The 69,282-nt window shown below is 45.6% G+C and overlaps 1 protein-coding gene across 3 annotated transcripts; it reads left to right on the forward strand.

Annotated features, from left to right (window-relative positions):
* Window positions 1-18,648: 18,648 nt before the first annotated feature.
* PKM (pyruvate kinase M1/2) lies at window positions 18,649-59,536 on the forward strand. 3 transcript variants are annotated; one of them, XM_034784869.1, is made up of 11 exons: window positions 18,649-18,800; window positions 29,755-29,915; window positions 30,905-30,996; window positions 36,749-36,880; window positions 37,907-38,093; window positions 40,197-40,467; window positions 42,199-42,349; window positions 45,653-45,805; window positions 52,607-52,773; window positions 57,105-57,286; window positions 58,211-59,536. In XM_034784869.1, exons 2-11 carry the CDS (start codon window positions 29,774-29,776, stop codon window positions 58,315-58,317), a joined length of 1,584 nt encoding a protein of 527 aa, XP_034640760.1. In that variant the 5' UTR covers window positions 18,649-18,800; window positions 29,755-29,773; the 3' UTR covers window positions 58,318-59,536. The 3 variants fall into 3 exon arrangements, with proteins under 3 accessions (XP_034640760.1, XP_034640759.1, XP_034640761.1); XM_034784868.1 differs by lacking the exon at window positions 52,607-52,773 and adding an exon at window positions 53,431-53,597; XM_034784870.1 differs by lacking the exon at window positions 52,607-52,773 and adding an exon at window positions 53,431-53,597 and having other exon boundaries at window positions 18,690-18,786.
* Window positions 59,537-69,282: the final 9,746 nt, after the last annotated feature.

Here is a 69,282-nt window from a genome sequence, read left to right on the forward strand (position 1 = left end):
GCGAAGATGATCGGTGCCATGAGGAGGGCTGGGGGGGATCCTTGCTAACAGAGACACCCACGGCCTCCGTCGGGCCGCGCAACAATCCGTGACCTACTCCATAAGCGATTAAGGAGTCACGGAAGAGGCGGACCCATTGGTAGGCCGCGGCGGCCTGCCTCCCGGTCCTCTTACCCTCCCCCATGAGGGCCCTCGTGGCCCGGAGGATCTGATGGAAATCCCCCCCATCGCTGGAGTGCAAGCTGTACCTTGTTGCAGGAACCACAGACGTCCTCAAGGAAGTCCCGTAGCTCCTCTCTCAGCGTATGGGGGGGGTGGGGTTATTGATCTATGGCTTTCCCCCAGTGGAGCCCCTGTCACAGCCCCGTGGCCCACCGAGACGGGCAAGCAGGGGGCAGACCCTCGACGTGGCATCTGATGGGCTGGCGCCACGTGGCCCGCCTCAGACCCTGGCGGCGGAGGGAAAATAGCAGCCCGATAGGTCGGGACAGGGAAAAACAAAGGCCGCTCCTTGGGGGTCATCCTCTGGGATATGGAAGGAGACAACCCCAGGGGCGGCAATAGCATCATGGGAAGTGGAGGGGACAGGGACGGGGTCGGTGACAAGGGCAGGGTCGGAGTCAGGAATAGGGACAGGGGAAGGGGCGATAGTGGGATCGGGGGCCTCAGCAGCCAGGCCACTGGGTGGAGAGGGTGGTACCCCACAAAGGGGCTCAGGGATTTGCAGGGAGGGAGGTGGGCCCTCGGCGATGCCGGACTCATGCTCCAAGGCAGATGGTAAGGCCACGGCACCCGTAGGTGGAGAATCAACAATGGGGCCCCCACCCGGAAAGGAGGTCGGCTGTCCCTCAGCCATGAGGGAGTCCCCTGGCGACTCGGGTCCCGGTTGCGTGGCACTGGCCGTCGCCTCAAGAGGTTCGGCGGCCACTAGCGGGGTGCCATCTGCAGCTGGGATGGTGGAAGAGTCCAGGGGCTCCTCGGAGGCGGGAGTAGAAGCAGTGGGTAGGGGGACGGAATATGGGGAAAGGGGGGCCAAGGCGAGGTCGCTCAGATCGAGGCCCGGTGGCAGAGGGTCGTCCTCCCCCTGGGTAACCGGGGGAGGACCCAGGGCCTCGGTCTCCTCATAAATGGAAGGGAGATCACCTTCCACCACCCCAGGGTTCTCCCCTCCTGCACCCGAAGCGACGCTCGCCTTGGTGCGTGCAGGGGCTTCAGATTGTAAGGGGGCGAGAGGGGCTCCATCAGGGGTTTCCATAGGAAGGGACACCGGAGGAGGGGTAGTGATTTCCTCCGATGCTGCCACGTCTTCCCTAGCTGGCAATGGTGGACAAAACCCACCCGGGAGCAAAGCGGAAGGCTCAGCATCGGTTCCCCCCTTCCTGGTCTTCTGGGGGGCTACCGCATCAGATGGAAGGAGCGGAGCTCGAGCCTTCCGCTTGCCCCACTTCCCCTGCACTAAGGACCAGCCCTCCATGGCATCATCTGGGGCCTGGCTAACAGGAGTTGGGTCAGGGAGCAAGAGCGAAGGCTTAGGGACTCGGGGAGGCAATGGTGGGGCAGCATGTAGGAGGGAGGATTCTCTCTGGGGCATGCCCTCTTCTATGCCCGGCGATATCCCTACCTCACCCTCCTCCACAGGCCCCGCCAGATTGCAGGCGGCAGAGGCGGGGCCCTCTCGCTCGTCTGGGCGCACTGGGGGAGATACCCCTTGGGCCCGAGCGGGAGCATTGGTGGACCGGAAAGGAGGAGGGGCGGCTTCGGGCGCCGGGCAGTTAGGGGCGCCGGCGATGACGGGGCCGGCGCCCTGCCGGGGCTCGGGGGTCCCGGATGTCCCTCCGTGCCGGGCCAAAGGGCAGTCCCTCTGGACGTGTCCCATTGCCCGGCAGAGGTAGCACCGGGCCTCCCCCGTTGAATAATGTACCCGGTAGCGGGCCCCCTGGTAGGGGACCAAGAAGGACCCCTCGAGCGCCTCACCGTCACGTGCCACCGGCGGCAGTTGTAACTGTACCTGCCGGACGTGACGGAGGGCGGGGTCTTTGCAGCCCAATGGGAGAGGGCTGACCACAGAGATCGGCCTCCCCAGGGTAGAGAGGGCGGGTAACAAGGCGGCATTTGGAAGGAAGGGAGGGACAGAAGTCAGGACCAGTCGGGCGCCCAGGTCTTCTAACGGCTCCAGGGGGACATACACGCCCCCCACTTCCAGGCCCTTCTCCACCGCCTCCTGGGCAGCGGCCTCCGATGCTAGGAAGAAGATGACCTTTCCGTACATCTTGGAGGCCGCCACAATGGCCGTGGGCCCCACCACCCTCGCCAACGCCCGCACGTAGGTCTCCACGTGGGGCGAGGTGGGTACCAGGAGGCAACGGACGCCGTGCTTCCTGGTCAAGGTGGGGAAGGGGCCCCGGCCGCTATAGATGGTAGCGGAGGCAGTGGATGTGGGAGATGACGTGGCGGCAGGCGGGGGGGCCGCCGCCACCTGGGCGTATGCCCTGGGAGCTGGGGGTGGGACACCCACAGAGCTGGTGGAGGGAACAGCAGGGAGGGACGCCGCGGCTTGTTGCGGGGCCGCGGTAGTGGGGGCACCCCCTGCCATGGAGGGTCTGGCTTTTTTAGCGGGGCCTTTACCCTTCTTCGTGCCCTGGCCCTTCCTGCCGGCTGGGGGGACTCCCCCAGAGTCAGAGGGGGCAAGGGACGTGGCAGCAGCGGAGGTCACCTCGTTACCCGCCGCTGCCGGCACTGCAGCAGGGGTGGTAGCAAGCGGCTCGGCAGCGGCGGTTGAGGTAGAGGCTGGGGGGGGGGGGGGGGGATGGTGGGGCAGGTGGAGGAGGGGCAGCAGGGTCTGCCTGAGGGGTCTCACTCTCTTCGTCCCCTGTCATAATGAGGACAGGGGGAGGGCAAACACTGGAGGGGGGGTAGGGAAAGGGGAAGCAGTTCGACCACTCCTCCCCGCTAAGCTGTAGGCAGGGGAGGAGGGCGCGAAAAAAGGGGGGGGGTTGATGGGGGGCTATCAAGGCTAGGGGTCAGTCACCGACTCGGGGAGGGTTTCCAGCTCCTCTAGTCGCACCAAGGAAGGGGAATATAACAGCATTGGGGGGTGCAGTGAGACAAGGTCAAACTGAAATGGGGAGGGGCACAAGCGCAAGGGAGGGGACATGGGCGCACAAAGGCTAATCAATGCAAGGGGACCGCAGGGGAAGGGGAACAATCAGGCTGGGAGTGGGGCAGAGGAACCATGAGGCTAGCTTCAGAAGCTGGGGCGGGTCAAACAGACAAAGGTTGTAGAGGGAAAGGGCGTGGCAGGCAAACAGACTGGAGCTGGGGCAAGGAAAAGGGGCAAAAGGCTGCAAGGGGCAAATGGGTAGGTAGCAGGGGCAAAGCTGGGGTCTTGCTGTAGGGGGGAGAGGGTCAGTCCAAAGGGGGGGGGGCACGTGCACTTGCAACAAAAAAGGAAGTCCTTGTAAGCTGGCTGCTGTATCAGGCCCAATGGTGGCAACAGGGCGTGGCAAGCCTTAGGGAGCAGCTGAGTCCCAGAGGCAGGAGCCCAAGGCAGATGGTGAGTAGTCAGTGGGGGTGGTGGAGGGGGCAACGATGATGGTGGTGGTGGGGGTTGGGGGAGACACAGATGGACCAGGGGGCAGGCTCCACGCCACACCCCCTGTGTCTCCACAAACACAGTCTAGATCCCCACCACAAGAGCACAGTTCAAAAGTTACTCAGTCCGTGAGGGCCCCCTCCACAGTGGTCTGTAGAATTCCTACGTGCTCCCCCACTGGCAGATGGTCCTCTTCTTCTCCTCATGGCTCCAGCGGCTCCCCAGCAGCAAACGTAGCAGCTCCAGGCAGCAGTCTGGTGGCCAGCAGGAAGGACCCTTCTCAGGTGGAGGTGGTGGTGGCATTCCCAGCAGCAGGAGCAATGGTTGGGGTCTCTCCCTCCTCTTCTCTGGGGAGTGGGCCAGTAGCCCCCCCCCCAAGGGACTGTAGCTGGAACAGCAGCACCCAAGGGTGTGGGTGGGTCTAGCAACCAGCAAGCAGGTAGCAGAGAAAGAGGAGGAGCAGTCCCCTACCTCCCTCTAGGCCAGAGGGCTACAGGAGAGTGATCTATGATTCCTAGGTCAGACAGGGTTTCTGTTCCCTGAATAACCAGAGCAGGGGCTGCACTAGAGTAATCAAGAACCTGCTAGAACCAGTTAAGGCAGGCAGGCTAATTAGGACACCTGGAGCCAATTAAGAAGAAACTGCTAGAATCAATTAAGGCAGGCTAATCAGGGCACCTGGGCTTTAAAAAGGAGCTCACTTCAGTTTGTGGTGTGAGTGTGAGGAGCTGGGAGCAAGAGGTGTAAGGAGCTGAGAGGGTGTATGGCTGGAGGACTGAGGAGTACAAGTGTTATCAGACACCAGGAGGAAGGTCCTGTGGTGAGATTAAGGAAGGTGTTTGGAGGAGACTATGGGGAAGTAGCCCAGGGAGTTGTAGCTGTCATGTAGCTGTTACAGGAGACACTATAGACAGCTGCAGTCCACAGGGCCCTGGGCTGGAACCCAGAGTAGAGGGTGGACCTGGGTTTTCCCCAGATCTCCCAATTGACCTGGACTGTGGGTTCTTCCAGAGGGGAAGTCTTTGGGCTGTTCCCCAACCCACATGGTGAATCTCTGAAGCAAGAAAATCTGCTAATAAGTGCTGGACCCACCAAGATAGAGGAGGAACTTTGTCACACAATCCCCCCTGGTCCCACCCACAGCTCACAAACCCTGCCCACTCCATAGCCCCTGCCCCTTACTGGTTCCTCCTACCTCCCTCTGATCCTTAACCCACAAAATGACCAAAAATATGGCCTGTATCATAGAATCACAGAATATTAGGGTTGGAAGAGATCTCAGGCAGTTATCTAATCCAATCCCCTGCTCAAAGCAGGACCAACACCAACTAAATCATCCCAGCCAGGGCTTTGTCAAGCCGAGCCTTAAAGACCTCTAAGGAAGGAGATTCCACCACCTCACTAGGTAACCCAGTCCAGTGCTTCACCACCTTCCTAGTGAAATAGTGTTTCCTAGTATCCAACCTAGACCTCCCCCACTGCAACTTGAGACCATTACTCCTTCATCTGTCGCTAGTGAGAAGAGCCTAGCTCCATCCTCTTTGGAACCCCCACTCTTCAGGTAGTTGAAGGCTGGTATCAAATCCCCATTCACTCTTCTCTTCTGCAGACTAAATAACCCCAGTTCCCTCAGCCTCTCCTCATAAGTCATGTGCCCCAGCCCCCTAATCATTTTTGTTGCTTTCCGCTGGACTCTCTCCAATTTGTCCACATCCCTTCTGTAGTGGGGGGACCAAAACTGGACACAATACTCCAGGTGTAGCCTCACCAGTGCCGAAAAGAGGGGAATAATCACTTCCCTTGATCTGCTGACAATGCTCCCACTAATACAGCCCAATATGCTGTTGGCTTTCTTGGCAACAAGGGCACACTGCTGACTCATATCCAGCTTCTCATCCACTGTAATCCCCAGGTCCTTCTCTGCAGAACTGCTGCTTTGCCAGTCGGTCCCCAGCCTGTAGCAGGGCATAAGATTCTTCCTTCCTAAGTGCAGGACTCTACACTTGTCCTTGTTGAACCTCATCAGATTTCTTTTGGCCCAATCCTCCAATTTGTCTAGGTCACTCTGGACCCTATCCCTACCCTCCAGCGTATCTACCTCTCCCCTCAGTTTAGTGTCATCTGCGAACATGCTGAGGGTGCAATTCATCCCATCATCCAGCTCATTAATAAGGATGTTGAACAAAACCGGCTCCAGGACTGGCCTCAGGGGCACTCCGCTTGATACTGGCTGCCAACTAGACATTGAGCCTGACAATCTAGCCAGCTTTCTATCCACCTTATAGTCCATTCATCCAATCCATACTTCTTTAACTTGCTGGCAAGAATACTGTGGGAGACCATTGTGATGCTGTACCCCATAATGCTCTATGGGAATATGACATAACTGGAATATGTTTTGTGCTGCCTGTGCCATATAACATATCTCTGTAAAGGTTATGGTCTACTATATCTATTCATCCTATTTGTACACCTATATCATTTTTGTACTTGAAGTTAAGAATATTGGCTGTATACTTGCTTGATTTCTAAGTAAGCTTTTTGAGGCTTTTGGTCAGCTTCTTTAGAAAGGAATTCGCAAGGTTAAATACCCAATCAGGAAGCACTTGGGGAACAATGCATCTTGGAATGCTCCAATCCACATAAGAAGTCTTCCTGGAGACATACAAGATACCATGTGGGCAATGGCTTCTGCCTTTAAAGACTGTGAGTCATGCATGGACATGTGACTTGCCCAGGTGACTCCAAAACTCCCTCTTGGAGCTGCACTTTGCATGGGAGGAAGGAGGGGGTCTCCACCCACAAGAGAGTGTATTTAAGCCTGAGGGAGACCCCTCCAAGGGTCTTCAGCTGGCTAAAGAGAGTGCCTCTCCACCTCCAAAGATACCTGAAAGAAACTGGAACAAAGGACAGTGACTGTAAGGGGTCCCAGACTAAAAGGAGATTAGTCTGTAAAAGGAAGCATTCTGGAACTGGTGAGGATCTTATCTGTATTAGACATAGATTTGCGTGTTCTATTTTATTTTATTTGATAGTTCACTTTGTTCTGTCTAGTATCAGAGGGGTAGCCATGTTAGTCTGGATCTGTAAAAAGTGACAGAGTCCTGTGGCACCTGACAGACTAACAGACATATTATTCTGTCTGTTACTACTTGGAACCACTTAAATCCTACTTTCTGTAATTAATAAAATCACTTTACTTATTAATTAACCCAGAGTATGTATTAATACCGGGGGAGGGGGGCGCAAACAGCTGTGCATATCTCTGTATGAGTTTACTCTGTATAAGTTTTATACAGGATAAAACCGATTTATTTGGGTTTAGACCCCATTGGGTGTTGGGCATCTGAGTGTTAAAGACAAGAACACTTCTGTAAGCTGCTTTCAGTTAAGTATTCAGCCTTTGGGGCAAGTAATTCAGACCCTGGATCTGTGTTGGAGCAGACGGGCGTATCTGGCTCAGCAAGACAGGGTGCTGGGGTCCCGAGCTGGCAGGGAAAACAGGGACAGAAGTAGTCTTGGCACATCAGTTGGCAGCTCCCAAGGGGGTTTCGGTGATCCAACCCATCACAACCGTATCAAAAGCTTTGCTAAAGTCAAGATATATCACATCCACTGCTTTTCCCCATATCCACAGAGCCAGTTATCTCATCATAGAAAGCAATCAGGTTGGTCAGGCATGACTTGTCCTTGGTGAATCCATGTTGACTGTTCCTGATCACCTTCATCTCCTCCAAGTGCTTCAAAATGGATTCCTTGAGGACCTGCTCCACAATTCTGCTAGGGACTGAAGTGAGGCTGTAGATCCCCGGGTTCTTTCTTCCCTTTTTAAAATATGGGCACTATATTTGCCTTTTTTCAGTCATCCGGGACCTCCCCCAATCACCACGAATTTTCAAAGATAATGGCCAATGGCTCTGCAATCACATCAGCCAACTCCCTCAGCACCCTCGGATGCATTAGATCCGGACCCATGGACTTGTGTATGTCCAGCTTTTCTAAATAGTCTTTAACCTGTCCTTTCACCACTGAAGGCTGTTCACCTCCTCCCCATACTGTGTTGCCCAGGACAGCAGTGTGGGAGCTGACCTTGTCTGTGAAGACCGAGGCAAAAAAAGTATTGAGTACTTCAGCTTTTTCCACATCATCTGTCACTATGTTGCCTCCCGCATTCAGTAAGGGTCCCAGACTTTTCTTGACCACCTTCTTGTTGCTAACATACCTGTAGAAACCCTTCTTGTTACCCTTCACATCCCTTGCTAGCTGCAACTCCAAATGTTCCTTGGCCTTCCTGATTACACCCCTGCATGCTCTAACAATATTTTTATACTCCTTCCTAGTCATCTGTCCAAATTTCCACTTCTTGTAAGCTTCCTTTTTGAGTTTTATCCCACAATCCTTTTTGGCTGCAGAGCATTATGGGGGATGGGTTGTGGGGAGATTTGTTAGCCCTTTTGTGGCTGAGAACTACTGGGCTGGAGGGCTGGGCTCTGGAGAAAGCTTTTCCCTAAAGATGGCCCCCCATCCTCCACCCCCTCTAGGCAGGAACTGGAGGGAGTGTGTTTCACGGTGTGCCCAGGAGCCTTTGGCACAGGCTGATGGGGAATACAATGAGGCTTTTGTTGTCGTCTCATTATGAATTTAGTGCTGCCGCAAGGTGCGGTTTGGCCCTGGAGGCAAAAATCTGCCCTTCCTCCACCCAGCAGGGACAATTATAAGTGTTCTTGGCACAAAGAGACTCATCTCAAACCCCATTTAGCTATTCTCCTGCCCTGCGGACGTTTCCTTTCCCATCACTGCTGTTTCTGTGTCCACTCTCCTTTCTTCTCAGCTTCCTCCTCCTGGAATGTCTCAACTTCCTGCTCTCCCTCCAATGCCCCCCTCCCCTGCATTCAAATCAATAACAATCTCTTTCTCTGGAGGGGAGGGCAGGATATGGCCTAGGAGGTGCATGGGTTCAAATCTGGACTCTGCTGGCTCCATCCTAGGTTAATATACCTCAACCCTGACCTCCAGCAATCCTGCTATTCCAGACCTCACCTCCCCCATAATGTGATTGAAGCTGGGACAGCAATGCCCCCTCTTATTCCAGTCCTGGGTCCCCCCACAGCTTTGTCAATATGTCTCAGTCCTGTATCACTCCCTGCTACTCTCATTCTGTTGATTGAGAATCTCCTACTCATTTCACAAAGGCTACTGTACAGCCATCATCAGATGTCAGATTGCTGCCGACTTGCACTGGATCTAGACACGTGACCTAAAGCCGCAGCACATCAAAACCCCTTGCCAGCCCCCCAAGCTATCTAGTCTCTCTGGGAGCATCCACTGCTGAACGCTCTAGCGAGCTGCAGACTGGGGGTATTAATAAACAGACAATTATTCCAAATGTGCACAAACAAAGCTGGGATTTTGCAGGAAGCCCCGTGCAGCGAGATGGGGGAGGTCAATGCTGTCTGTGGGATGGAGTGGGAGGGGGTTATACAAAGCGCACAGTCTCGGGAAGCTACCGAATGTTCCACTATAGAGACAACAGCTGATGAAAGTGCAGAACCCATCAGCCAGAGCGCTTCCACGCGGCTGACCTCCGCCGATAAGCCTCACGTGAGGCTGGCATGTGATCCTGCCAAGCTGGGTGGAGGAGAGCCACTCACCATCGCTATCCCCTCTCAGGACACATCCCCTGATGGCCTGCAGGGGGCACCTGTCCAAGCAGTCTCTAAGATTATCAGGTGCAGAGGGCTCATTATGCTGGTGCCATTTGTGCCTGGCTTAGAGGCTGCCCAACAACACTTTCCCCTGGAAAATGCCTGCAGTATTGCAGTGCACAGATAGCTCAGCGTAGGCAGCTGCTTCTGGTGGACACACAATACCCAGTCACGTTCTTCTGTTGTTTGTAAAGGTGGAAAAACTTTGGGTGGGTTTGCTGATTATCCTTTTCAAGTGAATGGTCACTGGGACCCAACTGAGCCCTGGAGACCAGACCAGACCCCTCTGTTTACAAAGCCAAACAGGTGCAGCCTAGACAGCAGCAGTGCTAGCTGTCCCGGACTGCCCCTCTCGGTGGAGAAGCGCAGCTGAATCCCCATAGCCCATTCCATCCGTGCTGAGAAGAGGCCCAACTCTGCTGATGGGGTCACCTGTCCACTGGGCAATGGACTGAAGCCTCCAACTCATTTCACCCAAACAGCCATCAGATGGGAACGACTTTCAGTTACTACCAACCTGCGCTAGGTTCAGGCCTGTGATCTAGGGGAGAAAAGGCTTGCACCCCATCTGCACTGTCTCACCTAGACTCTAGCAGTAATAACTAGGAAATGCCAGGTAGGCCCAAGCAGGGCAGTAGGTGCTTTGGCAATACCTCCATGGTCATGGTTTTGATTTGTAATTGTAACACACACTGCTGGGTAGGGCACTGACACCAGGGACTGAACCTGGCACTTCTGGATCGAGCAGCATGAGCCCCTGTGGCCCGAGTTAAAAGATCCACCTCTGTTAACCAAGGTGGTAGCTGGCTCAGCCGCTGCTATATATAGCCTAGCCGCCATTAGCGGGGATCAGAGTGCCACTCTAAGTGGGTGTGGGTGGCACAGTTATCAGGTGGGGCCTCCCAGGGTTAGACTAAGGGGTCCCAGGTCCAAGTCATGTGCCTCAGCACAAACACCAACCCTGCCACTTAGGGGTTTGGAGTTAAGTCCTGGAACAAGCCCCACACTTAACAATAGAACAATGCATTTAAATAACCCAGGCAAAGCCAGGAACAGACCTAGGCTAGGATCTCTAGCAGGGGTTGCATAGCCTTCCGTGCTTCCAGCACAGCCTGCAGCAAAACAGCTCTTCCCCCCGCCACGCCACGCCACATCTAGCTAGACATGCACAGGCTCTCTGCCCCGTGCCAATGCACTCCCCCCTCCATGCGGGTTGTCCAACTTATCCATGTGCTCTGCTCTGCTGCTGGCATGTGATATGAGCTCTGAATGGTGTGTCAGTTACGTGATCTCAGCTGTCCTGTCAGCTCCAGGCTGAGAGTTTACAAGAATTCCCTTTTGCCAGCAGCTGGCTCTCCTCCCAGCAACTTCCTCTCTGCCCTAGCTCTGGGCTCTTGCTTCTCCTTTGTTGCACAATCCAAGGGCAAAGCCACCCCTGGTGCTGGTTTTGGATTCAGAGCCTAACCCCTTCCTAGCAAGGTAATAAAAGTGAGGGTATTGGATTTCCAAACAGCAGCAGCCACCAATGAAATGTAATTCAAGAAAGGGACTAGGAGGGAAAGTGTGAATTAAATACAACCAGAGGGGAGAAAAGAAACAGCAGACCCATAGATACTGACAGCTGAGGATCTGGAATCAGTGCAGCTGTCAGTAGCAGGACTAGCAGCAACCTAGACAGACCATTTCTGACAGGTCCTTGGGGCCTTGGTGCAGAGAGACGCAGGTGGTGCAGAAGAGATAATAGAGCTGAATGACACTCAGTGGGCAGTGATGGTTCAATTTGATTGCTGAGTTCTACAGCTGTGGGTACATGCACTGGATGCTGTGAATTGCATTTCAGCTCAAGGCAAGTATTGCTTTTTCATTATCTCTGAGTGGCGTTGCCAGGACAACCTTTGCTGAGAAACAGGTATTGGGTGCAGTAACCTGCAATATGCTGACAGAAGGCAGGAGCTATGTGGGCAGAAGAGAGCTGGATCTAGCCAAAATGGCTGTAGGATCAGTACATCTTGCTTCCAATAACCAAACACTCCCAGTGGGGAGGGAGTTCTTCCTTGGTACTTTTAAAGGAATTTGTAACAGATTCTAGGGCACAGTTTCCAGGTCTGCCCAAGATTTTCAGAAGTGACCAGTGCCTCAATTTGAGGGCCCAACTGAAGACACATTAAAGGGGATCTGATCTTCAGAAAGTGCTGAGCTCCCACCCGCTGAAAATCAGGCCCCTATAAAGTATGTCAAGTCAGACACCCAAAATCCCTGGTCACTTTCAAAAATCTTGGCTTAGATATTTTGTGCTTGTTAGGGAGAAATTCATCAGCATGAAGCCTCTACACCATTTACGCCTCCAAACCAGGCTTACGCAGGTCTTGAGGTGCATAGGCCTTGTGCGAACTCTCCGCTGAGCAGAGGACTTTACCCCTTAGTGAAGATCATATAAAACAATGAGCATGTCTAGCATGTGTCATCAGTCGATCTCAAAGCATGCTACAAAGAAGGCCAGCATCATTATCCCCATTTCACAGATGGGGAAACTGAGGCACCAAGTGAGGATGTACCTTGCGCAAGGTCACCCAGCAGGCCCATGGCAGAGCCAGGACTAGAGCCCAGCTCTACTGAGTACCAAGCTGACACTCAATCCAAGAGGCTACACTGGAGAATCAGACCCTAAATATCCAGAAACCTTGTGCTTTGGAAACTCTACGTGGCTCATCTCACTGTCTTTCTTAGTGCTAGGGAACATTTTGTGAGTGCTCCCTGCTTGGTTATAGCCACCTTCGGGTGAGGATTTCCTGTGCATTTGACTGGAAGGATATGAGATCGAGTTTTTGCTTCCTTTTCCTCCCGTTGCATTTTTTTATGCTGAGCCAAGTTTATTCCTGCCCTTGTTAGAGCATGTTGGCTAATGAAGCCACTGCATTCCTGCTCAGACTAGGCACTTCAGCTCATAGAAACTGCACATGCATATAAATTCTATGGCTGGATTTCACCTGCTCATGAACACACTTTCCAGGACCATTACAGGGTCTGTGCTGGCTTCCACCCGTGCAGATAACCAGCAGAGGACCTTATTGATAGAAAGTCCACAAAGGAGAAGTAACTGCACCAGGGAGCAGCTGCAACATCCTCTGGATGCCTACAAGTGGCCAGGACTGCCCCAGAAAAGGGTGGTATTGGCTAGGAAGCAGGCAGTGATGATAGCATGCAGTGACCCAATGGCTGGGGAAAGACTGGTAAAAAATGGAGCCCAGAGAATGTCTGTGAAGAGCAACATTATTATTTCCATCCTGGATAAAGAATCCCCTGCCAAAAAGCCCATCAGTAATGGGAAGAGAGGGGTCAGATTCCATGGGCTGTTTGCATCCCCCATCCAGCATCCTCAACACCTACATCCTACTCCCCTCCAGCCTCCAACCCACCGCTCCAGATTTCCAGTTCTCCCCCTTCCAAGCAATCCTTCCAGGTAGCTCCCCTGCCATCGAGCCCCCCACTTCATTTACCTGCTGGGCCCTAATCCTTAAATCCACCCCTGCTTGCTATGCTGCAAAACCCCTCACCCAGAGCAACTGATGGTGTCCTTCCTCTAGTCAGAGGGAGAGGACTGCCTCTTTCCCTGTTAACCAGGGTGGGAACGTCCTCAGGAGCAGACAATAGGTGACTCCACACCTATTTTGACATCAGAAACGGGGAGGTAAACAGGCCCAGTTCCTTTGCAATGTCTTGCCACTATAACCCATGCACATGCACTCTATGTGGTGCTCTGTCCCCTCGGGGGCTACTGGCCCACATACAGATGTTGATAAGCTCACCCCAGGCTTGGCTAACAGAGCTGACCCTTTTCTTTCAGGCAGCTCCAACCCTGTGGCTGCTGCCCCACCCCGGGGTGTGGTGTTACACCATAGTCTGCAGAGCTGACTCATTCAGTAACATTTCCCTTCCTCTGGCAGAAGGAAGCTCTAAACTTTCCTTCTGTGGCTAATTTCCCCATGGCTGCAAACAGCTTTTTCCATTCAGAATATCCTGTTCCAATAGAGGCCCTTCTGAATCCTCAGCGGATGAAATTCATCCCTGTGCAGAAGGTCAGCACAAGGCCTAAGCACCACCTGGACTAGGCATTGAGATACTTTCTGCACATTCGCAGACAACAGGCTCTCACATGGTGTATGTAATGAGCATCAGTTTGCCCACTGGCGTATTTTATTAGGACAACGTTCGTGCTCTCAGTGGTTGTGCTGGTATCATTTTTCAGAAACCGCAGATTGCTGCACGGTTTGGTATCATCATTGTCGTATTTATTTATGGAGGCTCCTAACAAAATCTATGCAAGAATGGTATATCTCTATTATACAGCACACCGAGGCTGGAAATGTACCTTCTGCTTTATAGAGAGGAGACAAGCTCCCTGCCCAACAGGCTTTCAGTCTAAGGCAAGTACCGCAGGTATGCAGACTGTTGATGATGGACTGAAAGACTGAACTGTTGTCCTATGTCTTTTCTTTGGGGCAAGTTTTGTCTTATCTGGCCCCTGTTACCAAGTGCCTCACAATCTTTAATGCATTTAAATTCACAACCCCCCTGTCAGGTAGGTTAATACTATTATCACCCAGGCACTGAAAGATTGTGACTTCAAGGCCACCCCATAAGTCTGTGGTTCCTCCTGGACCCAGCAATTGTTTTAAGACATGGCCTAACTCTTGCTTCAGCACCTGCCCTCCCAAAGGCAAGGCTGGAAGTAATGGGACTAACGCCTCCTCATTTGATTTTACCATCCAACAAGGGCATGGCCCCAAACTACAAATCCTAACCCAAAGCTTCCACAGTGAGTGACCCTGACCAAACAGAGATGACACAGCCCTTTCCCCCACCAGTCACAGTTCTGCCACTGAGAGAACAGACAACCTGGCCCTGATCGGAGAAACCTTCTTGCCAAAGCAACTAAAAAATCCTCAGGTCATAAAAGGTTGCACTGTGCTGCCAATGGGTGTCACCAGGCTGCATCCGACCTGGGAGCACTGCACTGGCTGGAGTGCTGTGCCTCCCGAACACCAGCCCCATCAAATGTCACATTCTCTATGCTGCAATCAGTCAGGCTTGGACTCTAGCCATCTTCTCTGACGGTTCAACTGTCACAGGCTGTCAGTACAGCACAGCAACCTGTGAAAAAGAAGCAGGGGTAGATGGGTCGACAGTTGATGACAAAAGATGACTCATCTGTCCTTTCAGACCGTTGATGGAGTTGGTCTGCCACTTGCTAACTGGTCATCCTGTGAGCTATCTGAAACTGTGTGTAAGAAACCATTTGTTTTCTTGTAACCAGGAAGGTCACTGGACACTACTTCACTCTGTTTCAGCTTTTCATATAGGGCCTATCACAATGACATATAAGGGCTGTGAAAGGCTATGGACACGTGCAATCTTATGGGCAGGGACTTGGCTTCTGTTAGTACCTGTCTGGAAAGTGCCGACCACACTAGTGGGGCTATAGAAATGAAATGTGATTAACTGCATCAAGACTCACCTACCCATGCAAAACACAACAGTCTCCTGCATTCCTTACCACCCTCCCATCCCGGGCAATGCTACTGATAATGCAATCCACCATTCCAGAAGACTTCCCCTTCCCTCTCCAACATACTGAAAAGCAATGAGTTCCCCACCTTCACCAAACACACACTATAGCACAAAACATTAACTGCAATCTACCATATTCTTGCATCAATAGATCAGCACATCTGACTGTCACAGATTCCATGAATTCAGGAAGTTATTCTGCCTCACTTTACTGAGGTTGATGTTAAAGTTTTGGTTTAGAGAGAGAGTTTGATGAGCCCTTAATCCTCCCTTTAGCTTAGCTGAAAAGGACTGTTCTTGTAAAAATGCTTAAAATATTGCAGAAGCAGGGAAAGTATTCTGATTGAGAATAGTGGGCCCATTGGTTGGCTGTGAGCTCTGGGTGACAGGAGCAAGCCCACACAGCCAGGGGATGGTGCTGTTCTCTTTAAGATTAAAGCAGGTACAGGGTTAGTTTGTGTCAATATCTGGTGGCAGAGATAAACCCTGCCATCTGTGTAAAACACCCTGTGGGCCCTGTCTGTTGGTAAAGAGCTGGGATCAGAAGGAAGGCTGAGGATGGGTCTAATCAGTGATAAGATGCTAGCATGGGCTACTTTCTAAATCTTCCCCTCCTCTCTCTTACTCTGCCCTCCAGTGCTTTCCCCTCTCCAGCCATGGGGATGGATAATTCTCCTCTTGTGGAGCGGAGGCAGGTGGGGACTTCCAGTCACAGCATCTCTTCTTTTCCTGACAAGTACTGCTGCCCCTCCACCTGCTGCAGGAAAGCTGGGAGACCCACAAACTCCCCAGCCAGGCCAGGCTTCTCCTGCGGATCCCACTTCACATTCCTCTGCCTGGAGAGTCCTCACTTTGCCAGCCAGGGAAGAGATGGCAGGAGGGCGAGCCCTCAGGGAAAGACTCCCCCAAGTCAAGGAAAGAGAGAGAACCATAAGAGGGCCCTTCATTGGCTTTTAGCAGAGGAAGAGGGACCGTGCACCCGTGTACTTTAATCCCTGCACATCAAACAATGATGGAGTAAACTCCCCATAGGGCAAGCACTTTCCTGATCTCCCTTCCTGGTGGCTGCCTCATGCTCTATAGCTCAAGGGTTAATATCTCTTATCCATTTTTATGCGATCTAATGTAACTGCAGATGTTGTCAACATTGTAGTCTCAGGGATACCGGAATGAAAGGGGTAAGGCAACAGAGTCTTAAGGATCTAGCCAGATCTTAAGGATCTGACTCCCCACCATCCCAATAAAGAAACATTTTGTTTCGCTTTTCAGTTTCCCAGCCTCTCACAAACCACGCCCAGCTGAAACTAACCCAGCTGCTGTGGGAAGGAAAAGATATTAACATAATCATATATATTTCTACATAACAAAATCATATGAATCAAGGTTTTCGATTGCTACCAAGTTCTTGGCTTCCCTGAAATCCTGTAGCAGTGAGTTCCACTGGCTAATTATCTATTATATGAAAAACTATTCCTTTCTATCCATTTTAAATATGTTGGTATTTCATTAGAGAGCCCTTTCTTCTTGTGTTATGAGGAAGAGGAATTAGAAGCACCCGATTCAAACTTTTGTGTACCATTCATCAGTTTCTACACTTTTGCTGTGTCCCTTTATGCACCAACAGACTGAGACGTAAGCCTTCTGTTCGACATGGAGTGAGGTTCAGGGCTCCTAGTCTCCTAGGGCTTGATTATTTCTGACCAACAAAGATTTATGGCTTAGGACACAGGGTTCACAGGGGCTCACAGTAAAAGGTTTAGGTCAAGGTTTTCAAAAATAGGAGCCTAACATTTCTAAATCCATGTTCAGGTTCCTACATAAGTGGCCTGATTTTAAAAAGTGCTGAGTGCCTAGCAGCTACCATTGAAGTCAATAGCTGCTCAGCATTTTTGAAAATCAGAGCATTTATTTAGCTGTCTAACATTAGACTCGTATTTTTGAATATATCAACGGAAGTCCTCAGTTTATGAACACAACTGAATAACCCCAAGAAAGCAGGAACTAGGAGGCAGTTAAATCACTGGTCTAGGACTAAGGAGATCTGGTAACTATTCCTGATTCTGCCAATGGCCCGCTCAGTGATCTTGGGCATGTCACTTAACTGCTCCATGCCTCAATTTCCCCATCTGTAAAATGGAGATAATGGTATTGCCCCCCCTCTTTGTGAAGCGCTTTGAGATCTACTGATGTAAAGTGCTATATGATAGCTAGGTAAAATTGTTGCTTTAAAAAATAATAATACGTAGAGCACTTTTTATCTATTGGTACCATTATCCACATTTTCAGATGGGGAAACACAGGAAGGAATGTACCCAAGGTCACCCAGCATTTCTCTAGTGAGGAACCTATGTTGCCCCAGGTGCTTTGTGGTCTAGAACCCGAGTTGGGGGGTGACTCATGTCAGCTCTTAACTGGGCATATGGGTTTATACTTTGAGAAAAAATAACCCATCTCTTCTTGCTCTCATAATGTCTTACTGTGATATTCAGAGATCCCAGCCCAATGAATATGTGGTGATATGATGAATAGGAGCTGTCTGCTGTAGCAAGTGGGTGTGCTACATTACTCAGAGTGGTTCGTGAATTATTTCCAGCTCAGGGAAAAGACAATATGACCTTAAAACCAGAACAGATGAGTCACAAGCTGCTGCTGCTGGGTGCTCCATCACTGCAAACTCATCCTCTGAGTCTGGCTGGTCAGAGACACACACATTCTTGCTGATGATACCAGCCATTATCAGAGCTAACCTCACACCTGGCAGGACCCCAAGCTCCTAGGACAAAGGGAAATTGGGGGCTGCCCTTGGTAGTCTCAGCAACCCAGAACCCAATTCCCCACTCTTTAGTCTCTGGGGAACCCTCAAAGGCAGCTCTTGGCTCAGGTTCTTGACTTTTGGAGCCTGCTGTAACCACCTACGGGGAGGGAATCTGGCCAGGCATGGGGGCCTCAAGCAGTCATTTGTCATGCTTGGGTTTCAGCTTGCTCCCTCCTCCCTTTGTCACTGGATCCATTCTTTAGCTGGCAGCTTCCCAGCTGGGATCTCAATGGTAATTTAGCGCTAACAATAAGCTCTCTGGGAGCCCTCATTAAAAAAGGGGAAGGAAAAATTTGCAAGTGGGGAAAAGCAACAATGGGGAACAGAAAGTTCTTTGTAAATGGTTTCCAGGGCCCTGAAAGATAGGGGGAGGGGCAGTGAGTATTCAGGAGAGACTTCCAGCTGGGATGCAGGGCAGCCTAGCCTCTGAGCAGGCACATGGGGGATGGGCAATGGGGTGCTGTCCCGTTAGACGCACTGTAGCATGGGCAATGAGGCATAACACCGACACTAAGGGGAGCCCTCTGTGGGGAGTCCAGGCCGTGGCGGAATACAGGGTCCTACATGGAGCTCTCTCTTGGCTGGCACACCCCGTGATAAGAGATGCTGCTGCTGCAGAGGAAGAAAAGGGGAAAGGAAATGAGGTGGTGGCCCATTTAAGAGATACTGCGGCTGCACGTGGAGCTAAGGGGCGTGGACTCCTTTAACAGATGTTACAGCATGGGGGAATGAGGGCTGCAGTCCTCTGCAGAGCTCCTGCTGCATGGGGCTTTTAAAAGATGCGGCCCCTTTAAGGGATGGTATTGCTTCATGGGGGGAGGTAAGGAATGCGGCCCCTTTAATTGCAGCCACTGCTGCCCCTGTCACTCGCAGGCCGCGTGCCGAGCGTCTTGGGCGCCTCCCCATTGGCCGATGATCTACGTGGTGTCACACTTCCTTTCCAACCGCAGCTTGTGCCTCCGCTGGTTAAAAGAATCCGTCCGCCCCGCCTCCCCGCGCGATCCAGGGGCGGGCGGCGGAGGGATCCGTAGGGCGGCCGAATTCACCTTGAGGAGCGGCGGGGCGGGGTCGCAGAGAAGCTGAAGCTTTCGGGGAGAACGGACGTGGTGAGGAGCAGCAGGTACTGGGCGGGGGGAGGTCAGCGTGGTGCCGCCACCTCCCAGGCCGGAGCGGGTCCTTCCTAGGGAGCCTCCGTTCCCTCGCGCTGCCAGCCGGCCCTGTCCGGAGGCGAGGGGCCGGCTGCTGGGCGGCGCGGCCCCTCTACCGAAGCCGAAGGGGCCGCGCTCTTGGTGGGGCGGGGATGCTCAGGGGTGGGGGTGCCGAAGCTCGCCCCTCCTCCGCGGAGCGCGCAGCCATCGCTGCCTCACACAGAGCAAGTCTGTCCGTCTGTGGCACGCGGGGGCACGTGCGTGATCCGAGCTCCAACTGCCCCCTTGGGATCATGTGGGGTGCTGCTGGAGCCCCACAGTGCCCGCTGCAGCCCCGTAGCGCCAGCCTGTTGTTACAGACTGGGGGCTCCTGGAGCCAGATGAGACCCTCTGATGCACCACATTAACATAACAAAGGGCTCCGTCTTGAGGCGGGACAAACAGAACTTCCGTTGTCAGTTTCTTGCTTTTACTAATTCTATAAAATATGACCTATAGAAAGATGCAGTTTTACTCATAAAGGCTCTGGTGAAACTCAGTCTTTTTAACCTTCACTGTTTCAGTGTTGTAGGGGAATCCACACCAGGGTGACATTCAGTAGAGGAGGAAAGGGAGACTAACATTTGATGGAAAGTGAGGCATTTGAGAACCTTTCAAAAGGTTTTTTTGTTCTTCCTCTGTCCCTTCATCCTGTGTTTGAGATGTCCTAATCCTACAGTGAGTTGTTAAACTAGGTTAGCTCTCCTTAGGTCAGCCTTTGAATGGATCTTGTAGCATTGGTTAGTCTTGTGAGACAGGGTGGGATCATGTTGCATTGCATACCAAACCTGGTCAAACGTGATCTGATTGCCAATAGAAAGGGCTCTTTCAGATACTGCAGTCCTGTAATGATCTGCATTTTGGAACTGATGCCATTTTGTATGGTTGCAAGGGAGGATCTCTATAAAACCTACTGCTATTAAGTTAAAATTGTGAGGCCAGTGTAAAAGTGTGATAGAATTAATCATTAGAGATGCTAGATCAGTTGTACTGGTGACCCCTTTCACATAGCAAGCCTCTGTGTGATTTCCCCCCTCATAAATTAAAAACACTTGTTAATGTATTTAACACTATTATAAATTCTGGAGGCAAAGCAGGGTTTGGGGTGGACGCTGAGAGCTTGTGACACCCCCCCCCATGTAATAACCTTGTGACCTCCTGAGGGGTCCTGACCCGCAGTTTGAGAACCCGTGTACTAGATTTTATCCCAACTGTCCCTTGCACAGGCAGGACTGAAATACAAATGCCCCATGATGGTATCCTGAGACTGTATGTGTGAAACAAAACCGGTCCCCCCCCCAGCATATCTCTTATGCGTACTATTGTAAAAATGGCAGAGATTAAACCTCCCTACCCCAATGGGTCTATTGGCCCAAACTAACTGATAAGAAACTACTTTGTGGGCAAACTTGATGGATCAGACTGCTGCAGCACCATGCAGGGTGACTCTGGTGTCTGCTGGGATTGTTCAGTGGTGTGAAGGGGGTAGAAGTGCAGATAGCACTGCTGTCACAACCCCTTGTGGCTGGCTGTGACACTGCAGCTTCAGAGGTGGTGGTCTAATGCGCTACAGCACAGTGCTGCAGTATTACAGCTGATGCACACTGCAGGAAAAGAAATGTGGACGAGTTGTTGTAACCTTAGTCAAATAACAGTTCCTAAATTGTTGCCCTGGATTGAACCTCCACTTTTCATCTTAACATCTGGGTTTTTTTGGATGGGTGATGTGTAAAAGTAAACTGAGCATGCAAGTATCCCTCAAAAGAGGGAACTAAATACACTCCAGATAATGGTATTCTTTGAACAGGATTCCAGTGTTGGTAAATTTTGAAACTATTACCCTATTGATGGATGATTATCTTTGTAGTGTACTATGCCTCTAAGGTAGAATTAGCTAGAATACTGTATTATGTTCTACCTTATTCTGTACTTCTTGCTTTGTTTCAGATTAATACCAAACACCTCTGGAAAACAATTCTTGGTTTGGTTCAGATATGTGGGTTTTCATATACTACCGTTAGAGCCATGTCTTCAGATAGAAATGTGTGTACTTTTAACTGAAGCTAGCTAGCAATAACCACACTTCTTAATTACCCCTGCATTTAAGGGGAGATAAGTAATCAAACTGGGTTGATATGGCACTGAAGTAACTCTGCCCTACTAAAAGGGGGAAGTGATTAAGCAAATTGCACTTATTTCTGGCTGCAGCTACAGGCTGTAGAATTTGCAGAAAGAAGCTTGGGTCCAGAGTTGCAAGATATTTCAGTTTAGTGTTTCCTGAGGTGCAGGGGGTCAATCAGACTGTGGGAGTAAGAGTTGAATCAAATGGAAAAGGGAGTATTTGCCACCTCCCACACCAAGTGGGCTGTAGTCCATGAAAGCTTATGCTCTAATAAATTTGTTAGTCTCTAAGGTGCCACAAGTACTCCTGTTCTTTCTCCCACACCAAGAGAGCTGGCAATATCCTAAATGATGCTAACTTAGATCAGTATATGGCTCAATAAACTTGTTAGTGTCTTAGTCATCCCTTCATTGCACAGGCAAGTGAAGGCCCCTTTTGAATGTCTCCTGTATTATGTCTGTGTAAACATGTCCAATTTATTTTTTTGATAGTCATCTGTACTTTAGTAAAGACTGTGTGTGTGGTTTTTTAAAAAAAAAAAACCACCTTTGAAACATGTTTGAACTGCTCTTTTTAGAGTCAGATTTGTATGAATAGTATTCTTGTTACAAAGCATTGGAAACTTCATTGCTGTCATCTCAGATTAATAAAAGTAGAGTAGACTTTTTAAGTGGTCATGCTTCTGGCATCCCAGCTACTTTGGGATAGAGCACCGCATAACAGAAAATGCTGCTTACGTTTGTATTACTTAACATTCAAAACGCTGTACAACCCGCTAATGTTTGCACAATCACTGAAACCTAGCAGAACAATTATAACTTCATCCAGTGTCAAGAATCTTAGACTTGAATCTGATTATCTACAGTCATACATCAAGGGAAACTGAAGTGCAGTTAGCCTCTTGAAATCAAGAGCTTTTATAAACAGACCTGGCCACTCTCGGCCTTTCTTCCTGTACCTCTAACCCTTCCCCCAAAATAGTGTTTGGGCCATGGTAGGGGTATCAAGATAATCCTTCACTAGAGAATTGAAAAGATATAGAAAGGTTCAAACATGGTTTGAGAACAGATTTGGGGGTGTAGCATAATGCATCTTGAGATAGTTCTCACTCACACTCTTCTGTTGTGGCTAGATAATTGCAACAAACTCAAGTTCTTCCAGCAGAAAAGTAAACATACTGTGAAATCATAAGATACTTAAGGCTGTTTTATGTCTAAAAAGATCCTTCTGAATTTTCTAGAGATGAAATCTACAAATTCTGGTTAAAAGCTGGTGGTAAATAAGGCAGTAAGTTTGATATTGCATTGAGGCAATCTAACATCTAAGTATGCAGTTAGTCTAGATCTGTGTGCCTCCACTCCTGGGTAAAATGCTTAGAATTTGGATCACCTATTTAGTATATAAATAAGACCTGTGGCTGCCAGCAGGGTAGGAAAGAGGCCCCTCTTGATTACATAAAATCCAAAGCTGTCTCCATTTTGCTAAAGCTGTAGATGTGTGGTCAGGATAAATCACGTGGGTGTGCCTCTTTCCTGTCCTTTGGCTTTGGACAGCAGCCTGTTCCTATTCCTAGGAGAGGCTATATAGTCCCACCTCCTCTGGAAAAGCAGCAGAGCTTAGCTGCAGTGTGTTGTGATGGATAGCACGTAGGAATAAATAGAACAGCAGTAGCGGCTAACAGCCACTACTGAATGAAGTGCGCAGAAATCTAGGAGGGATTTCAGTTGTGTGCTGTTCTGCTTGCATCTATAAATCCAGCTAGGGCTCAAATCTTCACTCTACCAATCAATCTGTTTCTATTCCTTCGAAAGACATCACTGGCCTTATTTGCTGGATTTTTCTGTAATTCTGCTTAATTGTAGTTGCTGTGGTAGCACGTGCAATACAGATAAGCGGTGCTAGCATGTTTATGCCTGCACCAGGACTGCTAATTACTTCTGGAGGGGTTATATGATCTTGTTATTAGCATCAATCTGACCCATTAATCAAACTTATAGTGAGCTCAATTCTTCAGGGGGTGCAGACTGAACTAGATCATGTTAATCTGACAGCTAATCCATTCTCATCCAGGAAAAGTACTGATGTCTCTCAAATACAGCGCCAGTGTGGCCTTCCCACCTATCCTTTCCAATCCAGTTAATTTGTGCTTTGAAAATCAGAGAAACATTAGCATCCCAAAGCTGCTGGCTGAATGCCTGTCTCTGAAGATACAGGTTTAGAATCTGCAATTTAATGGTAGCTGAGAAAGGTGTTCTGAATCATTTGGGTGAAGCAGAAATTGCTAGGTGGTCCTGAATAATCTGTAGTATCTGTCATGCTGTCTGGAGTGGTTCATGATTGACTGCCAGCCTCAGGGCAGAAGGTGCCACCAGACTCCTTGTTGTTTTTGTAGATACAGACTAACACGGCTACCCCCTGGTACTTGACAAAAAGTAGGACAGACACCCCAAACTGGTGGTATGTTCTATAATTAGATATCGCCAACCCAATAACACAGTGATCCAGGCATTCACATTTAACAGTCTTACTATAGTCAGACTGGAGTGCCCATGGGGATGGTCTATCTTGCCACCCACGCAAGCTGGATAGATGGTCACTTACAGTTAAGATCACAAAATATTCAGGTTGCTCCCAGTCACTTACCCTCAGAACAATTTGTACCTTAGATCTCACACCAAAGACAATCCTATTTATTAGCCAAGGATTTATTAACAAAGAAAAATAAATTAGGCTATGTCTACACTACAGCACTTATAGTGGCGCAACTGTAGCGCTTGTGGTAGAGAAGCTCTAAGCCAATGGTCTGTCAGCTTAAAGCTACCACCTCTTGCAGAGGCCGGACATGTTGCCAGGAGAAGCTCTCCTGTAGACATAGCGCTGTCTACACCAACACTCAGTTCAGGATAACTTATGTCCTCAAGGGTGTAGATCAGTGGTTCTCAAACTTTTTTTTTTTTGTATTGGTGACCCCTTTCATGCAGCAAACCTTAGTGTTGCCCTCCCCCCCTTCTAAATATAAAAGCATTTTTAACATCACTATTATGCTGTAGGCAAAGCAAGGCGTAGACATACTTTTTTACAGGTTAAAGCAGGCAACATATAAGCACAAATGAATTAGTCTTAGGTTCCTAAAGGTGACCGATGTAGTTATATCTGTCCACTGAATGTCTGTTAGGGCTAACTCAGGCTGACTCTGGGGAATCTTTTTGTTTCCTAGCTCCAGTCCTTTGAGAGTCCAAATAGCAAAGAGAACCATTTCTTTTTGTGAACATCTTTATATGCCCTTCCCCCCAGAGTTCAGCCTGATCTAGGGCACCTGCACACAACTCCTTCATGATGGGATGGGGCAATCAACAAAGCTTTTGTCCTACAATGGCCTATTTAGTCTTGATAGCCCTTCTTGATGGGCAAAGGAACCACTCTTCCTCCTTGGGTTAACAAGTTCACAGCCAGCATTTTTACAATTTACATACCTTTACCCTGATATAACGCGAATTCGGATATAACACGGTAAAGCAGTGCTCTGGGGGGGGGGAGAGCGCGTACTCTGGATCAAAGCAAGTTCGATATAATGCGGTTTCACCTATAACACGGTAAGATTTTTTTGGCTCCTGAGGACAGCGTTCTATCGAGGTAGAGGTGTACTACTTTGTAGCATGAGATACAGACCTTACAAATAAGATTAATGCATGCAGCAGTTTATAGAGTCTAAATATATCTTTATAAATATAACACCTGTCTTGAACAATATTAACATACAGAGCTGGTCTGATTTCCAGGTATGAGTTTGTCCGTGCTCAGCTGATGTCTTCAGCCTCAGCAAGAGCTGGCACCAGGTTTACCAGTATCGCAGAAAAGATTGTAAGATGGCCACCAAAATGGAACATAGTTATATAATAGTTCAGGGCTATTCTCTGCAAAAGCTATAGGACAGTGGAACAGTATTTTCTGCTGATCAGAAAAGGAGTTGGCAGACCCTTCTTAAACATATACATGCCAGAACTAGGTTTGTGTTAGAATTCTTTTACAACTTGCTTTGGGATGGAGGTAAAATTGCTTAAAATCTAGGAGCCCCTTTCAATCCAAACTTGATTCATAGCTTCTGGCTCTCTAAATATGGGTAGTAAACTTCCTGCTCCTGAGGGATTGGATTCCTAAACACACCACTAACTCATCTCACTCCTGCCTTCCTTTCCTTACTCTTCCTGTACCAGTCTTGAGTTGTGAAGGCTGTACAAGAACAACTCAGCATGACTGACTGGCTTTTTTATATGAATAAATTCGTACTCAGGACGAGTAGAAGACCCATCAGACTTGCTTCACTCATGGTTCAAGCTGACTTAAACCTGAATCTTCAGAGGCAGCAAAATTAGAATCCACTGATGACCTGTCATGTTACCTGCATGCAGTCTGTTTTCTGGCTCTTATAGGCCTAAGAATATACTTTTTAAAAAAACCCACAACTCTCCTTTGAGTGTGGAGGTAGCTACCTAAGTAACGTCCTTCTGTGCCTGCATGCTTGTTTTTTATACTGGGGGAAAACACTTGAGAGTTAAAAATTGAGGTAAGGTTAACCAAGTGCAAACTTTTAGATAATTCAACTTTTCCCTTTACTACTTTCTCAAGTTGTATTATGAGACGAGACAATGAATATTTAGGCAGGAGATTAACCAATTAGGTGTATACTGCATGGGCAGGTATATTTTTGTGTGTGTGTGTGTGTGTGTGTAAATGGGAAGCCACAGTATGGGTTGGCATGCACTTGGCTAACTTCAAATAAGATGCTTCTTCCTATTGTACTTTCTTTCTGGCCTTGTTAAACTTCCTTGATTGTGGGCTTCAGAGAGGAGTGTGTTGGCTGCTGTCTTCTAGAATGTTGTTGGGCCCAAATACAGGTGATGGATCCCCTTTATAAAATCAATAACTGCTGTCTCCCATTTCCTCATGTACAGTTATTGGGGTTTGATTTCCCTCATCCTTTGTTCCTTCCTTCCACTTCTGCCTCTAAAGGTTTAGCTGGCTGAGGAGCAATGTGACAGATCAAAACTTGTAACTACTTTCTTCTGTTGCAAGAAATTTGTCTAAGCTCTTCCAATGCTGGATAAGGGCTGTCCTTCTGTAGCCTTTCCTATCCAGTCACCTTAATTTTGATGTTGTAAAAGGAAGCAACCGAGATCTGACCTCTCCTACCTTCTTAGGGTATGTCTTTGCTACCCGTCAATACGGCGGGTAGCAATCGATTTATCCGAGATCAATATATCGCATCTCGTTAAGATGTGATATATCGATCTCCGAACCCACTCACCGTCAACTCCGGAACTCCACCAGAGTGAGCGGCGGTAGCGCAGTCGACAGGGGAGCCGCGGCCATCGATCCCGCGCTGTCTGGACCCCAGGTAATTCGATCCAAGATACTTCGACTTCAGCTACGCTATTTGCGTAGCTGAAGTTGTGTGTATATCTTGGATCGACTTCCTTCCATACCTCCCCCCCCCCGAGTAGACCAGCCCTTTGATGCTTCTAAGCAGCAGCACAACTAGAGCTGTATATCCCAGGCCAGTCTCCATTTTAATATCAAAAGGAACATACTAATTCTGAACAAACACAGACCAGTTCAGACATGTAAGTGCATCTTGCCAGAGACATGTGAGGCTAGGCTCTCTAATAAACTTGGGATTTACTAGTCGTGTGTCCTAATGAAATCAATCTGATTTATTCCTACTCTAAGATCTTCATTGTCTTGAGCAAGCCATGCCGATCTGCATTTTGCAAAAGTTTCTAAAATGTAAAATGCCAAAAATAGTACTCCAATCTTAACCTGCAGCAGAGTTCAGTGAATTCTTCCTAGAAAAGCACTGTAATTTATAAGCAGGGAAGTGCAAAAACATAGGGCACTATTATTATTTATTATTTTATTTTATTGCAAAACTAAAGCCACATGCAGGAAAACACACTGTTTCTATATTCTTGATGGTGCTTTTCTTTCCACCTCCAACTTCCCCAGCCCAGAAAAGCCAAAGTCACAATGCCTGTGATCACTGTTTCTCTGACTTTTGAAAAGATTGTCCCTAATGGGATTCTGACTTCAAATGAAACTTTTAAAAAGCAGTAATCTTATCACAGAGTGAGTGTGAAATACAGAAATTTAAATTAGAGTAGTTTGTAAATGACTGTTATGGGTTTTCCATGAGGTGCTGGCTGCATTTAACACCCTCCGCCTCCTTTTTTTGAAAAGCTTGTGACTCAGTAATAGCCTGAGAGCCAGTGGACTGTCAGTTTCCATCTCAGTTGCTCATCCCTTGTACAGAGCCAGATGAAATGAGATGCTTCATATTGGTTCCAGAATTGTCTTGCATTCAGATAGTGCATGCTGCATATTTTGATTTATTGGTGTCAATGGGCATGGGGAGAACTTTTGCTGCTACAGTTCCTTCTCATTCATTTGTGAGAATATACAGTATACTACTCCCTAATGCATTCAGCTATTTAGACTATACAAGGTGCTACATGATATAAAGGTTTTGCTTGAACTCTTCAGAGGCTTGCACCTGAAATCTAGGCTGTGATGACTGGCTACAGGATATTTGGGAATGAACTAATAAATATTAAACCAGCTGCATCTTAACTGCTCCCCTTCTGCAAATCAGTCTTCCTTCTTAGTAAGATCTAAGTATTGCTCCTCCCATCCAGAAGTTATTTCCTATGTTAGTCAGGCCAACCAGTAGGAAATAACTAAACACTTAATCCATCAGAGGACCAAAAGCAACCTAAACGGATGTCTGGAAGTCTGACACTCTGTGTTCATGTGTGAAATTGCCTTTTCAGGGAACTGCTTTGTTTTTAATATCTAAAAAAACTCTTGCATAAGAGTGGGGAGAAAGTGGTTTGATATGAAGGAGCTAATGTTTCTCCTTCTGTACCACCTCCTCATGCTGCTGGGAAACATTAAACTATGTATGCTGGAATAGCCATGTACCTTAATGTAACCTTACAATGCTTCTAATATGGACAGACTTTCATGTGCCTTCATTTCTACCTCAGTGAGTCAACACCTTCCCATGGGGCTGGATAAGAGAATACTTGCCAGAATATACTGAGGTTTTCAGTAGCCTATGTCATTGCTGTAAGTCTCTGTATCATAATGAGGATGCAGTGAGTCAGAGCTGCCTTGCGAGAGAAACTGCACGTAGATGCAGAGAAATTGGAAGGCCTGACTGGCAGAGGTGGGTGAGGGAGGAGCTAAGCTTCCTGAGTGAACCATCTTAAAACAGCATGTGCTCTCCTGTGATGTCAATGCTTAATACGTGGTGGTAGGATCATAGGGGATATTGCTTCTGCGAAGGGCTATAGGTGTAGTCATAATGCTCAAGTTTATCACAGTGCTATTCTAATGGTCAGGTAGTGTCTCCTTCAGACACCCTCAGCTTGAAGGGGTTTTATGGCACTAGCCTTAATTTGTATGAGGGTGAAAGTTTGTATAGGTTCTCTGTGTGGTGCAGTATTGATTAAACTTAAGCCTGTTTAGCTGTTCAGACATAAAGAGTTGGTTTTAAACTCCTACAGGATTAATCCATAATGTTGATTAGGCACTTGGGTATAGAAGAGACTTCAGCTCAAAAATGAACCTTTTGAGTTCTACATCAAGGTGCATATTATCTGTAACAAGACTTTGGCACAATAATAACGTTCACTGTGGTATAGCTACTACAGTCTGTAGATACTTGAGGGCAGAGACAGGAAACTGGTTGAGGGAGTAAGAATGAGGGAGCAGCACAAACTATGGATGTATTTTGGACCAACTGTAGGAAAACTACAGTAGTGGTCGGTCTTGCTGTTGCCTGAGTCCTCAAAACTGGTCACAACTGCAGGCAGTGTTCCTAGGCTTAACCCCCAAGTGTAAGCATTCCTAGAACTCTGCAGTATGATGACAACACCTGTGCTCTTGCATAGTAGCACACTTGAAGACTGGCCTACAGGGAGGGGTGTGAATTGTTGAGTGCTCCAACTGCCCCATGTAGACCCTGTTGGCATGAACTAAAAAGGCACCAGTGTGTGTTGTCCTGTGGACTACATCAGCATGCACTAAGTACTTTTTTGTTTACACCAGCAGGGTGTACGTGGGGCAGTTAGAGCACTCTACAATTCAAACCCCTGTAGCCTGGACTGCAGCATCATGTAAACAAGCCCTAAGGAAGTCCAGTGTTCTGAGATGATTGGGTCAGGCAGTGTTTGCTTATTATACAACTCTGGCATATCTAACTCTGGTGCCATACAAACGAGCCCTTAAACAATCTTTACTATGGTACTTAATGAACTTGGTTCCTGGTCTGATCAGTTAGGGGCTTCCCTTGGGCTAATGTTACATTTAATATGTCTGCGAATCCATACACTTGTCTGTTAAAAATACCCTGTAAAATCACTACAAGGAGACAGAATAAACTGGCTGTAGAAGACATTAATATTTCATTTCATATCAACCACCTCCCAGCAATTTACCAGGCACTCTTCCTAATCTTTTGTTTCTAGTATTAGGGCTCCACACCAATAATTTGATTCAATAACTAGCAGCACCAATCTGTACTGAGATTCCATTTTACATCATTTCTTGGGTAATGTATATAACTTAAATACTCATGCAGAATTTTTACTGAGACTTTTTTTAATCTCAACTCAATTTTCGGTGTACAGTGTACAAGACGTGCTAAACAAATAGGTTTATTTAGATTTACCTGCCAGTCTAAAATAACTCTCTATCCTCTCTCCTAGGTAAAGAATCCCAGCAATCATGTCTAAGCACCACGATGCTTTCATCCAGACCCAGCAGCTACATGCTGCCATGGCAGACACTTTTCTGGAGCATATGTGCCGCCTGGACATTGATTCTGAGCCAATCACAGCACGAAACACCGGCATTATCTGCACTATTGGTATGTGACTCTTAACAGTTTGGGAGAGGGGGGTAATTTATATTTATATCCCAATATAAAATTTAAGAACAGCAGAAAGACTTCAGTGTTCTTGAAGATCTGTAGAGTGAATCATGGAAAAATGCAAATATTTAACTTGCCTCTCTATAAGATGAGGAGCATGGGTGAATTCATGAGTATTGCAACCATATCCTTTTCTCAAGTTTGCATGAATTCTGGCTTCAGAAGTAAGAGAGCCTATCCAGTACTATAAAATATAAAATTGGATTAGCCACTAATCACACCCTTCCTACCTTGGAGACTGAAGCAAAAATAAACTCTTGCTCTGTGCCCCAGTCTTCCTGCATGCTGCACAATGATAGTTAAAGTAGCTTGCATTACAAACTTGTTCCCAAACTAAGAGATGGATAGGAGAAGCTTCTATTAATGGCAGAGAATTGTCTGTCTTCGTGTGCAGCTAGGGAATTGACTGCTAGGAGTTTGAATTTGTGTTTATAAAGTGAAATGCTCTTCCAATTGAGGCTCTTCTAGCTATTGCAGCTGGTTTCCTGTGCAGCATCATTATCCCTTTTCCCCCATTAAATCTAAATTGGCAGATTGAAAATGAAGTAATAAAGATCTAGTGTAATGCTATATGCAGCCAGGGTTGAAGAATTCTTTTAATACTTGGGAACTGCATTTGAGTGTTACAAGTGCCCTTAGTTGGAGTGCAGTCAGTCTTTGCAGATGTCTCTTCATCTATCTTGGAGTTTGTATATGTGAGCTAGTTTGAGGGCATGCATGCAATTTCCAGAAGTCCAGCAAGCAAGGAGACGTTACTTCACAGATATTCAAGTCGCTTTACAATGTCTATCGATATATGTGGTTCACCCTTTCCTATCTTGTGAAATAGCCCACAAACCTAGAACAGTTTCTGGTTTTGCTATCTTTGCCTTTAAAATTCTGTAACAAAGTTAATCAATTGGTAGTAAAACTGTGGTTCCTTCTAGGCCCAGCTTCCTGCTCAGTGGAAATGCTCAGAGAAATGATTAAATCCGGAATGAATGTTGCCCGTCTCAACTTCTCTCATGGAACTCATGAGGTAAGGGCAGAGTGTCTGAATAAACATTGTCTGGACTCCAGCAAAAGTGCTTTCATGGGGCAGGGTACTTGGTCCAAGGTGTGTGTGCTGCTTCAAGCTTCCAGCCTTAGGCAGTGGGAAGATATTTGTGAATTAAGTTGAGTCAAAATGTGCACAACAGGCCATGCTAAGCAAAGGAACAAAATTAGGGTGATCTCTCCCTGTACATATGTCTCTCTGCCCACAAAAAAAAATCTCATACTATAATCTTCTGTACCCAAACCTTCACCCTTAGAAGCTTGCAGGAGAGGTTTGCTCAGGCCTAATCTTAGGCTGGGTGGGCTCAGGTCAGACTGAGAGGGTTGGGTTGTTGTTTTCAGACTCAAACTGACTCTTCCTCCTGAGCCTGGGCCAGTGCTATTATCTGTAGCATATCTGTTGGGTCTGCACAGCCTCGCTTCTGCTGGCTGCTGCCCATTGGTGTCTGCTGCGGGCGGTGGAGAGAGAGAGAGAGAGGTGTGCTTCACTGAAATGCCCCAGCACAGCAAGGTGGCAGTGGCTGACAGGAGCAGGGCATGCAGCTGCTGCTGCACCCACTCCACAGGCAGGAGAAGGTGAGCAGAGATGATCTGAGCCATGCAAGTTGTTTTCCCTCACCTGAACCTGACACTTGTGGTTGGGTTCGATTGGTGTTCGGGTCCCATTGCAGATCTCAAGCTTGCAGTTCATTAGAGGCTGATTAACCTTGGTATTTGCCACTTATGACAGTTTACCACACATGAGCATACATTCCTAGTTAAACTACTACTAAATCGCTCTGATTCTTCCCCAGCTTCTGTCATAAAGCACCACTATATCAAGAGGGGTCTGTTCTTACACTCCATTTTTTTTTCTTATAATGAGTACTTTTAAGTATGCAGGAGGATGAGGTTCCCCCTGCTCTAAAGAATTTTCTGGGTAATTGAATCAACCTATTTGAGCTGCAATCTCTTGTAAAAGGCATAAATGAAAGCTGCTGGGAAAGCAGGTGTGTGTGTGTGTGTGTGTGTGTGTGTATATATATATATATATAATGTGTGTGTATGTATAATGTGCTTCCTTACAATCCTTTAAGTGTGTTAGCAAATGCTAGTTGGTAAAACCTTTTTTCTAAGGGTATTCTGTTTGCTGCTGAGTCTGGATTTCAGAACTAAGCTAATAGGTCACTGCCACTACCTGACAGCTGGCGTACAGGTGGCCAGTTTCAAGATCCTTGAAGCATGGACTTTGCCTTTGGTTGCTGGTTGCCTCTGAAAGAAGTCTTGTTTGTTTGTTTGTTTGTTTTAAACTAAATCACTTGACTCATGTTACTATGTATCCTTAAGTCCCTCAGAGTACCACTTAAAATTAGGTTGGGTAGGAACAAAAACAAACGTAGGAACAGCCATACTGGGTCAGACCAAGGGTCCATCTGGCCCAATAGCCTGTCTTCCGACAGTAGCCAGAGCCAGATGCTTCAGAGGGAATGAACAGAACAGGCAGTCGTTGAGTGATCATCTCTTGTCGTCCACTCCCCATTTCTGGTAGTCAGGTCTTGGACACCCAGAGCATGGAGTTGCATCCCTGCCCATCTTGGCTAATAGCCAGTGATGGACCTATCCTCCAGGAATTGATCTAATTCTTTTTTTTAACCCAGTTATAGTTTTGGCCTTCACAACATCCCCTGACAGTGTTCCACAGGCTTACTGCATTGTGTGAAGAAGTACTTACTCTTGTTTCTAAACCTGCTTCCTATTAATTTTATTAGGTGACCCATGGTTCTTGTGATATGCGAAGGAGTAAATAACACTTCCTTATTCACTTTCTCCACACCATTCATGATTTTATAGACCTCTATTGTATCCCCCTTAGTCATCTCTCTTCCAAGCTGAAAAGTCCTAGACTTTTTACTTTCTCCTCATGTGGAAGCTGTTCCATATCCCTAATTTTTGTTGTCCTTCTCTGTACCTCTTACAATTCTAATCTCTCTTTTTGAGATGGCATGACCAGAACTGCATACAGTATTCAAGGTGAGGATGTACCATGGATTTATGTAGTGTTGTTGTATTTTCTGTCTATCCCTTTCCTAATGGTTCCTAACATTCTCTTGGCTTTTTTTGACTGGTTAGTTCTGATAACCTGATTACTTCCAAGTCCAGTATAGTGGTCCGCTGGAGTGGAATAAAATTCCATTTCTGCCTCAGCCACTGGTTTGCTGTTAACATGTGAATTGTATTCAGCGAACACTGATTTACTATTACAGAAATAAGCAGAGTGCTATTCAAGTTATGCATTGTGTTGTAGGCCGTGCAAGTTGCTGACTAGGGCAATTCCCTGTCTCGGAAGCAAACTCTTAGCTCCTTCAAATAAGTCCTGGGTCTCTGCTTGGCTCACTGGTTTGCAGGGTTATGTTACCTGACCGTTATGGAGATCATGCTCTGGCATTTGAAAGCACTATGTTAAATTTATGCGAGGAATAAGATCATAAGAAATGCAAACCATTTGTTGTGGCAGGCAAGCCCCCCTCAGAGTTTATATAAATAAACTAGATTCCATTTTGTGACTTGAGATGTGGAAGTGATCCCATTCCCAAATATGGCTTCCCTGCAGTAATGCCCAGGGCGTCCATGTTGACTGTCCTTTAGCCTTCAAAATGTCAGGGGTTGTAGTTTCTATAGGACACAAAGTAAGCACCTCAAGCTGTGTAACAACTTGGCTTCTTGCCCTCGCCTAAACTTTAAAGGGCACAGGGCATTAAAATGAACACAGACATTGCAGAAACCACAAATATGCTGACCTTTAAAGTTATGGAAAACTGAAAAATCTAACCATTGGAGTAGTGTCAGTAGCTGGGCTTCTGACAGTGGCCAGAAGCTGCTCATGAGTTAATTTTCTCCTTTCATAATCTCAGCACTTTCAATAATTCTGTCCCTTGGGAATGCCGTGCTCCTAACTTGGATGGATGTATAGGACAATGCAGAGATTCCAGCCTTGTCTATAGCAAAGTTTCTTGACACACTCAGGCCACAACAGGCTGTTCAACTACATCCTTCAGCTCTTTCCGGGACTCCCATTTAATGGTGCCAAAATTGTCAGGAATATTCACTGGGTTTGTGTTCCTCAGTTACTGTGACCAACTTGACGCCTTCTGTGTGATTTGAGTTACTCCCAAAAACTGAGGTTCACAAGGTTTACATACTCCTGAAAACTTGATTGTAATAAATGCTGTAGTGAGGGGAATGCTGCCTTCCAAGTTTGCCTACATTCCTATGTATAGTCTAAAAACTGATGCTACTTTCCTGGCATTTTTTCACTGCATATTCTGTAGACAGTTTTCTATTTCCGTTCTTATTTCATCTGGAGGCAACTGATATTTGCCTGAATAATTAACCTTTTACTTTCTCCATGCTTGTCTACCATATCTATTTTCAGGATGAAATGTCACACCCTTTCCAACTTGCATCGCTTTTCCTATCTCATTGTTTGTACAAGAGGAACAGAAGCTGTCACAAAGTGCAAGAAACTGTAACCATACTAGTGGCTGTAATAAAAATGAATAGACCAAAAACCAGATACCAATTATACCAAACCATAGACTGCAAAAGCCTGATAGGTAAAAGGTTGAAAGCTTAATTGGATGTTGGATAGACTTCCTCCAACAGCTTCCAATAAAAGCCTCTCATGGAGTGTGGAATGTCATGTAAACTTGGTAGAAACATCACTGTAACAATGATCAAATGTGCTGGCTTCTGCCAGCTCAGATTGTCCACCTACTTTTAATTAACAAACTCCTTTCCCTCTAGTTCTTAAGGTTAAGGTCAAACTAAAACAAAGCAATATAGGGGAGGTTAAGATTATAAAAATTTCTAATTGTTCCAAAAGTCCACAGCAAGGTCAGGCAGATCCATGACTTTGTGTTTGAACTAAATTACTGTAAAACACCTCATCTTGGGTACACCATCAAGATGAGGCATGTGCTCTGCCAGTCCTGACTTTCATTTCTTGATCATGAAACTAAATCAGTCTTCTACCTATGGAAGCATTTATTTTAATGTGTATATGCATGAATGGCCTGGGACACCAGAGTGCATACCTAGTGTGAGCAATAATCCCCTCCCCTGTCTAGTAGTAGTAACTCTGTTCCCATCTATAAGGGGGTTTTCAGTTCTCTGTTTAAGGACTTTGTAGCTTCATATAAAATGCCTTCCTCCACCTGCCTTCAGCTCAGTGTTTCCATAAACTTGTATGTGTTCATGAATTCTCATCAGAAGCTTATGAGATTCTGAGGTTATAAAACCTGGAAAGATGCTGAACTGCCTGTACATCAGACTTGCTACAAACTAGAACGAGCAAAAGCATTTTAATCCGTCCCTTGCTGCTACATGTATTTTATGTGGAAAGGAGACAACTAGACTCCTTGTTACATCTATCAATTTGTTTCTAGTCCAAGCATAGTCTGTCTGAGCACCCTCTCTCCTCCAGCTGTAACCTGTCTTCAACAGCTGTCTGTCAGGATTTACATAACCTTGATCATGAAAAGCTTTCTTTACCCAATGTTGCTGTTTGATCAGGCTGAGCAAACAGTTCTTTTTATACTGATCATCTGTGAAGTGAAAGTCAATTGAGATAGCAAGGAACCTCTCTCAGAACCCAGTTAACTCCTTCAGACCAAGTGGGTAGCAATACAACAGTGAGTGGGGTAAACAGAGTTGTATAGAAATTTCCCACATCCTCCTCAAGATAAATACTGTAGGCAGGGCCTATGGAATACTGTGCCAAGCTGGAGCTGAATTCTGCAGCAGCTTCAGACTCAACCTGAAGTTTTGCACAATGTGTTCTATCCAACTTTATGCTATCCTAAACTGTCTCTTCAGACCTTGCCATTTTTGTTCTGGAGCACTGCTGAAATTGTCAGGAGAAAGCTGGAGGTTCTTACATGTGGGTAGGCAGCAGTCAGATCTTTTGGCCTCCGGCGGGTGTGGAAGGCAGTCTGGGGTTGTGGCACTCGGAAGGCAGTTTGGGCTTTTGGTACTGGGGAGTTTTCTTTCCCAGTGCTGTGAGAAGGGGAGTGCTAGTTCTTCACCCTGGCAATTCTTGTCAGCTGAGCAGTCCACAGCATCCAAAGGTAAAGCATACTAGCTTAAACTTCTGTTTGAAACGATTAATAACAAAATAATATTGATGCTTTAAACCATCATTGGGCTTCCATGTTAGTACCCACTGAGAGACAATGAATTACTTGCACTTGCCTGCCATTGGTTTTGGCAGTCTTTGCATGCTTGACAGAACTGAATCTACTTAGGCTGGTCTAAACAGTTTTTGTATGAATATAGCTATATTTAGGGCTGTGATGTTACCAATATATTTATATTAGTACAATCCTAGTGTGGACTGTTACCCACACCACACACAGCAAGGTGCCTCTTACCAGGGTAGCTTATTCCTGACTGGAAGAGGAATACTGGTATAAGTGCACAACGTAACTGTACCCACCCTAAGGGAGTTGTACCACTTCAACTGTACTGATAATTAACTCTTGTAAGACCTTTTCCATACACATGGCCTTCATAACAATGAGTAATCTTAATTAACTGAAAGCTTAGATTCTGCACTGTATTCCACTCTGATGGAGTAGCTGAGCATGGGGAAAGAGAACAGCAGTCTTTGACTGTAAGCTTATAGTGTCCAGGACAGCAAATGAAAAGAAGTGGGCTGAAAACTTTTTTTTCCCCCCTTCCTCCTCCCTCTCTGCCAGTACCATGAAAGAACAATCAGGAATGTGCGAGAAGCTACAGAGAGCTTTGCTTCTGATCCCATCACCTACAGACCTGTGGCTATAGCACTGGATACCAAGGGACCTGAAATCCGAACTGGACTTATCAAGGGAGTAAGTTTTTTTTGTTGTGTATCAGGGGTGGCCAACCTGATCCTGAGAAGGAGACAGAATTTACCAATGTACATTGCCAAAGAGCCACAGTAATATGTCAGCACCCCCCCATCAGCTCCGTTCTCCTCCCCGCCCCCCGCTCCCAGCACCTTCCACCCACCTATCAGCGCAGCCTCCTCCCTCCCCGCACCTCCCAATCAGCTGTTTGCTGTGAGGGAGGCTCTGGGGGGTTGGGGGAGGAGCGAGGGCGCAGCAGGCTCAGGGGAAGGGGTGAAGTGCGGGGAGGGCCTGTGGTGGCAGAGCCAGGGGTTGAGCAGTGGGGGCCCTCCCCTCCCCCCTGGCACATTGGAAAGTTGGCGCCTGTAGCTCCACCCCCAGAGTCGGTGCCTATACAAGGAGCCACATATTAACTTCTGAAGAGCTGCATGTGGCTCCGGAGCCACAGGTTGGCCACCCCTGTTCTATACTATCAACGATTATACAAGCTTTCGTTCTACATTAAAAAATGCCTCTAAGGAACTAGATGATCTTGTGGCTGTAATACTAACTCTGCTTCTGGACCAAGCGTTAGTGTTAACAAACCTCTGAATGAAAGAATGAAGCTGGACCATTTTCAGACACTTCAGGTTCAAAGGACTGACTGTTACACAGTGTGGATGAATTGACTGTCCACTATGCAAAACTGGAATGTGACCATAATGAACATGTTCCACCATAGCAAGCACGTCATGTGCAGGAAAGTAACCTTGCCAGTCAGTGACTATTCTTTTCCATTGTTGGCTCTAGGTGTGTGTGTGGAATATGCTGTAGGTGCGGGAGACATACTTATAGCAGAGATTGCCACCACAAAGCTAGAAGTCACAACTGCTGTCCTGGGGGGAAGTGAATATTAGAGTCATAGAGTTTAAAACAAGAAGGGACCACCAGATCATCTAGTCTGACCTCCTGTATATCACAGGCCATCAACACTTGCACACTAATCCCAACACGCCATTCTGTTACTAAAGTTTCCATTGTTGCATACAGAGTGGCACAGCAGAGGTGGAACTTAAGAAGGGAGCAACTCTCAAAGTGACCTTGGACAACGCCTTCATGGAAAAGTGCGATGAAAATGTACTGTGGCTGGACTACAAGAACCTCCCCAATGTTGTGGATGTGGGCAGTAAAATCTATATAGACGATGGCCTCATTTCTCTGCAGGTTAAGGGGAAAGGTATGTAATGATCAAGGGATTCCAATACCATGAACCCCACACTAATGGTGATCTGCCCCTTTACATCTAACTATTAACTTGTGGTGGTGTTTCACTTGCAATTACCATTCCATTAAGCTCAGCTAGCTATTGAAGATGGACTAACTTGGCACTTTCCTGGTGATTGGCCACACATTTTCACTTCCAGATTTGACCTAACACAATGGGGATGGACTTCTGACTTTGGTAGATGCAGTAAAACCACCTCCACTTCCTTCCCCTTAAAACCATGATTTCAGTAACTGAGTGATGACTTAAGCCACGTTTCACTAGGCTGTATGTGTTCTCCTAAACCAGGCGTGGGCAAACTATGGCCCGCAGGCCACATCCAGCCCCTCAAACCTTTTAATCGCCCCCCCCACCCTCACCCCCGGAGCGGAAGTGGCGACTTGCCCCACTCCGGTGATCCAGTCAGGGAGCAGGGCCCGGGGCTTGCTCTGCTCTGCCCGCCTGACACTCCCACATGTTCAGGTGGGACCTGCATGAGGGCATGCATGTTACTGTGGCTACACAACCCAATTACCAAATGCTCCTCACATGTCGTCAGAGCCTGGAGCATGCAAGCCCACGTGCCTGCTACTTGTTCTCTTAGGTGACTCTGCTCTTTTAGTAGTGTTAATTTTCCATTGTTGAAGATAAAACAAAGAATAGTTGGCCAGGAAGTGCCAGCTGCATTGTTCACATTAATCAAAGAGGGTGTGGAAAGGAGGTAAGTTTGGTTTAATTATATATAATAGTAAGTAAAGTATAACAATGTTTGTTTCTGCTAAAATGTATCTTTATTTAATAAAGTTTTATTTGAATATCTCTGAATTGTTAATTTCATGAGCATTCATGGTCTGCCATACAATTTCCACCCCCAGATGTGGCCCTCAGGCCAAAAAGTTTGCCCACCCCTGTCCTAAACCCTTCATTGCTAGCTGCTCTGATAAAGCACAGGTCAAATTTTGGTCATAAACTACTTGACAATTTCTGCCACTTACTGGGAAAGCTGGCTCCCTCTAGCTAGTTGAGTATCCCATGAACTTAGAGTATTAATATGCCATGGACTGTGCACAGACCAAGGCATATTAACTGAGTTCTCAAAGTGATGCAGAAACCAATGGGTAGGGAACTTTGAGTGGAAAAATCAAACAATTTTTGAAAATCACTGGTTTCAGTATAAACAAACTGCTCTGGCAAAGAGGGAGAACTTATACCCCCTGGCAAACTATTGTCTGTTCCCTAAATAGCTTCATTGCAATCCTCAGATATTGGCAGCGCAGTATATCTGCATCAGTGGACAGAGTTGCTGATTCTTGTATAAAAGAGTAACTAATTATTCTGGCCTGGGGTGCTTATCTCTCTTCTGAAAGGGGAGTAATATAGGATTGGGATAGGGAGACTTTGTGTATTCAAAATCTATCTGCTCCCTTGCTGCACCACGCCAATTCTTGTTTGTAAAATTAGAGCATATCACTAATGTGGGATTAGTCTTACTAGGAAGTGAAGTACCAACAGTTCTTTTTTTTTTTTTTTTTTTTTTTTTAGCTATCTGCTTTCATGGTAGAGTGCACTGAACTGTGGCTAGTGAGATGCGTCCTCCAGAGCTCCCCCTCTTTCAGTGGTACTTATATTTGCAAGTGTCCTGGAACATGTGAACAGCCTGTCTAGAAACCACCAAATTGCATTTCTATAGTTCAGCAATCATACTCACATGTTTATAATAGATATCTTCCCTTTTCAGGAATGGGAGTGGAGGTGAATCTAGACTGACAGAATTTATTCCCAGGAGCAGGATTTAGCAGACCAATGCAAAATGCAGGTGCTCCCGACCAGCCTGTGCCTAAGGGATTACCATAACATGATTGTCTATTGCAAAGGCACAAGACAATTACCTGTGCTGTCTGGTGGGCAAAACAACTCTGGCTGTGAAAGTGTCCAGTCACCTGCTCTTCTCCAGTAGAAAGAGAATATAGTAAGAAGTGACCAGTACAGAATAATGGTGAAGTGATAGGGGAGGGGAGCAAGCAACAGACTATATGAAAGTAAGATGCTTACTTAAACTCATCCAATTTAATTCAGGTGCAGACTATGTTCTCACTGAAGTTGAGAATGGTGGTATGCTTGGTAGCAAGAAGGGTGTAAATCTGCCTGGTGCTGCAGTGGACCTTCCTGCAGTCTCCGAGAAGGACATTCAAGATCTGAAATTTGGTGTGGAGCAGGATGTGGACATGGTGTTTGCTTCCTTCATCCGCAAGGCAGCTGATGTCCATGCTGTCAGGCAAGTGCTGGGAGAAAAGGGGAAGAACATCAAGATCATCAGCAAGATTGAGAACCATGAGGGCGTGCGCAGGTGAGCTTTCCCAAGCATGGCTTGTACAAGTGACAGTAAAGATTCTCACAGGTGTGGGGATGGGAGGAAAGACACCCACTGGGAGCACAAATTTCATTTTGCTGAACTGCAGCTTGTCCTTTTGGTTCTTCTCTGCAGAAATGAGTCACTACTATATTACTGCCTTCATTGCAAAACAGGTTAGCAGTTATCGCTGTATATCTATCAACATACTGTAACATACAAATGGGTACATTTGGATTTTTTGAATCCTGGTCTTATGTACTTAACCTCACCTCATCAGCTCAAACTTCAGTAATTTGCAGTGGATTGCCTAGTACTTAATGCTAATTAGCAAGGTCTCTACTCTTTTCCTGTACCAAAACTTAATCTTCAATTCTAGCAGTAGCAGCCAGTTACACTGAAGTATTGACCATTTATTTCTCAAGTGACTCAACAGATATGTCTATACTGCACCCAAAAACAAAACAAAAAAAACCCCACCTTCAGCAATATGTCTCAGGCCCCAGGTCAGCTGACTTTGTCTGTGAGACTAAAAATAGTAGTGTAGATGTCACAACACTTTCTCCTTGTTCAACTTAGAAAACTGGAATCTGATTAGCTACCAAAATGATAATCTCTTCTCTCCTCTTAAAGATTCTCCTGGTATTGTAATTAGCCTTTCACATAACACAAGTAGGCTTTGAATGAGAATAGATTTTTATGGGTGAATGTAAATTTCATCCTCTACACACTTCTATCAATTAAAATTTTCCAATAGAAGTAAGAAAACTACTGCTTGATAACTTAATCAAAATCCAGTGATTTAAACTTGTTACAAGCAGACTAAAGCAGGGGTCTCAAACTCAAATGACCAGGAGAGCCACATGAGGACTAGTTCATTGGCCCGAGGGCCGCATCACTGACACACACACCCCTCGCTGCCCCCGGCCCTGCCCCCACTCCATCCCTTCCATGAGGCCCCGCCTCTTCCCACCCCAACTCTGCCCCCTCCCTGCCCCCAGAGGGTGCAGGAGGGGTATGGTGGGGGGGCTCAGGGCAGGGAGTTGGGGTGCAGCAGTGGGTTGAGGGTGCAGGCGGGGGCTCAGGGCAGGGAGTTGAGGGGCGGGGTGCAGGAGGAGCCCTCTGCTCTCCTCCCCCATCCCACCCCGGCTGCAGGGACATGATGCCAGCCGCTTCAGGGAGCAGTGCAGGGCTCGAGGGGGGCAATCCCGCGGGTGTAGTTTGCCCACCCTGGCCTGGAGGTAAGTCGGGGAGGGGGGTGCACGGGCCACTGGGCGGGTCACAGGAAGTAGCCCCAGGCCGCGTGTTTGAGACCCCCTGGACTAAAGAATGAATAGTACAAACAGGTATGACTTGTAAATTTTAAGGATAGTTACTTTGTATATTTTGATTTGTTTTAACATCTTGGAAAGCTTTTTTGAATGCCATTATCTGTCATTAAATAACTGACCCCAATAATTTCACACAACTGTAGAAAATTTAAATTGATCTAAAGTTTAAAAATAAGCATCATTACTGTCCATTTAAATTGTATATTAAAAAGTGGAATAGCTTATGGGAAAACAGTATTTGTAACTATATTGCTCAGATGATTGTATAAACTTGTACTAAATGAAAAGTATCTGGTGGAGAGCGTGACTTCCACCTTTTCCCCATAGTTCCTAAAATTGAAAGGTATCTTGCAGATGGAGGAAAGAGTAAAACAAGTTTTTATTTTTTGGCCATGAGGTTTGATGAGGTTCTGGAGGCCAGCGATGGCATCATGGTGGCCCGTGGTGACTTGGGTATTGAGATCCCTGCTGAAAAAGTCTTCTTAGCCCAGAAGATGATGATTGGACGTTGCAACAGGGCTGGGAAGCCCATTATCTGTGCTACTCAGGTACTTCAAATATCATTAGCTTTCTTAATCATAGTCTCTATCATGTAACTTCTCTAGTAGTACTTGAGATTCATTATGCCCATTACTCACTTAGATATTGTTTCAAGATATCCCTATCAGAGCATGAAGATAACACACAGAGCGGAGCTGCAAAGTACAGTGGCTCAGCAGCTTTTCTGTCTTCATGAATAAGACAGAAGCAAACTGAGATTTCTATACTTGCTTCTCCCAAGTTAGTCAGTAAACGCCTCGTACCTCTGTTCAACCAAATAGAGTAATTTGGGTGTGGGAAGAGATGCCTTTCAGACATTCTTGTGACTGGACCTCTTGCATGGGTTGGAATATATAAAAGGTTAAGCCCTAAAATATGGGGCCTAGAAACATTTCATCCAAGTGAAGAAACTTTTATGGATTTGCCAATATCCCCTCACTTTTCTTTCCTCTTGTGTTCACTGGTCTCTCTGCATTTAATGGAGGCAGAAGATTAAGTTTCCAATACAGAAGTTAAATTGCATTTTATAAGGGTAGCAGGCATTAGTGATTAATAGTGGATTAACTCTTTCTGTGTAAAGGAGTCCATTCTTCATTTCCTTCCTGTTATGACTTTGAAAACAATTAGAGTTGTGCAGGGTTTTATGTAAACTATTCTGCAGAAGGGATCTTAGAGTATACTGGTCTGTCACATCTTATGCACATTTAACATGCGCGATTTCAGCTTTACGCGGTCGGCAAAAATGAAAAACAAAAAAGATGTAATTTTGACTATATGCAGTTTTCGCTTTACGCGCTAACCGTGGAACGCAACCCCCGCATAAGATGAGGCAGACCTATATTCAGATTTTAGCAAGTAACTCTGCTCCATTCTCTGGGCTTTGTGTCTTATGTGGGAAAATCTCCAAAACTCTGCAGCAGCACTACAGCCTCAGCTGGGAATAGAGGAGATGCACAAATAAAATTTCTAAGTTGTCACTAATGGCAACTGAGATTCTCCTCTTCTTCCCCTGACACTTCTCCTTTGTGCTTCACGCTTGGAGAGTGAGCTTTAAATGAGTTGATAGTGAATAGGTAGATTACTCTTTACTCCTGGGGGAATTGTGCACAGAATTTTTAAGTGCAGAACACTTTCAAATTCTGCATATTTGTCAAAATAACACAATATAATCACACCAGTTTCAATTATTTTTGGTCACTTATTTCAAAATACCTGTCAGCAAATATGTCTGTAACAATACAAACAACAAAAGATTCAGGAAATGTTTTTTGACAGATTCCTTATTAGGCATATTAATACAGAACTCTGAGTAATTAATTTAAACTACAGTATCATTTCTCGCACCCCTCAGAAGCAGTTCAAAGACTTGGGGGAGTCAGAGGTAATGGAGGAGCTGAGAGAGAGAAGTAATTGCTGGGACAGAGCCTGGGTGTGAACTTAGAGGGTTGTTGGGTATGGGTGGGAAAAGTATGGAACAGATTTTTGCGGCGGGGTGGGGGGACAGGGAGAGATTAAGGAGCTTCCCCCATGCAGACCCCAGCTGACCCCTACCCTCTCCCATTCAGTCAGGCACATCTGCCAATCCCCACGTGTCCTTGCATCCCTTGTCCACATGTCTCCCCCTTCTCCATGTGGCCCTGTGCCCCCACTCAGCCACTCCTGTCACCATGTGGCCCTGCAGTTCCACTCTCATTCAGCCCCTGCCCAAGCCTGTTCTCCCCCACTAGCCCTTATGAGCCCTTGTTTGACTCCCCAGCAGGCCCATGCTGTCTGTGTCCCCTGTCTCCTGACCTGGTCCAACAGGCACTGTGAAGATGGTAGGCTCTTTCTCTTTCCTAGTTGGCCGGGAGCTGCTACTCTCTGGGCGCACCGCAGCGCCCTCTGGTGGGGGGGAAAAGGCAGAGCAGCAGCAACTTTCCAGCTGAAGCTTTTTTTCTGTGCAAAAAATTAAAAATATGCACAGCTCGTTAATTATGCTGGTGCACAGTGGTGCAGAATTCCCACAGGATTAACTCTTGCAGGAGTTTTATAAGCAGCCCTCTGATACTGGAAGGATCATCTTCCTGGTATCTCTGAAGCTGGTGTTTCAAGAATAGCCTGGTTTCCAGTAGTAGGGTATTTTAAAGGACCATATGCTCTGGACACTAGCCAATTGGGCCTCTTGGTGTTTACTACAGTGCACGCCAACTCCTGGCACTGTCCAATTGAGACCTCCTCACTGGAAAAGTCCCTAGGTTTAAGTCACAGGTGGAGCAGTAAGTGGGGGAGACTGGGGGAAAGACCAAGACGAAACTATATTGTGGGGACTGAAAGGTGGGAAAAGATAGTGCAGAAGGGATGAAGGAGAACATAAGTTTGTTTGTTTTTTGTTTTTTTGTTTTTTTTTAAAGCTACCCTTAATTTTCCACCTGCAGCCTCGCTAGCAAAGTGCTAAGATGCTATTTTGGCTGCAGTTTGTAGGCACTTCAGCCTCAACTTGCTTTCTAAACTAGTGTCTGTTAATTCTGCTTCACATATTCCTCTTCATAAAGAGTCAAAATAAACAGCTGAGAGGGTAGCTAAGCTTTATTTTTTTTTGGGGGGGGGGGGGGGGGGGAAGCACTGTCTGAATAGTCGGCAAACCTTAAAAGTTTAAACTACCCAGCTCAAAATAGAGAAGGTGGTGTACAACCTTTCCTTTATGCAGTCATTTAGTAAAGTAGTGGTGGAAAGATGTCCTATAAACCTGAACAGTCTCACTTTTTAAAAGGAAGTGTGCAACTAATGAGCTAGACTGTAATAGCAACAAGCCACAACAGTGTTCATTAGTTGGCTATTGATGTATTAATTTCTCTAATATATGCCTGGTTGTGGATTATATTATATGAACCTAAACCTCTCACATCCGTATATTCGGCTCTTACTTTGCTGCTGATCAACTGGTGGTTGAATATTAATGTTACACAGCTGCCTTAAGTAAATGCCAATTGTAGCATCAGTTAATTTTTTATAATTCTTATGTAGCAAGTTCCTTGATGAAATCTGCTGTGATGGTCTGAGAGTTCTGTCGTAAGGTTTGGCATAACAGTATTCAAACTTCAATATGTCATCAGCTCTGTTTCCATGCGTGACACTGTTGTTCTGGTGGCCAGACAAAGCATACTTGCTACAAATAGTCTAATCAGACTTACTGATACTTAACTTGGTGCCGTACCCTACAGTATAAAATGCTTTAAAACACATTCCAGTGCTTACATAGGTGTACTAGAAAAGTAGTTGGTCTCTTCCATAGTGGGGTGTTAATTTGTTCAGCCTGACTTCCCCTTTTCCAGATGTTGGAGAGTATGATTAAGAAACCTCGCCCAACCCGTGCTGAGGGCAGTGACGTAGCTAATGCCGTCTTGGATGGAGCAGACTGCATCATGCTGTCTGGGGAGACTGCCAAAGGAGACTACCCTCTTGAGGCTGTCCGCATGCAGCACGCTGTGAGTAATGCCTTTGCTTTAAAGGGTAGAATTACATAGTACAAAGTGGAACCTTTCCAAAGAGGTAAAGGTAGCATATATCCCACTTCCTGCTTCCTCACTCCATCCAGATGTCTGGTTGTCCAAATGCATTCAGAGTCAAGTAGCTATACCTAGCAGTTCTATAATGGCAGCTCCTTGTCCATGCTCCCACTAACCCTTTTTGAAAAAGTAAGTCTGTTCTCCCTTCTATTATTTCTTCCCCCCCCATTCATCTTCTTAACCTACAGTTACATAGAGCATGGACTTGTAAGCCCACTAGACCCTGACCAGGAGCAGATCAGTGTGGTGCTGCCCTCCTGCCACTAGATCCTTTATGAGAAATGATTTCCTTTATATGCCAGACATGCAAATGTCACTTGCCATGTGCTTTGTACTCATCACTTAGAGACAGAGCCAAGAGTTGAAGTGCAATGCTGAGATGTCTACTTCACAGTGGACTATAAGAAACCCTAACTTATGTTTATATGCCAAGGTTGAGCTTTCTTCCTTGTTACCCTGGTGTTGATTCCCTTGAGTCCACTGCTCTGATCTCTAACTCCACTTTTGACACCTTCTGTGCTGCGGAGCTGCACCAAGGATCACTTTGACCTTGATTTGAGCTCAACTCCATATACTGAAAAACAATTCAAATTTAAATAAATTAACTTGTGTGGTGAGGGAGTGGGATGGTTTAATGGGGTGCTTGTTCCAGGTTTACTGTCCTGTTGCATTCAACAGCTCTGCATTTGACTACTGTTTATGGGGATGTTTCTTGCATGATGACTGACAGGACTTTTTTTTTTTTTTACATGTTTAAACTGCCAGAAACCTCTCTGCTCTGCTTTGAGTTCACCCAGCTCATCTTCCCATTAATTTAAGTTTAATGCTAAGTGTCTAGAAGTACTGATAATCTCCGGGTAACTGCTGTGAATTACAGCATTGACAATGCACTAGTTTGTCAGTTGCAGTTCAGGTTATATAGATTAATAAACATAGCTACTGTATGTGTATTTACAATTCCTTACATAAGTATACTTTCTTCTCACTGTTAACTGTATTTGGTCTACATTCACTGGAACTTTTGTACACTTAGGGAACAGATGATGAAACCAGATTGGTGTGGGCCAGTGATCTTAAAGCATGTGATCGCTCTGCACTGTAAACTGTTCACTAACTGCCTGCCTAAAGCTTCTCCTACTAGGAAATCTTGAGGGTTGACCCTGATATCTAAATCTGGAAACTTGCTGCAGTAAAACTTAATTTCAAAAATGAACTCTTGTGATCCAGTTTAGTTTCAGATAATCTAGTTTGACTAGCAGAAGTTCTTTAGATCTGGCCACTAGATAGTACATGGGTACTGGTGATCTCAAGTGTTGTACCTACAGTAACTAAAAAAATAAGGAAGGTCAATCAAAGGACATGGTCAACAGATTCATACAAATAGTTCTAGGATTGATTCACCCCCACCCCCCCCCACACACACACACACACTAGGCAAAATACTGCCTTTTTTAATGGATGGTGGCTTTCAGTAATGCAGTCTTGAACTTCCGTATTGTAGCTCATCATACGTATACTGCATTTATGCTAGGTTCTTAACTACCAGGTTAAGTTCTGAACACTTGGTTTCATAGTGGCAAAACATATTGGAGAATTGAACCTCCAAGCATGAGGGGGAAAATAAACCAGTGCACGCAGCTAAAAAGGTGAAACTGAAGCTTCTGATGTAATGCAAAATGGATGTGCCTACTGGCTTTGATGGTTATGATTCTGAAGGTTTTGGCCCCACCTTTTCTTAAACTTGGGCTATCCCCAAATCAAACCCAGCATGTGGAGGCATTTAGTACTGCTGCAACATTACTAGGAGTAGCTAGACACTTGCGTGTTTTTTCCTAAAGTGAATGCTATTCAAATGGGCCGAGTTACAGCCTCGGAGCACCAGCAACTTCTGCTTACCTCTTTTGCTGTGACACAATGAGTAGTTAATATCTGCACACATGGACTAAGGCTTGTCTGCACAAAGGTGCACAAACCCAGGCTCAGCTGAGGGCAGTTTAAAACATTGAGGCTTTCTGTTGCCTTTGGGGGGGGGGGGGGGGAAATCTCACTAAGCTCTGTAGAGCATCTCGGGTCAAAACCTCAGATTATGGAATCTGGCTGCTGTGAGGCTCAGTTTCTCCACCTTTCCAGACTAAGCCATGTAAAATGGCAGTGTGACCGCTTACCAGCATTGCAAGTACTGACCACTGTAAAACTAACTGAAAGGAGCTGCTCTTCTTTCTAGAAGAAAACAATTTATTCTAAAACTTAGCAGGGGGTAAAAAAATCTGATACGACAGTGACTGAGCACTATAGAAATGTCTATACAGTTCAAGCAAATTCAGGTTCCCCTAGCACTTATGCAGTCCCGTTACCTGCAGCTCCATTTACTAGAACTGCTCTTCCTAGAAGGAGGGTCTTAATACTGGGTTGCTAAGTTGTTTTTTGTCACTTCTAGAGCACAGTTTTTCCCCTTTTCAGGAGCATGAGGGTTTTACATGCAGTGTATGGTGACTGCATAATCCTCCTGGGTTGCTCCTGCTTTCTTCCCGGCTAAGTGTTTGCCAGTGGTAAGACTGCTCAATTCCAGTGACATCAAAATGAGCATGGACCACTTTTATTGATGCTTTCTTGGTCTAAAAATCAAGTCAGCTGATGAGAGTAATAGGACCCTTATGTTCCTGCTTTCCAGCTTCTGTTATGAAAAATGTTTTTACACATTTCAGCATCTTCTATAAATGTGAAGCAATACTTTGCTCAGACTCTAGTCCTTCATACAAGTTTACTTTTTTGTATTGCTACTCTGTATTGCCAAAACTTTGTTACAAAATACTCCAGCAGCAAAACTGGATGCTTAGCTAATGGACGTAGGCTCAAAGATCACTGACAGCTGCTACCTGTATACATAAGACAGTATTTCCATGAAACATCAGCTCAGTGGTTAGGGAATATGGATCAAACTGGTTCTTCACACCTACAGTGAAAACAATGAGATGCTCTAGCTAGGTGCTCTTCCTCCCCATAGCTTCTAGGAATGTTTAGGGTGTTTCAGACCCTAGAAGTACTTTTATGTACTAATCTGTAATGCATCTGAAGAAGTGAGGTTCTTACCCACGAAAGCTTATGCTCCCAGTACTTCTGTTAGTCTCAAAGGTGCCACAGGACCCTCTGTTGCTTTTTACAGATTCAGACTAACACAGCTACCCGTCTGATACTTAATCTAAAAGAATTTATCCTTTAGGAATGGGGGAGAAAGCTTCTGTTTAAACTTGGTGCCAGAAGTTTTTCCAGTATACTTGATATGTCCTTTCTGCACCCAGTGAATCTCTGACCTGACAGATGTGTTGGTAGAACGTAATAATCACCACTTGGTGACAACTCTAATTTCGATTGGATAACTAAAATTAACTATAGTGGTAATCCTAATGTCCCCAAAAGAACTCCTAGAGTACTGTGCCTCATCAGTAGCAAGTTTCCAGATGTTGGACAGGATACCTCTTCCTGGGAAGGAAGCAGCTCCCAAAACTTCCATTGGTCCTGTCAGTTTAAAAAGTTGACAGCTAATTTGATCAGTGGGAAAAACAAATCTTGAAACTCTGTCCTTGCCAGTTTGTCCAAAGAGCTCAATTAAATTCAAAGAAAGTAGGGCTATGTCTATACTGCCCTGCAGTTTGGACTACAGGGGAGTTAATAGCACACACCAAAGTGCTTTGCAGTAACTCTTCCATGTGTATGCAGTGAGTGCATACTAAGATTCCTAGTTCACATTAATGTAATCCATTGCCCAAACAGAAGGGCAGTGTAGACAAATCCTAAGGGCAGGTCTGCTCTACAGACTTACATTGACGAAGCTGCAGCACATCTGCTGAAGATACTCTAAGCCAACAGAGCTGTCTCCCGTTGGCTTAATAGTGACCGCTTCTCACAGTGGGAGAATTTCTGCTGCTGACATGGTGCTGTCTACACAGAGGGTTATGGTCTGTATAATATGTCACTCAAGAGTATGGATTTTTCACACCTCTAAGTAATGTAGCTATACCGAAGTAAATATGTAGTTTAGATTAAGGGCTTGTCTACACTGGCAATTTACAGTGCTGCAACTTACTTGCTCAGGGGAGTGAAAAAACACCCCCCTGAGCGCAGCAAGTTTCAGCGCTGTAAAGCGCCAGTGTAAACAGTGCCCCAGCACTGGTAGCTACGCCCTTCATGGAGGTGGGTTTTTTGTTTGTTTTTTAGAGTGCTGGGAGAGCTCTCTGCCATGACTACACAAGCCACGTTAAAGCGCTGTTACATCAGCGCTTTAGCATTGCCAATATAGACTAGCGCTAAGTCTAAATGCCTTTGTACCCCACCCCACACAATTAAGGATGTGGTCACATCCTACCACAAACTTGGAGAAAGCTGGTAAACATCCCCAGTAGGGAAAATGTTAATGGATCAACGTGAATGATTTGCCATGGATCTTTGGAAGGGACTAACTTAAAGAGGGGAGGGGGTGAGTTAATCTATAAAAACCTCTTATATAGCAGGGAGCCTTTTGGTAAACTCAAGCTTATGTTGAATGTTGCCCAAAGCTGCCTGCCTTTGATTCAAGAAATGAAGATATACTGTAGGCTCCGGGTTTCCATGTTTGGAGTATGCTATATGAGGTGGAACCTTTATCCCCCTTTTTATCTAACAAGTTTAAACCCAATGTAATGAAAACTTGCAGCTAATACTGTGGCTTTTATTGCATTTAATTTGCATTATAATGTAATCTAGGTCAGTGGTTCTCAACCAGAGGTCTGTGGCACACTTGGGACCATGAGCAAGTTTCAGGTGGTCCACCAAGCAGGGCTGGCATTAGACCTGCTTGGGCCCAGGGCAGAAGCCCACATCACCTGGGGCTGAAGCCCAGGCTCTAAGTCCCACCACTCAGGGCTGAAGCTAAAGCCTGAGCAACTTGGCTTCGCAAGGCCCCCTGTGGCATGAGGCACCGGGCAGTTGCCCTGCTTTCTACCTCCTAACACTGGCCTTAGCTTTTATATGCAGAAAAACAATTGTGGCACAGGTGGGCCATGAAGTTTTCATAGCATGTTGGAGCCTCAGAAAGAAAAAGGTTGAGAATCCCTGATTTAGGTGTCTCAGTCTGAATTATTGTTACAAAGGATCTTGTGGCTGGAGACTTGGACTCAGGATTTCCATATCCTCTGGGATATCTAGACAAGCCACTTAGATGAAAAAAATTAAGTTATAAGATGAGGATAACAGTGGCAATTCATTAACATTTGTAAAGTGCTTGTCCTCACCTGGAAAGTGCCATAGAGTGAAGTATCTCTATTTAGATGGATTTAGTCTGTCTAAAGCCTCCATTTTTCTTGCTTGCTATAAATAACTTCAGCTAGTCCTCTTGAAGAGATTATCAACTTTTCTGCATGCTTTTCTAGTAAACTCTGCAAGCCTTCTTTATATGGTTGTGAAGGACTAGCATTGCCTAGTCAGACAAGAATTCTTGTCTTAAATGCTTTCTCTTAGGCATACTTACTGACCTGTATAAGATTCCTAGATTATTGTACAAACTCACTTGGAATATCCATGGACTGTCTGTAACCTGGATGCGGAAGCTTCTCATGACACCTTCATTCTATGAATAAAAACTAGAAGTGTCTTCTGTAGTTGTACACTTGACTAAGTTGAGTACATACAAACATTAAATGAGGGTTTCTGTACTCTACATTTTTTTAGAGAAAACCATATAAGGAAGACTTGTTTCTATACTGTAAACAGTATTACTAAAGGGTAGGGTGGTGCAACTGTAAAGATTAAGTTTCTTGGCTCTTCTCTAAGTAACAGCCAAACCATAATGAGCCCACCTTCTTTGCTTATAAAGAATGAGATGGAAGATGGTGGCATTGTTCACAATTGGATTGTTCTTGTATAAAAGATTATTCTAACAGTGCTCTGGGCCATTAGAAGGTGGGGGTGAACACACATGCATCCCTGAAGCAACATATACCATGCATTCTACTACTGTCTGTTCTCTGGCACACCTAAAAGTTGAGCCTCTGGAAAAGTGCAGAAGCAAGACCTACAGCAAGCTGACACTTGAGGCTTGTCTACATTCTATGGGGGAGTGATTTCTAAAGTGCACTGTTGTACATTAATTGGTGCACTTAACATAGTACTGTTTAAAACAATACTACATAAAATTGCACCACGGAGCTTAGTGTGCACCAGCAGTGTCTGCATCAACCAATGAATGTGCCACACATATGCTTTAGAAATCATACCCCATAAAGTACATTATCCCACCATGTAGACATGCCCTCATCATATAATTAGAAGAGCAGTTTTCGTAAGGAAGTGCCCCCCACACACACCTTCCTTAGCCTAAACAAGTGCAGACAATTCAAAAAATGTAGCCTGACTTCAAGCCCTGGGGCAGCATGACTGTAAAGCTATCAAAATAATGTAGCATAAAAGGTCCCATTCTGAAAACACATGATCTGATGTACAAACTAGCTGTAGGAAATGGACCTGAATGTCCACTAGCCTTGGCACTGTTAGAATTCTAATCATGTTTGTCTGTATTAAATCTTAACCTCCGAGCCAAAGGAAGTTTCACAACCCTACCTCTAATATTCTTTGCCTGCATGACTATGACAATTAAGCAAATTAACTCAATATCACATTACTCTGGTGTATCTATTTCCTTCTTTCTGTCACTCCTTTCTTCTCCCTCCCTCTTACCCCGGCCTGCAGATCGCTCGCGAGGCTGAGGCCGCAATTTTTCACCGTCAGCTGTTTGAAGAACTTTTCCGCATCACTGCTAACAACAGAGACCCTGCTGATGCCATGGCTGTAGGCGCTGTGGAGGCCTCTTTTAAGTGCTTAGCTCCAGCTCTGATAGTTCTGACCGAGTCTGGCAGGTAGGGCTCAGAGAGGGCAAGAAAGACTTAGGCTCTAAAGATAAATAAGCATTTTCACTCCACAGAGTGTGGGTTAGAGATGATCTAACCAAGACAAACTTCTTGTGCTTCAGGCCATGTTTCAATGGGTAGAAATACGTTCCACTAGAACACAGTAGTACACATCCTGTGAGCAGCTCTTACAGTTCAAAACTTCAACTTGGCATACACTAGCAGAATCTGAGTTTACATCATCCTTGTAGTACAGCAGGATTGGAGGTAGGTAGAAGCAGAGCAAGAGTGCCTGGCAGTTGGGCATGGATGTGAAGAGTGTGCTGGCCAGGCTGGGTGGGGTGACTTGGCAGGTGTCACAGAATTCAGAAGAGAAACCTCTTGATATCAATTATCTAGTGGATGAATGTTTACTAAATAGCATACCCCAATTGCTAATTTGATGCACAAGCAGTATGCTTGGCTAAACAGATGACCGCCACCAGCATGGTACCATACACTAATCTGGACTTGCTAGTATAAAATGGATAGGTAGATCTTCTGAATATCAAAACAAAGGTTATGCTATTGACATCCTGCCGGGCATGGCACCTCACCTTATCCTGTGTCACCTGAGCGCTGACTGACACGAATGTTGTATTCCCCGAATGCGTGTTGCTCTTATAGATTGCTCGCGAGGCCGAAGCCGCCATCTTTCACAGGCAATTGTTTGAGGAACTACGCCGGTTGGCCCCTCTGAACCGTGACCCTACGGAAGCCGCCGCTGTTGGCGCTGTAGAAGCTTCCTTCAAGTGCTGCAGTGGGGCTATTATCGTCCTCACCAAGTCTGGAAGGTAGGAGGTGAAAGGTTCCCTCAAGTGAAATGGACTTCAGTGACCGGGGTGGGGGAAAAGGACGCCTTCAAAAGTGTGTTTTTAAGAATGAATGAAATGGTAATCCTGAAGCAGCCAGAAAACCAGGCGACTTTAAAGCTAATGTCATCAGTCTGCAATACCCAGTTCAACCAAGAAGATGGACCAACATTTCAGAAATCTGTAGATATTTAGTCTAATTCAGTTCTTCAGCATTCCTCAACCATCTTGGCATCAGCACCAAGCATGTAAAATATTTTTTTCTGCTGATAAAATTGCGTCTTTGTTGCCAGTAAAGCTGGCTGGAAAACTTTGACAGGAAACAACTTTTGAAAGTTTGTTTATAGTGACTTTAACCAGAGAAATCTTGAAGTTTGACAGTAGGTCAGAAGTTCACTGGATGCAGAATCGAGCTTTTTGAATAAGGCAATATCTTTCAGCCCACATTTCCAGCTGGGTTGACTACAATGCCAGCAAAAGTAAAGACCTGCCTGACATGGTATCACTGGCTAAACCATTATTAGACTATCGAATCCTCCGGTCTTCTAGTCCTGTGACCATACAGTAGACTTCAAACACAGGCCTGGCTTAAAGAAAGGCTTGTTTAAACAGGAGGCTAAAAATACAGAAGCTTGTTCCCTTTTGTCAGTTAACACTTCCTAATGTCTATCCTGCTTGGGTGTATAGGCCTTTCTTTATTATCTAGAATCCACTGTGATCTTAGACTAAAGTATCCAACAGACAAATCTGTGGAATATGCCTCTTAATACTAGGTTCACCCAATGCCTGTTTCCTGCAGTGGCTTCCACTGCTTTGTGCCAACAGTGTGCAAGATACTAGTTCATGGAACAGCACCCTGGAATATCTTGGGATTTGACAAATGTTAATGCTATTAAGGTCACTTAATAGACCCTGTGTCTAGAAAATGCAGGAAAGCACAGTAAATGGTCTTAAACCCCAGCTCATCAGCTTCTAGTTTCTCTAAACTGAGAACTGAATTGCTCCTCTCAAAGCAAGTCTTGGCTAATCATAAGGGGTTTTTTGGTTCTCCAGCCCCTCTTCTCCCCCCCCCCCCCCCAAAAAAAAAAAAAAACCTGGTGGCCCTCTAGATGGGCATTATGAAGTCTCACCCTGAATCTGGACCCAGCAAGTAGTAGCATAGCAGATGTCCTCTAAACATACTCAGCAAATATTCTGCGTCAAGAACTGGGCCGGTTGTGAATTCTTTTCTTTAAGGAAATTTTCAAGCTGGTGCTTGCTTTATTTCTGCAGAACAGGGAATAGCTGTAAGCATGAGAGTTTGCATCCTTCTTGTACTTGTGCTTCCAATGTTTCTGTATAAAGGGTTCCAGTCAGCCTTACACTTGACCTTTCTGAAGAGATCTGACCTTTGATATTTGAATATTTTTAGCTCTGGATTCTGTTACATCCTCTGAATACCTGGGTCCCCTTGAGCCACTGGAAAGCTTCTCTCACAGTAGAAAGGTTTTTGTGAGAGAGGCTGGGTTGATGAAACTGGCACTGCTGTCTTGTAAGCAACAAACTTTGACTGAAAATCTTTAGCGTGAAGCAGCTTTGCTGAAGTTTGATTCACGAGACCTGAACCATAAGAATCTAGTTGAAACACAATTGTGCACCATATAATCCTGTTCTCTGCTACATGTTGAGCAGTAAAATATAACTATAGATATCATGGCCTTTTTCAGTTCCTGACAGATTCTGCTTAATCTCTGAGCACACACCACCTTCCAGAATTTAACTTCCCTCCCAGTAGGAAGGGGTGGCACCTTTACCACTGCTCCAGCTTCTGCTGCTGGAGACTATGAATAAAGACCATTTGTGCTTACCATCCCATAGTTACTAGATGTCCCACATAAATATTTCCACTTTTTACCATATTTGCTTCCAGATCTTTGCATAAAAACAAAGTTGTGCAACAGATCATAGCAGGATAGGCCTATTACGTTATCTGTATTCATCTTTAAGCAGGTGAAAAGGGGATTGCTCCATATGTATCTGACCTGAGCTGTGCTTGAATCAGTTTTAAAAAAAAAAAAAAAACTTAGAGGTCCCTAGGTTTTTCCCTACAGTTTCCCCTCTAACAGTGGCTTCCAGTGATTGCCTTTAAAATAGCCTGCTCTAGCAAGTCTCCTGTCTACACTTCAGAGTAGCAGCCGTGTTAGTCTGTATCCACAAAAAGAACAGGAGTACTTGTGGCACCTTAAATTTTAGTCTCTAAGATGCCACAAGTACTCCTGTTCTTTCTGTTAACACTTCAGTGACTGTGCACAAGGTATGATGCAGCAGAAGTCATTCCTTCTACCTGCCTACACCCACACACCCTTCAAGGGAAAGGATTCTAGATCCCTCAGAAGAATTTGATTTCTTGTGACTGCAAATTCTGCCACAACTCTCCCAGGCAAATTAGCTGAACTCTGTGGATGCTCTGGAAATGCCAACGACTCACCAAAATGGCTGGGTTTTTTTGCAACAATGCATGCCTTCTCCCACACCAGGGACTGAATATTGCCTTTGCCAGCCCTGGGAGCAAGAGACTCCAGCTAACCCTATGATCAGATATGCTTAAATGAAAACTAGACAGAAACCGGCAAGCAAACCCCACACTCCTATCTGGCAAGCTGTCACCACTACTTACATCCCCTTGCAGTTTATTTGCAGTGATTTTTAAACTTAGGGTTTCTTCCTTGTCAACCTTAATAGCATAGTGGTGATATTTGGAAGATTTTAGTTCTTTTCTCCTGCCCTTGAAAAGAGGAGCACTCAGGCCAAACCTTCACTGTTTTGCTCTGAAGAGAACAGGATCCATGCATGCTGCCTGAAGTGCCAAAGGGTCAAAACCACGTGACTGACACAACAGAAGGGCAGCAAAATAAGTGTGTCTCAATATCGGCCCACCTTGACATTACTGCCAACAGAACTAAAACGCCCAGTGCTGGAAACATCCACCTTAAGTGTAGAGTGAAGTTTCCGGAAACTCTAAAAAACTGAAGTGGCATGACAACAGGCTTGGGGAGAAGAGGGAAGTGACTCCCCACTCCAACAGATGGTTTGCTATGCCCTAAAGCAAGACAGATGGTGTGGACCTGAGGCAGTCCTTCCAGGAAAGGATGCTGTGTAGCATGTCCTCTATTCTTGTAAGTCGGGGGAATGAGAACTAGCCTGGCCTTCAAACTAAACTTGATGTAAACCTTGACTCTCTTGCATGGATTTTTATTGCAAGTAGTCTTCCTGGCCAAACTGCAAAATACCCAAGCAGTGTTTACCATTAGCTGTGTCCATGCCACTCAGTCTCCACATAAGTGGAGATAGCACCTACTTATAAGAGCCATGATCATTGCTCTGATCTTGTCTTCTGTACACTACACTTGCTGTGAACAATTGAAGTTTCTCAAGCTTCTGTTGAGCTGCCATATATGGGATGCTTTTGGAGGTTAATCCTACCTTCCATTTTGTTCTCCCTCCTATCAGATCTGCTCACCTGGTGTCCAGGTTCCGTCCACGTGCTCCCATCATTGCTGTGACTCGTAATGGACAGACAGCACGCCAGGCCCATCTGTACCGTGGCATTTTCCCTGTGTTGTGCAAAGAACCCACCCTTGATGCATGGGCTGAGGATGTGGATCTCAGAGTTAACCTGGGCATGAATGTTGGTGAGTTATGTTGCTTTATCTTTACTCTGGTCAGGTAACTGATAGCTTATGGAAGAACTACCCCTTCAAAAACCTCTAGTTTGGGGCATCTTTTGCCTTCTGGCAGAGCCTTAAGGCTGTTAATGAGAAGAAATACTGCTTGTGACAGATGAATGGGCCGCCTACAATCACACCTCCTTATCCAGATCTGGTACTCAGACTGATAACTTCATATTAAAAACTGCTCCCCCTTCACAATAGGCCTTGATTTTTTTTAATAGCTCTAATGGAAAGCTGTACAGACAAATGCTTACTGGTCTGTCTGGTGAGTGGCCACCTTTATTTGCCTTTTTTTAAAAAACCAAACCAACCTAGGGCTGAGGTAAAGGGTAGCTCCTCCCACTGTTACAGTGCACTTTGTATTAACTGACAAAGGCCCAACACCAAAGTTCAAAATGGGCCATATGAACTGGAATCTCGTCTAGTGGCGGCACCTGTAGCTGAGCTTAAGGTCTCCAGAAGGAACAAATGGTGTAGGAGAGAGGTGAGGTGTCCTGTCTCTTTCCAGTGTGGATCAAACCATGATTAGTTGAAGTGCTCTTATTGCTAGGACAGCTGAGGGAAACCTGAGTCCCTCAGCCTGGTGTAATGATGCCATCTTGTGGCATGAGGGGGTATGTGAATGCCTTGGAATGTAAAGAGCAGCTACTAGGGCTAAATGAGGTCCAACAGAGCTACTAAATCCATGTGGTTTGCTCTGGTAGCCCCCTCTATATTACATTTGGACTTACAAGAAAGCAATGGTATTCCTGGTCTCTGGATGCAGACTTGTTGTGGTAGACATCCTAAAACCTAGTGATACTGAGTCTACTGGACATTATGGCATCTAATAGAACTGTTAGCATGAACTTGATTTGCAGATATTCACAAATCTTTCTCTTCCAGGCAAAGCACGTGGCTTCTTCAAGACTGGCGATCTTGTCATTGTACTTACAGGATGGCGCCCTGGGTCCGGCTACACCAACACCATGCGTGTGGTGCCAGTTCCATGAACACCAACTCTCAAACTCCCCAGCAACACCTTCCCTCTTCCCCCTTCCCTCACTTTCTTCTCCTCTGCTCTACCCCCTTGCATTAGGCTGGCAATTGCTTGCAATGTTATCCGTGTGTAGAGTGGATATAGGTTGCTAAACACCACCAAATGCAGCAGAGGGGGAAGGAGGACCTTTAAGTCACTCTAAAAGAATACTTGAAATGTTTTAGTTTTTGAAAAGTAAATGGCCTTTTTCCCCTAAGGTGATTCTGCCCTGAAGTAGTTGGGAGTTGCTGTATGAAATTCCTGCATGGTGACTGAACTTGTGCTGCTCATCCCCCTCTTTGTAGACTGGATACTACCTTAAGGGTGACTACTATGCCTTTCCCTGCACCTTTCTCAGGAGTGCAGGGTAAGGAGGCAATAACAAGGTGATTGTCAGAGTTCCAGTGTTAACACTCTGCAACAGGCAGAGTACAGCTCTGTACCCTGTAGGTTCAGATAATCAACGGCATAATTTAATGCCTCCCTTCTCTGCCATGTCCTCCTAATTACTCCCACTCTGCAAACTTGTACTCTGTCACCAATGCACTCCAGTTTAGGAGCTGTGATAGATTAAGTCATGGGTCTATGTAGCCACACTTGCAGTATGTAAACTAGTCTTCTTGTCTCCCCCTCCAGATTTACAGTGGCTCGTTGCACTCCATAATTTAAACTCCACTACAGATACATTGTGTATCTACCACCAATGGATGTTGATGAAAGATTAAGATGTGCTTAACCCTTTAAGTCCTAAAATAGCAACTTCCATGAGACATACTACTGTGTATCCCCCTCCCAGTGCAAATGGAGAGAACGACTCCAGGGTTCCAGTATACCTGGAAAACAGTGATCGAAACCTCCAGCACAGACCAAAGTCTAAGATGCAATTCAGGCCTGGGTTCCTTCTAAGTCACTTAGTTTGTCATTTATGGGCAGCAGGGAGAAATAGAACAAGGATAAAACAGGGGGTTTGCCTTTAAAGGGTTGAGTGCTGCATTTCCACTTCCTGTGCTGCTGAGAGCTCCCTTTGCTCCTACTGCAGTGTAGCATATCTGTCTGAGTTGAGTAGTCCTGTTTCCTGAGAACATTCTCCTATGTTGTAAATCTGGACAAGTTATTTACTGTAACAGGTGTATTGGGTTGTAGAGCACAACTATGTGCATCAATAAAAAAAAAAAAAGCTGAAGCACCCATCAGACTTCTGCTCTTGCTTGGTTTTTCCATTGGCAAGTCCTTTGCGAAGAAAGTGACTAAGCCAACCAACTGAAACATGTCACTGCTTACAAACGATGTCTGAACACTAAAGGAGGAAAAATCTATTTTCCGTATTAGTTGAAAGCTATTTTATCCTTGATTGTGGAAGGAATCCTCAATACTGTAGTTAGTTTGCAGCTAGCCCTCAGATGTGCCAAATCTATTGCAACTTCAGACACCGCTTTCTCTTGTGCAGACATAAAGATCACTTTATGCTACTTCACTTACCAGCTACATAACTTCCTAATCCAGTGTGGTAACTAGAGCAAAGCTGCTGTCATCTACCCACCAACTTGCATCACAATGTAGCTGGATGCTACACATGTGGTAACTCTTACTCCTGTTTCTAAAACTTTCTAGTGCGAGTCTTCTAAGTACCACATGTCTTGATATGGGAATGAGTCTTTCTCTGTGGGATTCTGCTGTTCTGTCCTAACAAAACAAGGGCTGCCAAATTTTAAAAATAGTACATCAGAATGTAGCAATTGGTATCTAGTAATCTAGACTTCTGTTTCATTGTTCAGAAGCACCATTTGATACAAAACCCAAACCTGCTGCTACTCAAGTCGCACTTTGTTTGCCAGGGCTAAATGTGTTTGAGGGAGGAGGGGAGCATGGAAAAAGACACCAAATCTCAGGAGCCTTGCAGGGAGAAAACGGCTAAATAGTCTCTACATCAGTGGTTCTCAGCCGGGGGTACACAAGTCTTCCAAAGGGTACATCAACTCATCTAGATATTTGCCTAGTTTTACAACAGGCTACATAAAAAGCAATAGCAAAGTCAGTTCAAACTAAAATTTCATACAGCCAATGACTTGTTTACACTGCTCTATATACTACGCACTGAAATGTAATTACAATATTTGTATTCCAATTGATTTATTTTATAACTATATGGTAAAAATGAGAAAGTGAGCACTTAGTAATGTGCTGTGACACTTTTGTGTTTTTGTCTGATCTTGTAAGCAAGTAGTTTAATTGAGGTGAAACTTGGGGGTACACAAGACAAATCAGATTCCTGAAAGGGGTAAATAAGATGGGTGAACTAGAGTGCCTCGCGATAAAGGAGGATATTGATATAATAGGCATCACAGAAAGCTGGTGGACTGAAGACAATCAATGGAACATAATCATTCTGGGGTACAAACTATATCGGAAGAACAGAACAGGTTGTGTGGCGGGGTGGGGGGAGAAGTGGCACTACACGTGAAAGAAAATGTAGAATCAAATGAAGTAAAAATCTTAAGTGAATCCACATGTTCCATAAAATCTCTATGGATAGTAATTTCCTGCTCGAATAAGAATACAACATTAGGGATCTATTATCGACCACCTGACCAGGACAGTGATCGTGACGATGAAATGCTAAGGGAAATTAGAGAGGCTATCAAAATTAAGAACTCAATAATAGTGGGGAATTTCAATTATCCCCATATTGACTGGGAACATGTCACCTCAAGATGAAATGCAGAGACAACATTTCTTGATACTTTAAATGACTGCTTCTTGGAGCAGCTGGTACGGGAACCCACAAGAGGAGAGGCAACTCTCAATTTAGTCCTGAGTGGAGCACGGGAGCTGGTCCAAGAGGTAACTATAACAGGACCACTTGGAAGTAGTGACCATAATATAACATTTAACATCCCTGTGGTGGGAAGAACATCTCAACAGTCCAACACTGGCATTTAATTTCAGAAAGGGGAACTATGCAAAAATGAGGGGGTTAGTTAAATGGAAATTAAAAGGTTCAGTGATCCCTGCAAGCTGCATGGATGCATTTCAAAGACACCATAATAGAGGTCCAACTTAAATGTAATGCCTCCAAATTAAAAAACACAATAAAAGAACTGAAAAAGAGCCACCATGGCTTACCCATGTAAAAGAAGCAGTAAGAGATAAAAAGGCATCTTTAAAAAGTGGAAGTCAAATCCTAGTGAGGTAAATAGAAAGGAGCATAAACACTGCCAAATTAAGTGTAAAAATGTAATAAGAAAAGCCAAAGACAAGTTTGAAGAACAGCTAGCCAAAAACTCAAAAGGTAATAAAATGTTTAAGTACATCAGAAGCAGGAAGCCTGCTAAACAACTAGTGGGGCCCCTAGACAATCAAGATACAAAAGGAGCGCTTAAAGACAATAAAGTCATTGTGGAGAAACTAAATGGATTCTTTGCTTCAGTCTTCATGGCTGAGGAAGTTAGGGAGAATCCCAAACCTGAGCCGGCTTTTATAGGTGACAAATCTGAGGAATTGTCACAGATTGAAGTGTCACTAGAGATTTTAGAATTAACTGATCAACTTAACAGTAACAAGTCACTGGGACCAGATGGCATTCACCCAAGAGTTCTGAAAGAACTCAAATGTAAAGTTGCAGAACTATTAACTATAGTTTGTAACCCGTTCTTTAAATCAGGTTCTGTACCCAATGACTGGAAGATAAGTAATGTAACACCAATATATAAAAAGGGCTCTAGAGGTGATCCTGGCAATTACAATTAAGTCTAACATCAGTACTGGGCAAATTAGTTGAAACAATAGTAAAGAATAAAATTCAGACACATAGAAAAACATAAGTTGTTGGGCAAAAGTCAACATGGTTTCTGTAAAGGGAAATAGTGTCTTACTAATCTATTAGAGTTCTTTGAAGGGGTCAACAAACATGTGGACAAGAGGGATCCAGTGGACATAGTGTACTTAGATTTCCAGAAAGCCTTTGACAAGGTCCCTCACCAAAGGCTCTTATGTAAATTAAGTTGTCATGGGATAAAAAGGAAGGTCCTTTCAAGGATTGAGAACTGGTTAAAAGCCTGGGAACAAAGGGTAGGAATAAATGGTAAATTCTCAGAATGGAGAGGGCTAACTAGTGGTATTCCCCAAGGGTCAGTTCTAGGACCAATCCTATTCAACTTATTCATAAATGATCTAGAGAAAGGGGTAAAAAGTGAGGTGGCAAAGTTTGCAGACGATACTAAACTGCTCAAGATAGTTAAGACCAAAGCAGACTGTGAAGAACTTCAAAAAGATCTCACAAAACGAAGTGATTGGGTAACAAAATGGCAAATGAAATTTAATGTGGATACATGTAAAGTAATGCACATTGGAAAAAATAACCCCAACTATACATACAATATGATGGGGGCTAATTTAGCTACAACAAATCAGGAAAAAGATCTTGGAGTCATCGTGGATAGTTCTCTGAAGATGTCCGTGCAGCGGCTGTCAAAAAAGCAAACAGGATTTTAGGAATCATTAAAAAGGGGATAGAGAATGAGACGGAGAGTATCTTATTGGCCTTATATAAATCCATGGTATGCCCACATCTTGAATACTGCATACAGATGTGCTCTCCTCATCTCAAAAAAGATATACTGGCATTAGAAAAGGTTCAGAGAAGGGCAACTAAAATGATTAGGGGTTTGGAACGGGTCCCATATGAGGAGAGATTAAAGAGGCTAGGACTTTTCAGCTTGGAAAAAAGGAGACTAAGAGGGGATATGATAGAGATATAAAATCATGAGTGGTGTGGAGAAAGTGAATAAGGAAGAGTTATTTACTTGTTTCCATAATATAAGAACTACGGGCCACCAAATGAAATTAATGGGCAGCAGGTTGGAAACAAATAAAAGGAAGTTCTTCACACAGTGCACTGTCAACTTGTGGAACTCCTTGCCTGAGGAGGTTGTGAAGACTAGGACTATAACAGCATTTAAAAGAGAACTGGATAAATTCATGGAGGTTAAGTCTGTTAATGGCTATTAGCCAGGATGGGTAAGGAATGGTGTCCCTAGCCTCTGTTTGTCAGAAGGTGGAGATGGGTGGCAGGAGAGAGATCACCTCCTCTGGGGCACCTGGCATTGGCCACTGTCGGTAGATGGGATACTGGGCTAGATGGACCCTTTGGTCTGACCCAGTACGGCCTTTCTTATGTAGAGTAGTCTGGAAAGATTGAGAGACACTGATCTACACTGGTAACTTATTCCTGGAAATGGACAGCATGGAGCTGCTTCACTTAAATCCCCCTTTCCTCCCCACCCCAGCTCTTAATAAGCTATCAACTTTGATTACTCTTCTCTGGGCAAAGATTTTGTACCTGTGACTTAATACAAGCAATATATATGGAGAACAAACTCATTTGTGTGGGTGTAGAGGGCTTAAGCACCTACAGATAAATAAGGCAAAGGGAGTAGTAGGTGTTCAGGTCCTTAATCAGACATCAAGGACCTTGCTTACAACCTATGTACCTATGGCAGAATGGAATCAATACAGCTGGTCACCATAAAAGGGTAGAGCTCTCTTGAAAGGGGGCTAGTGCCAGCTTCCACTTGGACTAGGCTAATAAAATGAATGCTTTCCTTGAACTTGGAAGCATTCCACTCCTTAATGGTTTCCAAGTAGGGGAGAGGTGAGGGTGAACCAATTGCCTTTGGGTTGCAAGGTTCCAGATTAAGGTGATAACTGTAGATGTGCAAAACTACTTAAACAAGTGAGATGTTTCACAAACCACTGGCTGGCATAGCTGTTTTGGTGTGAAGTCACTTGGGACAAGACATTGTCGTCTCTTCTCATATCTGAAAGGCATCCTTGTTTGAAACCCACTGCCTGCTAAATGACTAGGAGGCAGGCTATCTGCCTCAGAGGCTATCCATCAGAATCTTGCCTAGTCAAGCTGGAGCCCATGTCTGGCAAGTTTGTCTCTAAACTCTTCTTTCCCTTACTGGACTGGAACTCTTATCTTGAGGCCTATTCCTACATCTTTTGCATTCCCTTCTCCGGCAATGCTAAGTGTGAGGGCTCTGGCTCGAGGTGAGGGCTGGGGCAGATGGTTGGAGGGGGGGTGAGGGCTCCAGCTGGGGGTGCAGGCTCGGGGGTGGGGCCAGGGATGAGGGTTTTGGGGTGCAAGAGGGCAGAGGGTTGGGATGTGGGGGTGTAAGGGCTTCAGCTGGGGATGAGGCGTTTGGGGTGCAGGAGGGGTCTCAGGGCTAGGGCAGAGGGTTGGGGTGGGGGGGGGGAGGGCTCCGGCTAGGGGTGGAGAGCAGGGAGAGAGGACCCCTTCCCCCCCCCCCCTTTCTTGCTGCAGCAACACGGGGCCAGGGGGAGAGGCGCGGAATTTAGCGGGAATTTGGGCCCAGAGTAACTTGCTGTGCTACAGCACACTTCACCTCTGAAGAAGCTTATACTAGCACTGGCCAAGAAATTTTTTAAAGTGAAACAGTATTACAGAGCATCCTTCTCTGCTGTTAGAAAATGACCAGTGAATAACCTATATCCATGTTCCTTTGGGAAGCGGTCACTGTGTCAAGGCTGGGTGCATTCACTGCATGTGGGAAGTGTGCACTGTAGCTACACTTGTCCATATCCTGAGACTTTTTAAGAAAGAAATCACCCCCTCAGGGCCATCAAGCTGCTCCTCTTCCCCAGCAGTCCAGTAAGTCCATTTTTAGTGTCCTCTTAGAACCTGGCCAGTACTGCTTTCTGTAGCAATTGATGTACTCCTCTGTATAACAGACGAATTCCTCCAAGCTTCAGCTGTGGCTTTTAGTCTAACCTGGCTCTTTTTTCCTTTAAGGTTGCAACACCTTTGATTCTTATAGCTGTGCAAGTAGCACTTTTATTTTTTCTGCTAGCAAGAATAGTACTATGCAGCAGAGAGCAAACAGAAATGGTGGCCATTAGGGGATATATATATTTTTTAATTTGCAGTCACAAAGTTATTTACAAAGTGCCTTTCATCCTCGTGGGCTCCTTTTACAGATAGCGTGTGTGTGTATGTATATATGCAGAGTGCAGTATGTACCAGGGAGGCAGTATCCACAACACAGCTACATGGGCAATGTTTGGGCTTACCACTGCTGCAGTGTGAACAGGGCTATAGGAACAGAGTGACTGATAGTGGGACCCTCCTCACATTTCATGTCTCTGGCCCCATTCTTGGACAGTGGTTCAGAAGTGACAGGGAACGGTGTCACCTCTTAGAATTGTCCTGCCTGTTCCTTGAATGTCTCCCATCCAAACACTGAATAGGTTTGACCCTGCTTATCTTGAGAGCATAGTGGAAGACTGGCTGTAAAATAATGGATTCAATAGTAGGAGTTAAAATGTGGAAGCGCTGGATTTATAGTTCACAGGCCCTCAGGTGCCCATGGTGAATTGATTAGGATAGTCCTAATTTTAGATCACATTTTAACAATATAAAGGATGGTCTATTCTGGGGCCCAAACTAGCTGAAATGTCAAGCCTCAAATTGTTTTTATTGTCTGGTTTTTGGATCTTCAAAATAAATGGGAGCATGCCCTTCTGAATTGTCCCAGCAGGGGGTGAGCTTTCACTGATGTTATCAAGTCAGACTGGAGACAGACTTGGGTTTATCCCAGATTTAGCATCCTTCTGCTTTTTATTGCTATTTCTGTATTTTTTTGTAATGCAAATTTATTAATTCATACAGTGCCAATCCATGTGCTATGGCCTTTACAATAATAGTCAGCCTTTAAGTACATGTGGGTTTTTTTTTATCTAATGTACAAAAAGCGAATTCTTCAACCTTAGAATTAAAAAGAGAGACTAAATCTGTAGTCCAGTTCCCCAGGGACGGGAAGTTAGAATCATCTGACAGCTATTTGCTAACCTAAATGAGATGAGTTTGATGGTGTTCAGATTAATTTCCTGGGTCTTGTCTATTCATACATTTATTCTTGAAGAGGGATAAGCTGTACTGCTAGATAGCAGCTTTATAACTGTGCATTTTAGTGGTTGTATCATAACTATCACTAAAAATCACACCCCTAACCAATGTATAGAGGTACAAAAAGTGTGTGTAATAGGCTTTAGGGGTCTACAGCACACAGGTTGTAGTACTGCTGGCAGGCACAATAATGAGACCAAGCTTAATTACTCAGGCAGAGAGTTGGTCATAAGAATGGCCATAGTGGGTCAGACCAGAGTTCCATCTAGCCCAGTATCCTGCCTTCCAACAGTGGCCAATGCCAGGTGCCCCAGAGGGAATGAACAGAACAGGTCATCAAGTGATCCATCCCCTGTTGCCCATTCCCAGCGTCTGGTCCCTCTGGAGCATGGCTATTTGGGGAATGGGGGGTAGTTCACACTGTTAGAGCACCCCTAGCCCTGCAAAAAAGGAGTGGGCATTGCAGCTGCCCATCCAACTTTCATTCAAAAAATTAAACTTTTTTCCTTACAAAGAATAGGAGAGAAAATCAGCCTGAGCTGAGTGGGTGGGGAGTGTCAGAGGGAAGGAAGGCAGTAAAGGGATGGATAGCTGCTAAACACACAGAGCTGGGCTGAGCTTATACCCATAGTTATTTGCTTCTGTGAAATGGAGGAATTAGAAGCCTGACGAGCACATGGAGCAAAAAGTTCTCTTCCCTTAAAGCTCCAGCAACTGCATTTAAAGCCATTGAGACGAGCGGAGTAGGCTGCTCTCATTTGTTTCCTCCTCGGGTTAGACACAGCAATTAACCAAACAAAATCTCATTCGTTCATCTCCTTTTAAAGGAAGGGGACCGTAAGTCAGAGCCCTAACAACCAGGAGGGACAGGTCCCCGTAGGGCCTTGGAGAGACGGAAGGCAAAAGGCTATCCAGAGTAGCTCACCACAAAATCATGTCTTCAGGCTTCAGCAGCCCCAGCTGAATCAGAGCTTTTCAGAGTCAGATTCGTATATTCCAAGGTCAGAAGGGACCGTGTGATCACCTAGACTGACCTCTATAACACAGGCTAGAGAACAATCCCTAGTGCTTCCTGCATCCAGCCCATCACTTCCAGTTGAGCTAGAGCAGGTCTTTACGATTGGCTGGATAGCGTTCTAAAGCACTTCAAGTGACGGAGAATCCATCCTGTCCCTAGCTTAGTTGTGCCAGTGGTGAACTATCCTCACCTTTTTGTAGTCTTTATTTCTAAGCTGAATTTGTCTAGCTTCAGCTTCCAACCGCTGGATCTCATGCCTTTTTCTGCTAGTTTAAAGAGTCTGATAGTAGACTGACAGAAATGGCTTCTCCATGTAGGGACTTGTAAGCTGAAATCAAATCACCTATTACCCTTCTCTTGGATCAGTGGTTCTCAAGCAGGGGTACGCATACCCCTGGGGATATACAGAGGTCTACCCGGGGTACATCAACTCATCTAGATATTTGCCTAGTTTTACAACAGGCTACATAAAAAGCACTAGCAAAGTCAGTTCAAATGAAAATTTCATATGACTTGTTTATACTGCTCTATGTACTGAACACAAATGTAAATACAGTATATTTCAATTGATTTATAATTATATGGTAAAAATGAGAAAGCAATATTTCAGTATCAGTGTGCTGTGACACTTGCATTTTTATGTCTGATTTTGTAAGCAAGTAGTTTTTAACTTAAGTGAAACTTGGGGGGTACGCAAGACAACTCAGGCTCCTGAAAGGGGTACAGTAGTCTGGAAAAGTTGAGAGCCACTGATGATCTAAATATTTTGAGTCCTCTTTAATCTCTCACAGTAAGTCCTTCAGAGCTCGACTCATTCACTCCGTCTCCCCAGTACATCTGTGTAGATCTTTCTAACTAAGCCTTTTACAGATTGTTACTTTGTGAAATACCTGACTAGCATGGCAATTGCAGTGAGAGTTTGTCTATAGAATTCCAAAACTGAGGTACTGTCTTCTCATCCTCAGCATCCCAGCTATGACCAAAGCCCAGGGCTTTTAGTGAGAAACCTGGCTCTTTTCAGAGATCTCTCTAAACCCTGGTGGAGTCTGTCCATGCTGCTAATGAAGACTTGGCTGGCTAACGGACAGCATGCTCTATGCAGAATGTGTGTGGTTCAGACCAGCACATAGGGTGAGGGTGTGTGGCTGAGGGGCTTTATCAGACATTCCAGACCATCTGCACTGAGCTGGTCACAGCTTTAGTGAGAGTACAAGCCACTGTGTACTTTGGGAAATCACGCCACTAATCCTGCTAAAGGTCTGAGTTCCAGAGGAACAAGAGAGAGATTGAGAGGCGCACACAGAAGGCTATTTACACATGCTCTTTAATTAGCACCAATGCAACAACCTAGTGGAGGCGAGAGAACAGGCTCAAGGGAAGGGACAAGTAGTCAGAGCTGCTTTATTTAAATGTGAGGCTCTGTCAAGTTGTATTCACACTAGCACAGGCACCTATACCTCTGAGCTGTACCTGAAAAGAAAGTTATAGATAGCAGGGTTGTGACAATCCCCAGAACCAAAATGGGTTCAGGCCTGAAGCTTGTTAAGTGTAATTAGCATTTGATTCTCCTAGCCCTCTCAGCATAATGGTATAAATGCAGCATCACATTCAGCTAGTCAGACAAAACCTAGCCCCCTCTTTCGTTGTGATATATTGTTTGCACTGCAGTCACACTAACAGCCGCATGCAGGAGATGTTCTAGTGGCTTCTGCACAAACATGTCTAATAGCTGACATTCCATCCATGGTTCTTAGGCCACCTATGTCTCATTTTAAGTTTGTAGCTACCTTCTCAGTTCTCCAGGAGATGGAGGCAATTTCAAAGGGACGGAGATGAATGGGTAACATGGGGATAGCAGTGACCCAGCTAGCACCCGATCTCTTGCAGCTGGTGACAGATGTGAAATCTCAGCCCTCTCTTGAGCAGAGCCGGCTCTAACTTTTTTGCTGCCCCAAGCAGCAAAAAAAAGCACCGCCCCGCCGAGCCCCCCCCCC

This window comes from Trachemys scripta, chromosome 10 (assembly GCF_013100865.1).
Source record: "Trachemys scripta elegans isolate TJP31775 chromosome 10, CAS_Tse_1.0, whole genome shotgun sequence".
Classification (NCBI taxonomy): domain Eukaryota; kingdom Metazoa; phylum Chordata; order Testudines; family Emydidae; genus Trachemys; species Trachemys scripta.

What these genes read in the sequence shown, in the direction of transcription:
- PKM (XM_034784869.1), top strand. Translation starts at nt 29,774, where the DNA reads ATGTCTAAGCACCACGATGCTTTCATCCAGACCCAGCAGCTACATGCT. An exon ending in TCTCTCATGGAACTCATGAG is followed by an intron (nt 30,997 to 36,748) that starts GTAAGGGCAGAG and finishes CCTCTCTGCCAG; the next exon opens with TACCATGAAAGAACAATCAG. An exon ending in GAACTGGACTTATCAAGGGA is followed by an intron (nt 36,881 to 37,906) that starts GTAAGTTTTTTT and finishes TGTTGCATACAG; the next exon opens with AGTGGCACAGCAGAGGTGGA.